We start from the raw sequence: 72,089 nt of genomic DNA, 5'->3' as shown, positions 1-72,089 counted from the left end.
AATATCACATATGGCATGTATCAACCTATGACATATGGCCAACAACAGATATAAATTTAACTTGGGAAATTAGATATGAAAGGCATACTAACTCATTAATAATGTGCATTATTCAAGTCTAGAGACAATACATGAGTAATTAGGCATGACACAGTCAGTGGACAGTTTCGACCACCAGTGCTGTCATGATCAGGGGTGCAATACAGGAATTTACCATGGGGGAGATGGAGGTGTACCTTTTGAGTTGTTGGGGATGTGTTTGGCAAAGGTCTTCCAAGAGACTTGATAGTGAGAGGAGCCACCTTGCCTACATGTCAAGATTATACAGGAATGAGCAGGCTGGTAGCAGGGAAGAAATAGAGCTTTATTACTGTTGAGAGATATATTTTCATTGGAAGGGAAGTCAACAGTGGATAAATAATATTGTTTAAGGAGTAATAATGTTGTCATCTACTAGAACTGGTTATCATCCGTGGGCAATGCCCAGCACTGGGTAACATAGAGAGAATGATAGAAATGACAATTATAGTCCTTCCATCAAGAAACTTACAGGGCTTCCCTGGTGGCGCAGTGGTTGAGAGTCCGCCTGCCGATGCAGGGGACGCGGGTTCGTGCCCCGGTCCGGGAAGATCCCACATGCCGTGGAGCGGCTGGGCCCGTGAGCCATGGCCGCTGAGCCTGTGCGTCCGGAGCCTGTGCTCCGCAACGGGAGAGGCCCGCGTACCGGAAAAAAAAAAAAAAAAAAAAAAGAAACTTACATTAGACTCTATTATATACTAAATATACTAAAAGAGATGATAAGAATGCATAGCAGTATGCATAAGATATAGTTACCAAAAAATGTGCTGAAGATAATTATCATTATTGTTTAAAAAGGAAGTTTAGCATTCATAAGAGACAAGCCAAGAAAGGCTATAAGGAATTAAAATAAGAGCGGGCCAATTGAATTTCAAAGTGAAAAAGGAAAGACATGCATGCAAGGAGTGAGGTAAAAGTAGGTGTAGGTAGTAATGATCACACTCTTTCAGGAGGATGTAGAGTAAATAGATTGGACTGAAGCATTGGATTCTAGATTGTGGACTTCTAGATTGTCATGCTGAAAATGATATTATGTTCTAGAACAGTGGTATACAATAGAACTTTCTGTGATGAGAGACGCTTTATATTGGTGCCGTCTGATGTTGTAAGAGTATGTGGCTATGGAGCACTTGAAATGTGGCTAGTGTAACTGAGAAATGGAATCTTACTTTTATTTAATTTTAATTAATTAAAATTTAAATTTAAGTGGCCACATGAGGCTAATGGTGTCAGTGTTAAACAGCACAGCTCTAGAGAGTAGGGAATCACTGCAGGTTTTAATGTAGGTTTTAAGCAGGGAATGACAAGAGAAATATATTTTAGGCAGGTTAATTTGGCAGCAGTGTTTAGGAAAGTCAGGGGAAGAATGAGTAGTTCTTCTGAGATCGCACTAAATTTATAAATCGATCTGGGAGAATTGACATCTTTAAAATATGTCTTCCAATCATGAACATGATGTATTCTTCCATTTATTTCAGTTTTTCAATTTCTAAATGTCTCTTAACAGGTTTTTATAAACTTATGGGAACACAGTGCAACAGTGCATAATAAAAGTGTGGAAACGACCCAAATGTTCATCAAAATATAATGTGTGAGTAAACTATAAGGTAATAGTCTACTGCAATAAAAATTAAAGAGCTATAGCTATATGCCACATTATGAATAATAGTAGATAAATGAAGAGACAAAATGATATATATAGTATTACTCCATTCAAAAAGGGTACAATAACAGGCAAAACAAAATATTATTATTTATATGCATAATAAAATCATAGAGAAAAACAAAGAAATGATCTACTATAAAAGTCAGAATAGGGCTTCCCTGGTGGCTCAGTGGTTGGGAGTCCGCCTGCCGGTGCGGGGGACGCGGGTTCGTGCCCTGGTCCGGGGGGATCCCACATGCCGCGGAGCGACTGGGCCCGTGGACCATGGCCGCTGGGCCTGCGCGTCCGGAGCCTGTGCTCTGCAATGGGAGAGGCCACGGCAGTGAGAGGCCCGCGTACCGCAAAAAAAAAAAAGAAAAAAAAAAAAAAAGTCAGAATAATTATTTCTTTGACATGGAAGGGATGCAGTTGCAACATAGGGAATTTCTAGGGTTATTATTAAACCGGTTATTTCTCAATCAAGGTGGTTTGTGTAATAGGGCAGTTGCATTGTATACATTTAGAGATAAGTAAAGACATAGTAGCCATAAAGATAAAGTTATTATTTACAACAAAAACAGACATTGCTCAAATGCTTTGCTGTTACTGTCCACAAAATTTCTAGTTTTCTTTAATTCTATTACCTATACTGACATCAAAGCTATAAATACCTTGTTTATGCATTAAAAATCATAGTTTAAAAAATTTTGCTACATATTGATTATAATTTGTCCCACTTGACAGTCTTCCATTGTCCTATTTCACACTTGTATAATTTCATATTGATGATGAATCTGCTCTTATTGACTGGTATTAAAACTTCCAATAGTGATAAGATTCTGAAATCTGGTGAGCTGGCTGAGGCAAAAATAATGATAATCACAGGATACCTGACTATTAATTTTTTAAAGAATTCACTTCTCCCCTTCAAAACAAAACAAAGCAAAATTAAGACTTCAAAATAAGTATACATATTAAAAAATAAAAAGAATGTTGGTTTGAGTCAGTGTCCAGAGTTCCCTGTATTATATAAATTTCTAAAGGATATAATCCACATGAAACTAACATTGGCATATGTCATCTGGATGGTTTAGGAAATAGTATAGCAAATGAAAGAGAGATTAAGATTTTTAAGGGTTATAGAATTTGAATACAATAATCTCAGGGGCAGATAGAGGATTTAGAAGAGAAATCTTGCTTGCACTCACTGAAATTTTCCTCTATTTGTTATTTAGTCACTCGCTGATTCCTTTAATAGCTTTTCAGTGGAAGAATTAAAAGAGAAGACTAGAGGATTGTTAGGGGAGTGACCAGAATGAGGGGGTAGGGTAGCTGCAGCGTCTTGGGAGAGAGGAGAGGATTCTGAAGAGGTGGGAAGAGAGTTATTAGACCCAACTATGGAAAGAAAATAAAAACATTCTAAATCCCGGAGGCCCGAGCAAAGGAAACCTTGGGGAGATTTTCTGGACCTGAAAAGGAATAGGGGCTGAGAAGCAAAGGCCGGCTGCAATTTCCTGACGTGGAGGAAAACTGTAATAAGAGCCCACAAAACAATTAATCCTGAATGCTGAGAAATAGGTACCCCAGAGGACTTGTCTTTGCTTTATTCTAGATTCTGGATGTGAGTTCATGGTCAGCAAAAGCATCTTTCTCCTCAGCCAGTAACAGCACACAGCTAACATATTTAACTCCTTTCTATTTAGATAGCTATAAATAGTTACACATATCTTTATATAGTTTCAAAAAAACCAAAAAAACCTTACCTTTATTTCAAAAGATGTTTTCACAAGAATCCACATTGTCTCCTGATTAACTCCTCTGCCACCATTAAGAACGAAAAGTTATACCTATAAAGACTTCATGGTGTAGAATTTAAGTGGTGTGAAAAGAAAGTGGTGTAGATCGGCCCCTTTTGAAAGCTTCTTTTTTTTTTTTTTTCCTTCATTAGTGGATTTAACATCATTAAATTGCAAAAGGCAGGACAGAAAGGTGATGTTTTGACAAAATGAGCTCGGTTGTTTGGAAGCAGCCCCTGAAGCAATAGCTCTGAACTGGGGGCCTTGTGGATTTCTTCATAATGCAGATAAAACTTCATGATATATTTAAATCCTTTTCCGCAAACATTTCCCTGATTTGTTGCCAAGCTGTCACTGAATTTAGTAATCCAGACAGATTACCATAGAGGTTCTATTTTTAGGGTCCTTCTGTTACTGCGGCAGTTGCAGCTGATCGGATTACAGCTACATCCTACCCATGTAAAATGCATTGATGCTTCAAGAGAAACCTGCACTCCACTCCTGTAATTACAATGTCAGGCTCATTGCTGGATATTTCTCTCTGAGTTTATTTTGTAGCTGCATTGTGGCCAATCCATTAACAACTCATGAGATGGTGTGTTTTCTTTTAGTTTTGTTCTGTGCCTTTCAATACTAGCTTACTATTGTGTGTATGTGTGTTTTGGGGGAGGAGGGTGGGTGATGGAAAATGCATGCTGTGGGTCACAGAGGACATGTATAATTTCTCTGATTCTGAGGGCAGGAAAATGTGTAACGCAGACATTACTCTCTCCTATAGATGACAATATCTCCATCTAGTGGTGAAAATGAGCTTAACAATCATATTATCTTCATTGTCAGAGGAGGAAAGAGGCAAATTTGCCTCAGAAAGTAATTTGTATTTTACCTTTACCTAGAATATAAAATTTTTCTTAAGAAGAATAGATGTCCACTAAGCCAAATCGGACCCCTTCCTGTAGTCTTTGCAAGGGAAAAATAATTCCATTTACTTCAGGGAAAGTTTGGCCTCCAGAAACGACTCTCAATATCCAGGTGTACAAAGTTGTCAATAATCTCCTTCATGATTTTTTACAAGACTTTGGAAGGGAGACGGTTACAAAGTGTAATGAAATAACAAGTTGAATTAATGTCACATGGATCCTTGTATTTGGTCTAATAAGTAAGTTATCTAACAAATTTCTCATCTCCCCATAAAACTATCTTTTATTAATTTCATAGTATTTACACTCCAGTGAATTAGTGTATATTATAAACATATAAGCAAGTAAATTACATTATTTTCTTGGAGGCATAAATACTAAAGAAGAATGTTAAGATTTTCCCATTCTGTAAGTTATTGCAACCTCAATTAAAAAGCTCTTGTAATATAAAGTCAATACTTTAAGGCTGTCTTTTACAAATGTTCTTGATTATATTAGTGTTATTTACTTTTGCAATCTCAGGATTGCTTTTAATTAATCTTCCAACTCCTATCAAGTTACACAGCTTTTAGTAACAAATTCACTTACTTAAGTATAGATAGTCCTCAGAGAACCAAGACGGTGAAGACGGCCACTGAGCTTGCAGCAGGGCCCCACCAGGTGGCAGCACTCGTGTGGGCACGTTTCAAATCCTGGTCTTTGTACTCAAATTCCCCCTTTTTTCGTGTGCCACAGGAATTTGATCTCTCTAGAAGGACTGAGTAGGGTAACCCAATGCACAACAGTCAGATCTTTCAAGTCAGAATGCCAATTGATTTGTGTAAAATTGAGGATATTCCTTTCCTGAGTCTGTAATGTCAGAATACACAGAGATCAGAGACAGTTATGAAAATAAATACAAATACATGGGCGTGTACACATGTCTATTTTCTAGTTCTATGTGCTGAGCAGCCATAAAAACAATCACACTCCAGTAGCTATGCACATCTAGTGACCAGATCTTGGTTCCTAAAATCATTCTCCTTAAAAAGAAATGAGAAATGGAGAAACGAGTGATTCCAGAGCTCATTTAGGGAAGTGCAAGATGAGCCCAGAGCATATTTTTTAACCAGAAAATATGGAAGTTCTCAGATAATGATGAGGACATGTCAGAATGACAGAGTCCAGACTGAAGACGCTCCCATGGTCCAACGTCAGACAATATGTACATCAAAATAAATTATAATATTAATAGATTATAAGAAATCAAGGTTATGATTGTCAAAGATAAACTGAGGAACTCTTCCAGAGCAAAGAAAACTAAAGAGGCAGGACAACTAAACACAACGTGTGATTCTGGATTGCACCTTGGACCAGATATTGGGTGTTGGGGGGAGGATGACTATAAAAGACATTAGTGGGACAATTGCAAAATATAAAATAGGTCTGAAGATTAGATAGGAATATTGAATAATGTTAATTTCCTGATTTTGATACTTACGGTTTTGTGAGAAAACATTCTTGTTTTCAGGAAACATGCTGAGATATTTAGTGGTAGAGCCTAAAAGTTGCTTTCAAATGAATCAGAAGTGTGTGTGTGTGTGTGTGTGTGTGTGTGTGTGTGTGTGTGTGTGTGGTAAAATGTTACAACTGTGGGGTCTCAGTAAAGTGTATATGAAAATTATTTGTACTATCCTTACAACTTTTCTATAAGTCTGACATTTTTCAAAATAAAGCAATTTAGAAATTTAGTGTCTAGAAAAATAATATTAACACAGTTCCTGGCACATAAAATCTTCATAAGTGTCAAGCTTAGAATTCATGATTTCCATAGAACATTGTGAATTAATCATGCAGTATGATGAAATAAAGTAATATGTCCCTGCCATTCAACATTTAATAATTCACAAGGTGAAAAATAAAGTATCCGTATGTTATGTTTAAGTTAGAGGAGACACTTTAAAATGATGCTTACAGAGTTAGTTTAAAAAACTGAAATGAGGGCAGTATTTTTCCTTCCTTCCTTCTTATGATCTCCCTGAAATAATAGTAAATATACACAAGAAGAATAAATCACAGTGGTAAAAGAAAGAAAAGATGTCATCAACCAGCCACATAAATGTGCCATTTCTGTAATATAGAAAACTGGTAAAATCCTATTGATGGATATATTAGAATAGAGAAAACGACTCAAAACATGTGCAGGGGAAGCCTGAAAAAAGATAGGAACAATTTCTTTCTAATGAATCCCAAAGTGGCCAAGCTCAACATTATCAAAAGTGGGGAATGTAGGGGTGCAGAAGTTGTCAGAGGGATTAGTAAAAGGCTGAGTATAGAATGGCTGAGCCTCTGTATGGTCATGCTATAAACCCCCAAACAATGGCACAAAAGGAGAAGGTAATCTTGTGGATACACCCTTCACTAGCTCCCTCTTGGGTGCAAATGAGTGAGAATGTCAACCATAGGGGAGAAGGCCAAGAGATTGCAGAGTTGTTGCCAGTTAACCTCTTGGCCAACCCTGGGACCGTATACCTCTAGGCTTTTTGTTATGAGCAGAAAAGAAATTCTTAATTGTTTAAGCAATAATTCATCAGGCTTTCTTTTATCTGGAGCCAAAAACATTCCAAAATTTATACAACATTTAAATGTGCCAATGCAATCATTAGAAAAACTCACAATAATAGTATATGTAATTGACAAGCATTTGTAGGAGTAGGTGGGGCTGGGGAGATGGAGTAAGAAAGATATCTTCATGTTTCGCAGGAGAGATGTTAACAGATATTTTCTCAAGTTTATAAATTAAGAAATAGATGTATAGGTTTGTAATACAAATTACTGAGTTAAAACATATTAAAATATAAATATTCAAATGGGTTTACCCATAGGAAGTGGTGCATTCTCAAACAATAGAAGAACAAATTAGGAGAAAAGACTTGACTCAAATGCCATCGTTTCAAATAAAAGCAAACAAAATTTTATATGTTAAGAATATGAGATGAGAGAAGATACCATATAAGGTGATATATCATTTTCTTGATTTAATAACATGTGAATATTTATTTGTATAAGTTAAAAAATACGTAAGTACGTACAATGATTATTTCCCATGTTTTGCAATTTTTGCAATTTTTTTTCTCAAGAATGGACAAAAGAAAGCCAAAATATTTTTCTTTTTTTTTTTTTCCCTCTGCACAGCTGAGAAAGAATAAAATGTTCGCAGTGTAAGGAAAATAATTTACTCAGTCTCTGAGAATAGGTTTTAAAGATCCCTGGAAAGAAGTAATTGAATGATTATCTGATTTCATATGCTGTCAATGGGTGCTTTTTTTTCTCCCTCACATTTCCATTTTTCAGTACTCTCTTTTCATTACTTCTCATTGTGTCAGGTACATACCCTCCGTTTGATGCTAATGGTCTTAAACATCTGAAAATCTTCCTTTAGAGTGTGCCCTGACTTTAGGCAATCTACAGTAAATCCAAGAGTCCATTGGCACAGCATCGAGGACAAGAAGCAAAGAGTATTTAAAAACAAGATCATTTATCCAAGGAACAGGAATGCTTTCTGCCAGCCTTCTGTTTTCAGATTACTAAATTCTAAATGGAGTTATTCATTCTTTTTTTTTTTGCAGTACGCGGGCCTCTCACTGTTGTGGCCTCTCCCGTTGCAGAGCACAGGCTCCGGACGCGCAGGCCCAGTGGCCATGGCTCACGGGCCCAGCCACTCCGCGGCATGTGGGATCTTCCCGGACCGGGGCACGAACCCGTGTCCCCTGCATCGGCAAGCGGACTCTCAACCACTGCTCCACCAGGGAAGCCCACTATGTTTCTATTTGTTACGAGCACTGATTATTCTGGCAAAAGGTCGCTGTACCTTATCCCTTCTCTTGCAGACCCATTCATCACTTCTTTATCAGGACTAAAATTCACTTTCAGGTTGAAAGTGTGGAGCTTTAGTTCCCCAGGAAACATCCAAGTGTTCAACAGGTCACTAAATGTGCAAGACTAGAGCTCTGGAGAATCAATCCCTAACACGTTAGATTTAAAGTTCATCAAAATACGGGTGAAGGATAAAAACATACATGTGGATGACATCATGTGACCATTAGTGAGCCAAGTATACCACCTTGGGTAATACCAACGCTGCAGACTGAATGTTTCTGTCCCCCTCCCCCCGCCAAATTCCTACGTCGAAACGTAATCCCCACGGTGATGATATTAAGAGGTGGGGCCTTTGGGATGTGCTTAGGTTGTAAGGGCAGAGCCTTCATGAACGTGATTTAATGTTCTTATAAAAGAGGCCCCAGAGAGACCCTTTGCGCCTTCTGCCATGTGAGGTTACAGCAAAAAAGAGGACCTTATATGAACTAAGAAGGTTCTCACCAGACACTAAATCTAGACTTCCCACTTCCAGAACTGTGAAAGATAAATTACTGTTGTGTATATAACCCTCCTAGTCTATGGTGTTTTGTTATAGTGGCCCAAGGGACTAGGACAACCAATAGCACTTAAAGAGTAAGCAGAGGGCTTCCCTGGTGGCGCAGTCGTTGAGAGTCCGCCTGCCGGTGCAGGGGACACGGGTTCGTGCCCTGGTTCGGGAAGAACCCACATGCCACGGAGCGGCTGGGCCCATGAGCCATGGCCGCTGAGCCTGCGTGTCCGGAGCCTGTGCTCCGCAACGGGAGAGGCCACAACAGTGAGTGGCCCGCGTACCGTAAAAAAAAAAAAAAGGTTATTGTATTTATTGACAAAGTCACTGCTGATGGATGGGCCAGGGTCATTTCAGCAGAGTACTGAAGAATAAATGAGCAGGAAGCAGCAGTACCAGCCGCCGAGGTGAACTCTTCTACGTAGTCTGGACAAGAAGGATTTATGTGATTTTTTAAAATTTCCACTCCATTAATCAAGTGCCATGTACAACTGACGTAGGGAAAATGGATAAGTTAGCTTTCTAACACTTCACTTCAAATAAAAATATCAAACGTAATATACAAAATCACTACTGCTTCCCTAGTACACATATAGCTTTTTCCCACTGTTGATAATTCTTTTATATTCTTTGAAAAGTGATTTTCCATATTTTCCATGCCTGCAGCTTATGTCTCCTGGGCTAGACTATAAATCCTGTGAAGAAATAGAACATGCTTTCTAGTTCTTTTACTTTTTTTTTTAACAGCTCTTTGTATATACAATTGGAAGGAAGTTTATAAAGTTGATCACTAGATGGCAGAAAAGATCAAAAGTTGAATGAAACCGGGGCAGAAAACTTCCAAGAGTAATAATTTTGAAATAAATTATGAATTTGCACACTTGAAATCAATTTAAAAGTTATATTGCCAAATACAGCAGCTAATACATATCTGAAAAAGTATGCTGACATACTCTTTGTGCTTAAAAAGAGGGTTATCTTGGGGAAAACAATAGAAATATTGAAGCCAAATGATTAAAAAAACAGAACCTAGTAATGACATGCCTGTTTGTATGACAACTACGTCTTCTACAACTCCCCAGAGACAAACTTACAAGTTTTTTACATTATATGAGAATCATGTCTAAAATATTAAACAATTCTGTGCCTTCTGTCAGAAAACATGCATTCCCCAATGAGTAATTTCTTCATTTAGTATTTTAGCATTCTTCATTCCAGTATTTTCTTCATTTTTCAGGAAAAATTGGAAAATACACAAAATATAAAATAATATTAGGATGAAGCATAATAATTCTCACTATATTTAATGGCACTTTTGAAAAAAATTTAAAATAATTTCACAGTTCCTAGTTTTTGTGCCAGCGTTTTATTTTAGAAAAGGTATAGGGACTTCCCTGGTGGTCCAGTGCTTAAGACTCCTTGCTTCCACTGCAGGGAGCACGGGTTCGATTCCTGGTGGGGGAAACAAGATCCTGTATGTCGCGTGGCGTGGCCACAAAAATAAATAAATAAAAAAGGTATAGTATTTGTTGCTATCTTTAAGCATAATTATCATTTTGCTTCTTTGCTTAATGTGAAGAGTTATGATAAAAACATTTCAGTTATATAGCCTTTGCACTCGAAACAGCACCATTTTTGTCCTTTGATCAGAGATCAAGGGAGCCTTGACAACTACATGGACAGATTCACCTCCAAGAAAGATCACACAAGTAGGATGGTTTAGTGAATTGCCCAGTGGATCAGAAAGGTCTCCTCTCAGCTCTGTTTTCATGTCATTTTTCACTAAACAGTCCCTGCAATGAGTCACCTATGACTTAATTAGAGTGGGTAGCTTATGCTTATGGTGGCACCAGGTGCCAGGGACATATACTGGACCAGACACTATTTTTGTTTTTATTTTGTTTTAAGATAAAAGAGTCTTGACTCTTTTAAGTGAAGATAGGAAAGAATCAATAAAGGGAAAGATTTAAAATACAAATAAGCAAAAATCAGCCTCATGAAGTATAAATGCTTACCCATTGGATACATTTATATGTTTTCTATGCAATCCATCCAAACACAGAGAAGCAAGAGGAAACAATGGGTTAACTGTATCCATTTAAAAAAAAACAAAAAAAAACTTTACTGATTTTACTGCAGGGTACTTTTAAACAGGAAGTCAAATTTGTGATTTTATATAAATGATTTTACTGCAGGGTTCTTTTAAATAGGAAGTCGAATTTGTGATTTTATATAAAAGTGGGGGTTTTTTGGTTTGATTTTTTAATTTTTTTTAGAAAAAGATACAAAACTCACTCCAAACATAAATTAATATTTACTTGTACATTTTAAAAGAAAATCTTAGAAAAACTATCATACATGACTAGGTCATAAATTTCATGTGACCTAGCTTACATGTAGGGCAAACATACAAACCTCTTATTTTGTCTTTGGTTAATCGAGTCTTTCTCCCATGCTCCCAAACAGTGGAAGAAAAAATTAATTTTGAGCCCTATCATGTTTAAAATCCAATAATGACAGTGCCTCTAGGAACATATGGCTAGTATGTCACATCCTAAGTTAACCTCCAATGTCAAGTTCCCCCCAGGTAGGCAAGAGATATGAACCAGCAAACAGAAGAGCCAGGAGACACTGAGCCAGAGACCTCAATCCTTCCCTCAACAATGACACCCTTCCCCATGGTACACTCCAAAAGTTCTTAGAGAGTAGCCAAGGGAAGAAGAAGTGGAGGAGAAACTAAGAAACTGTTCTTTTTTCTAGACAGAGGAAGATCTAAAAATAGATTATTAAATCAGAACAAAATTCACACCAGATGGCACTAAAAGTTCATTTTTTTCTTCCTTAAACTGAGTATGAAGGTTTTTGAAGAAGAATAGATTATTTTTAGACAACATAAAGGAGTTACATTCAGGGTTGGCTTCACGGATACACAACCTGTGCAGTCACATAGGGCCCTGCTCAGAAGACCCTACATTTGGTTCAATAGTCTGTTCTCACTGTCTTGAAATTCTTAATAATTTTTGACAAGGACTCTTACATTTTCATTTTGCCATGTAGCCATGCTTGGTTATATTTTCTCTGCTCCTTCATATTATGATGCAACTTTAATTTTTTTTTATCCCACTAGAGACAAACCAATAAGTATTTTTTCTTTCTTTTCATTTGAAAATTAATAGAAAACTTGGTTTTTCTAGGACTATATAGAGAAGTCTTATGTGTGCTTTTCTGATGTTTTTCTTCTATGGTAATACATTTAGAAAGACTAAAGTAGAGATCTGAATATGGAGAATTTAAAAGAAAAGGTATACATGCTAGATACACCAGGATAAACACATTTAAAGTATAAAAGTTGAGACATTTGAAATTAATAGTTGGTTTGCATGCTGACAACACAAAATTTCCAGTGGTCACGATCTTCATGAAAATGGAACAGCAATAATTGCTTCCAGTCAGAAGCAAGAGACTTGAAGTTTATTTCCGTTAGATTAGCCAAAACGAAACAGACTTCTTTCCAGATGGGTTGTTTGGTAGATGACTCAGCTTGGGACTAAGCCTGAATTTCTATGGACTCCTGTGGTGGGCCCAAAAAAAAGAAGAAAAGAAAAACTCCACCCACACAGTGAAATTCTTTTTTTTTTTTTTTTTTTTTTTTTTGCCGTACGCGGGCCTCTCACTGTTGTGGCCTCTCCCGTTGCGGAGCACAGGCTCCGGACGTCCAGGCTCAGCGGCCATGGCTCATGGGTCCAGCCGCTCCGCGGCATGTGGGATCTTCCCAGACCGGGGCACGAACCCGCATCCCCTGCACCGGCAGGTGGACTCTCAACCACTGCGCCACCAGGGAAGCCCCACAGTGAAATTCTTGATGTACAGATATGTTCAAGCTGTTTTCCTTTCTTTTCCTTTCCTTTCTCTCATACTAAGTCTTTGCCTTCTACTCCTGCTCCTTTTTCACAGGTATTTTTCCTCCTTTTACCTTGGACCCATTTGTAGTTCCATATTCACAGAAAAAGAGAGGCAATAAATAAGCTTTCCATTGCTTGAAAGGCTGACACTATTGAACTTAATAATCTACAGTGAGACGAGAATATAAAGAATATAATCCATAACTTAGTTTACTACATGCAAGAAATCTCATTTCATTTCTCTTTGCAATAGCTAGCTAGAAATGATCTGATATTTCTGATAGGATAGAGCATTTTATAATGCATTCTCATATTAAAGGAAGCTTTCTATGGCAGAAATGCATGGTAAGCCCCTCATAGTAGCAGCAGCTACTGTGTATTAATATTTATTGGGTTCTTTATGTGGGCGCGATGCTGATTATCTCGTTTAGTTTTTATCACAACCATCAATATTCTCATTTTACAGATGAGCAAACTGAGACACAGGGAAGATAGCAAACTTAGCCAGGCCCCACAGTCAGTGAGTGGTAGGGCTAGATTTGAATCAAGCAGCCTGATTAATTCTGAATTATGATTGTGAAGACACTGACCTCCTGTGAATCAGTCTTCAGAGCCAAAAAAGCAAACAGTGATTATAATTGCAAGAGGATGCATTGTTTATACATCAAAGCTAAAGAAAGGATCTGGAAGGTGGGTCACTTTGGCTATTGAGTCAATATCCCAAGTTTCTACCACTGAAACTAAAGAAAGGGTCATTTCCACATGACTGCATTTTAGGTTTCCAGACACTGAAAAGATATTTCTTTTCGTGTATTTCTGACTCAGCCTGAAGCAGGTACACAAACCTCAGTACAAGGATATCTTTTCAGGCCATTCAACTTTTAAAAGTCATTTCAGTTTGGAGCTAAGAATTAGCTTAATCCTACTTTAATCACAACAAGATCTGTATCATCAATAGCAAAAGAAATGGATGAGAAATAAACACCATTCAATCATATTGACTGTTTGGACTATCATTACCAATTACCTTAGTATTTGAAAGCATTGATTTTTTTTTTCACTTTCTCTTAAGTGGTTTAATGGTAGCTGTCCCTCCAATTTCTTATGTACCTATTAAGTGTCAGTCACTTTAACTCCACTACGTCTAATCCATATAGCAATTCTGTGAGGCAGGTAGTAGCAGCAGCAGCAGCAGCAGCAGTATTAGTAGTAGCAGTACTTTTTTTTTAACCAATGAAAAACTATAGCTTAGAAAAAGTAATTACTATCCTTAGGGTCACTTAATAAGTGGTAGAGATTTGATTAGAATTCGGATACCTCTGGCTCCAAAGTCATTACCCTCTGTACCACTCTGCTGTCATATTATAATAAACCCTTAGCAAATATCCACAAATATCTTTTCTTGTCTCTCTTCTTTGCTAGTACTATTCCATGACTTTCACAAAGAAAAAAAATCATTATTAATCTCAACCCTGATTTACTATGATCTTTTGAACTATGAGGTAGATGCTAATAAATTGAACATGCCTTGTAAACACCCCACAAAAATGTTTCCCAAAGTGGTTATCTATTTCTTGTATTAAAATAATCAGAACAGGAGAATCATGACTTTCTTTTTTTTTTTTTTTTTTTTTTTTGTGGTATGCGGGCCTCTCACTGTTGTGGCCTCTCCCGTTGCGGAGCACAGGCTCCGGACGCGCAGGCTCAGCAGCCATGGCTCACGGGCCCAGCCGCTCCGCGGCATATGGGATCCTCCCAGACCGGGGCACGAACCCGTATCCCCTGCATCGGCAGGCGGACTCTCAACCACTGCGCCACCAGGGAGGCCCATGACTTTCTTTTTTAAAGCAATGACAACTTGTGAATCTGCATAGCCACTCCGTGGAGGAATTTTGCAAATGATGTTACATGGAATGCAATGACATGCTATTGTCCTACATGTGGCATATTTTCTTTCCCCAAAATGGCTGTCACAATATCTCTATTCTTCCCCAAAATCATCTGGGACCTTGCCACTTCCCCTTTTAAGAGGTGAAGTGTAATTACTCTTCACTTGAATCTGAGCAGGCTTGTGACTGCTTGTAACCAAAATAATGTGGCAGGAGTAATGTGTGACTTCTGAGGCTAGGTTGTAGAAGATGTTGTAGTTTCTTCCTTGGTAGCTGGAACACTTTTGTTGGAGCCCTGAGCTGCTGTGTCAGTCGGCTTACTTTTCTAAGGATACCATGCTGTAAGGAAACTCAATCTAGTCTACTTGGAGAAGCCCTGAGATAAAGAGAGAGATGCCTGGCTAGCCCTCAGTTTTCCAGTTCCAGCTGACTACAACTGCAAGAGTTTCCTCTAGCCAGAACTGCCTAGCTAGGAAGAGAGAGGTTTGAAGGTAATTCCCTGCAGAGGTCTTGGTGAGAGCAGAGTGATGGTCTCCTGATTACGGTGTGGGAATATTAAGAAGGTTGCTGTACATTTTCCCTCCTGCTTTTCTTCCCATCGTGGCTCCCAATTTTCTTGCCTATTTCTAAACCTGGACTCCCAGCCTGCTAACCATTCTCAGTCCCTTACTCCAACACACTCATCCTTTTATAAATTCCTCTTTCATAAGTTAACCAATTAGTTTATCTTGCTTTCAACCAAAGACCTAACTGATACTCCTATCATTCAAGCTCATTGGAGGCCTATTGCTTTATATTATCACATATACACATAATCATCCAGTTTTGTTTCTAAGCAAAAGAATTAGTTTAGGGAACCTATGTGGTTCCCAAACATGATGAGCCTAGACATGATGTCTGGATCTCTAGCACCCATTTTGAGACCATGAGATAACCAACATAAGGAAAATGCCAAATGATCACAGGATTTCCTGGTATCATTCAGTCTCTGGCCCAATGCCAGCAGCAGTCATCTCCTGGATTTCTTGTGAAAAACAATGCTATTTATTTAGCCATTATTAGTCATCTTCTCTGTTAATTACAGAGGACCACAAAATTAATTGATACATACATAGAAACTATCCCTGTACATTCCATATGAGGCATATAGGAACAAAAAGAAGAGAGAAAGAAAAAACTCAAAAAGAGTTCAAGGACTTAAGCTAAACACTCTGGTGACAGGTGTTACTGAGGTGTGATACAGGAAATAAAGAGCAGAGGTGGGTCACTGTGATGGGTATTTTCTTTATTATTTAATGATAAGAAGAAAAACAAACAAATGAGGATAGATAAAACTAATAGAGAAGCAAGACTCAAGAAGCTTATGAGACATTTTAGCCATAGATGAAGTATGTAGAGCATATGTGTGCTGAGCTTAGATAGAAAGGGATGAAAGACCAATTATTAATACATGGGAGATGGATAATTTTGCAGTGTTAAATATTTTCTCTTTTTTACTGTTCCTAGATTTATACAGATTGTTGAAAATATTATTACTATTTTGTTTGAGAAAATTTTCATTGACACTATGTAGTTTCTACTCCTCCACACAGAATTTACAAGTATTCTGTGTATGTGTGTGTGTTTTAACAAAATCACTGTACGTTTACAAAAACTCATGTACCAAGCAAGGAAGGGTGACTGAGAAGTTTTTTCTGCAAATGCAAAATACTAGCTACCTTCTTTGCGTGTTTGTTCATTTATTTGTATTTACAAATTTAAGTAGGTATTATCTAATAGGGTCTGGGTTAGGCATTAGAGAAACAGAAGTGAATAAAACTGTCTCTACCTTTCTGAAACCTAGGGAAGACTAAGGGCAAATGAACAGGCAATTATAATGCAGTATTATGGGAGTACAGGGGAGATTTTAGGTGTCAAAAGAAGACTGTTCAGAACTAATGTCTTATCATGTAGCTGAAACTATGTTAAAAAGGTAAATATAGGGAATGGGGAGTTTTCCTAGAGTTTAACCCTTTTAAGCACAATATTGTCAGAGGTTTAACTTACACCACAGTTTATCTGTTTATCTACAGGGAAGAACTTTCTTATTAGCATTATGCTTAATTTCAATATCTTGTCATGGAACCTGAGACGACAGTTTTTTTCCTTCTTTTTCTCCTGGATTTGGACAATGAACACATTTATCTTTAATATATGATATTTACATCTCTTATTTTTCCTTTAAACCTGGCCATTAAAGGGAAATATGCCATCAAAAAAGAAAATAAAATTACCTTTCATGGCGTTGTTCATTAGAATCACACACAGGAGGGAGGGGAAGATGGCGGAAGAATAAGACGCGGAGATCACCTTTATCCCCACAGATACACCAGAAATTCATCTACACGTGGAACAACTCCTACAGAACACCCACTGAACGCTGACAGAAGACCTCAGACCTCCCAAAAGGCAAGAAACTCCCCCACGTACCTGGGTAGGGCAAAAGAAAAAAGAATAAACAGAGACAAAAGGATAGGGACGAGACCTGCACCAGTGGGAGGGAGCTGTGAAGGAGGAAAAGTTTCCACACACTAGGAGCCCCTTCGCAGGCGGAGACAGGGGGTGGCGGAGGGGGAAAGCTTCGGAGTAGCGGAGGAGAGCACAGCAACAGGGGTGTGGAGGGCAAAGCGGAGAGATTCCCGCACAGATGATCAGTGCCGACCGGCACTCACCAGGCCGAGAGGCTTGTCTGCTCGGCCGCCGGGGAGGGCGGGGCTGGGAGCTGAGGCTAGGGCTTCAGTCGGAGCGCAGGGAGAGGACTGGGGTTGGCGGCGTGAACACAGCCTGAAGGGGTTAGTGCATCACGGCTAGCCGGGAGGGAGTCCGGGAAAAAGTCTGGACCTGACGAAGAGGCAAGAGACTTTTTCTTACCTCTTTGTTTCCTGCTGCGCGAGGAGAAGGGATTAAGAGCGCTGCTTAAAGGAGTTCCAGAGACGGGCGCGAGCCGTGGCTGAAAGCGCGGACCCCAGAGACGGGAGTGGGAAGCTGGGGCTGCTGCTGCCGCCGCCAAGAGGCCTGTGTGCGAGCGTAGGTCACTGTCCAAGCTCCCTTTCCGGGGAGCCTGTGCAGCCCGCCACTGCAGGGATCCTGGGATCCAGGGACAGTTTCCCCGGGAGAGCGCACGGCGCGCCTCGGACTGGTGCAACGTCACGCCGGCCTCTGCCGCCGCAGGCCCGCCCCTCACTCTGTACCCACCCCTCCCCGCGGCCTGAGTGAGCCAGAGTCTGCGAAGCGGCTGCTCCTTTAACCCCGTCCTGTCTGAGCGAAGAACAGACGTCCTCCGGCGATCTACACGCAGAGGCGGGGCCAAATCCAAAGCTGAGACCGGGAGCTGTGAGAATAAAGAAGAGAAAGGGAAATCTCTCCCAGCAGCCTCAGCAGCAGCGGATTAAATCTGTACAATCAACCTGATGTACCCTGCATCTGAGGAATACATGAATAGACAACGAATCATCCCAAATTGAGGAGGTGGACTTTGAGAGCAAGATTTATGATTTTTTCCCCTTTTCCTCTTTTTATGAGTGTGTATGTGTATGCTTCTGTGTGAGATTTTGTCTGTATAGCTTTGCTTCCACCATTTGTCCCAGGGTTCTATCCGTCTGTTTTTTTTTTCTTAATAATTATTTTTATTTTAATAACTTTATTATATTTTACTTTATCTTCTCTCTTTCCTTTTTTTCCTACCTTCCCTCCTTTGGCCCTCCCTCCCTCCCTTCTTTCTGTCTGTCTTTCTTTCTTTCTTCTCCTAATTCTTTCTTTCTATGTTTTCTCCCTTTTATTCTGAGCCGTGTGGATGAAAGGCTCTTGGTGCTGCAGCCAGGAGTCAGTGCTGTGCCTCTGAGGTGGGAGAGCCAACTTCAGAACACTGGTCCACAAGAGACCTCCCAGCTCTACATAATATCAAACGGCGAAAATCTCCCAGAGATCTCCATCTCAGCACCAACACCCAGCTTCACTCAATGACCAGCAAGCTACAGTGCTGGACACCTATGCCAAACAACTAGAAAGATAGGAACACAACCCCATCCATTAGCAGAGAGGCTGCCTAAAATCATAATAAGTCCACAGACGCCCCAAAACACACCACCAGACGTGGACCTGCCCACCAGAAAGACAAGATCCAGCCTCATCCACCAGAACACAGGCACTAGTTCCCTCCACCAGGAAGCCTACACAACCCACTGAACCAACCTTAGCCACTGTGGACAGACACCAAAAACAACGGGAACTACGAACCTGCAGCCTGCAAAAAGGAGACCCCAAACACAGTAAGATAAGCTAAATGAGAAGACAGAAAAACACACAGCAGGTGAAGGAGCAAGATAAAAACCCACCAGACCTAACAAATGAAGAGGAAATAGGCAGTCTACCTGAAAAAGAATTCAGAATAATGATAGTAAAGATGATCCAAAATCTTGGAAATAGAATAGACAAAATGCAAGAAACATTTAACAAGGACCTAGAAGAACTAAAGATGAAACAAGCAATGATGAGCAACACAATAAATGAAAATAAAAATACTCTAGATGGGATCAATAGCAGAATAACTGAGGCAGAAGAACGGATAAGTGACTTGGAAGATAAAATAGTGGAAATAACTGCTGCAGAGCAGAATAAAGAAAAAAGAATGAAAAGAACTGAGGAGAGTCTCAGAGACCTCTGGGACAACACGAAACGCACCAATATTCGAATTATAGGGGTTCCAGAAGAAGAAGAGAAAAAGAAAGGGACTGAGAAAATATTTGAAGAGATTATAGTTGAAAACTTCCCTAATATGGGAAAGGAAATAGTTAATCAAGTCCAGGAGGCACAGAGAATCCCATACAGAATAAATCCAAGGAGAAATATGCCAAGACACATATTAATCAAACTATCAAAAATGAAACACAAAGAAAACATATTAAAAGCAGCAAGGGAAAAACAACAAATAACACACAAGGGAATCCCCATAAGGTTAACAGCTGATCTTTCAGAAGAAAATCTGCAAGCCAGAAGGGACTGGTGGACATATTTAAAGTGATGAAGGAGAAAAACCTACAACCAAGATTACTCTACCCAGCAAGGATCTCATTCAGATTTGATGGGGAAATTAAAACCTTTACGGACAAGCAAAAGCTGAGAGAGTTCAGCAACACCAAACCAGCTTTACAACAAATGCTAAAGGAACTTCTCTAGGCAAGAAACACAACAGAAGGAAAAGACCTACAATAACGAACCTAAAACAATTAAGAAAATGGGAATAGGAACATACATATCAATAATTACCTTGAATGTAAATGGACTAAATGCTCCCACTAAAAGACACAGATTGGCTGAGTAGATACAAAAACAAGACCCATATATATGCTGTGTACAAGAGACCCACTTCAGACCTAGAGACACATACAGACTGAAAGTAAGGGGATGGAAAAAGATATTCCATGCAAATGGAAATCAAAAGAAAGCTGGAGTAGCAAAACTCATATCAGACAAAATAAACTTTAAAATAAAGACTATTAGAAGACACAAAGAAGGACACTACATAATGATCAAAGGATCGATCCAAGAAGAAGATATAACAGTTGTAAATATTTATGCACCCAAAATAGGGGCACCTCAACACATAAGGCAAATACTAACAGCCATAAAAGGGGAAATTGACAGTAACACATTCATAGTAGGGGACTTTAACACTCCACTTTCACCAATGGACAGATCAACCAAAATGAAAATAAATAAGGAAACCCAAGCTTTAAATGATACATTAAACAAGATAGACTTAATTGATACTCATAGGACATTCCATCCAAAAACAACAGAATACACATTTTTCTCAAGTGCTCATGGAACATTCTCCAGGATAGATCATATCTTGGGTCACAAATCAAGCTCTGATAAATTTAAGAAAATTGAAATTGTATCAAGTATCTTTTCTGACCACAATGCTATGAGACTGGATATCAATTACAGGAAAAGATCTGTAAAAAATACAAACACATGGAGGCTAAACAATACACTACTTAATAACGAAGTGATCACTGAAGAAATCAAAGAGGAAATCAAAAAATAACTAGAAACAAATGACAATGGAGACACAACGACCCGAAACCTATGGGATGCAGCAAAAGCCGTTCTAAGAGGGAAGTTTATAGCAATACAATCGCACCTTAAGAAACAGGAAACATCTCGAGTAAACAACCTGACCTTGCACCTAAAGCAATTAGAGAAGGAAGAATAAAAAACCCCCAAAGTTAGCAGAAGGAAAGAAATCATAAAAATGAGATCAGAAATAAATGAAACAGAAACGAAGGAAACAATAGCAAAGATCAATGAAACTAAAACCTGGTTCTTTGAGAAGATAAACAAAAGTGGTAAACCATTAGCCAGACTCATCAAGAAAAGAAGGGAGAAGACTCAAATCAATAGAATTAGAAATGAAAAAGGAGAAGTAACAACGGACACTGCAGAAACACAAAAGATCATGAGAGATTACTACAAGCAACTCAATGCCAATAAAATTGACAACCTGCAAGAAATGGACAAATTCTTAGAAATGCACAACCTGCCAAGACTGAATCAGGAAGAAATAGAAAATATGAATAGACCAATCACAAGCACTGAAATTGAAACTGTGATTAAAAACCTTTCAACAGACAAAAGCCCAGGACCAGATGGCTTCTCAGGTGAATTCTATCAAACATTTAGAGAAGAGCTAACACCTATACTTCTCAAACTCTTCCAAAATATATCAGAGGGAGGAACACTCCCAAACTCATTCTATGAGGCCACCATCACCTTGATACCAAAACCAGACAAGGATGTCACAAAGAAAGAAAAGTACAGGCCAATATCACTGATGAACATAGATGCAAAAATCCTCAACAAAATACTAGCAAACAGAATCCAACAGCACATTAAAAGGATCATACACCATGATCAAGTGGGGTTTATTCCAGGAATGCAAGGATTCTTCAATATATGCAAATCAATCAACGTGATACACCATATTAACAAACTGAAGGAGAAAAACCATATGATCATCTCAATAGATGCACAGAAACTTTTGACAAAATTCAACACCCATTTATGATTAAAAAAACCCTGCAGAAAGTAGGCATAGAGGGCACTTTCCTCAACATAATAAAGGCCATATATGACAAACCCACAGTCAACACCGTCCTCAATGGTGAAAAACTGAAAGCATTTCCACTAAGATCAGGAAGAAGACAAGGTTGTCCACTCTCACCACTCTTACTCAACATAGTTTTGGAAGTGTTAGCCACAGCAATCAGAGAAGATAAGGAAATAAAAGGAATCCAAATCGGAAAAGAAGAAGTAAAGTTGTCACTGTTTGCAGATGACATGATACTATACATAGAGACTCCTAAAGATGCTACCAGAAAACTACTAGAGCTAATCAATGAATTTGGTAAAGTAGCAGGATACAAAATTAATGCACAGAAATCTCTGGCATTCCTATACACTAATGATGAAAAATCTGAAAGTGAAATCAAGAAAACACTCCCATTTACCATTGCAACAAAAAGAATAAAATATTTAGGAATAAACCTACCTAAGGAGACAAAAGACCTGTATGCAGAAAATTATAAGACACTGATGAAAGAAATTAAAGATGATACAAATAGATGGAGAGATATAGCATGTTCTTGGATTGGAAGAATCAACATTGTGAAAATGATCTACTACCCAAAGCAATCTACAGATTCAATGCAATCCCTATCAAACTACCACTGGCATTTTTCACAGAAGTAGAACAAAACATTTCACAATTTGTATGGAAACACAAAAGACCCCAAATAGCCAAAGCAATCTTGAGAACAAAAAACGGATCTGGAGGAATCAGGCTCCCTGACTTCAGACTATACTACAAAGCTACAGTAATCAAGACTGTATGGTACTGGCACAAAAACAGAAAGATAGATCAATGGAACAGGATAAAAAGCCCAGAGATAAACCCATGCACACATGGTCACCTTATCTTTGATAAAGGAGGCAGGAATGTTCGGTGGAGAAAGGACAGCCTCTTCAATAAGTGGTGCTGGGAAAACTGGACAGGGACATGTAAAAGTATGAGATTAGATCATTCCCTAACACCATACACAAAAATAAGCTCAAAATGGATTAAAGACCTAAATTTAAGGCCAGAAACTATCAAACTCTTAGAGGAAAACATAGGCAGAACACTCTATGACACAAATCACAGCAAGATCCTTTTTGACCCACCTCCTAGAGAAATGGAAATAAAAACAAAAATAAACAAATGGGACCTAATGAAACTTCAAAGCTTTTGCACAGCAAAGGAAACCATGAACAAGACCAAAAGACAACCCTCAGAATGGGAGAAAATATTTGCAAATGAAGCAACTGACAAAGGATTAATCTCCAAAATTTATAAGCAGCTCATGCAGCTCAATAACAAAAAAACAAACAACCCAATCCAAAAATGGGCAGAAGACCTAAACAGACATTTCTCCAAAGAAGATATACAGATTACCAACAAACACATGAAAGAATGCTCAACATCATTAATCATTAGAGAAATGCAAATCAAAACTACAATGAGATATCATCTCACACCAGTCAGAATGGCCATCATCAAAAAATCTAGAAACAATAAATGCTGGAGAGGGTGTGGAGAAAAGGGAACACTCTTGCACTGCTGGTGGGAATGTGAATTGGTACAGCCACCATGGAGAACAGTATGGAGGTTCCTTAAAAAACTACAAATAGAACTACCATATGACCCAGCAATCCCACTACTGGGCATATACCCTGAGAAAACCATAATTCAAAAAGAGTCATGTACCAAAATGTTCATTGCAGCTCTATTTACAATAACCCGGAGATGGAAACAACCTAAGTGTCCGTCATTGGATGAATGGATAGAGAAGATGTGGCACATATATACAATGGAATATTACCCAGCCATAAAAAGAAATGAAATTGAACTATTTGTAATGAGGTGGATAGACCTAGAGTCTGTCATACAGTGAAGTAAGTCAGAAAGAGAAAGACAAATACCATATGCTAACACATATATATGGAATTTAAGAAAAAAAATGTCATGAAGAACCTAGGGGTAAAACCTGAATAAAGACACAGACCCAGTTGAGAATGGACTTGAGGATATGGGGAGGGGGAAGGGTAAGCTGTGAAAAAGCGAGAGAGAGGCATGGACATATATACACTACCAAACGTAAAATAGATAGCTAGTGGGAAGTAGCCGCATAGCACAGGGAGATCAGCTCGGTGCTTTGTGACCGACTGGAGGGGTGGGATAGGGAGGGTGGGAGGGAGGGAGATGCAAGAGGGAAGGGATATGGGAACAGGTGTATATATATATAACTGATTTTCTTTATTATAAAGCAGAAACTAATAAACCATTGTGAAGCCATTATACTCCAATAAAGTTGAAAAAATAAAACATTAAAAAAAATCACACACACAAAAAATCACTGCACTTATTTATATGCAACAGAGGACATTTTGATTTTTGCTCCTTAATTAAAATAACATCTTTGTCAAAAGATCTGGTGTCTGAAGCAGGTTCTCATTCAGTCTCATTCCTTTCTTGGTCTTTCTTCCTATAGGTAGCTTTGGAGGTCAGAAGACCTGTGTTCAAATTTATGTTCATTCATTCACCTTGGGCAAGTCATGTGACCTTGGGAACTTTAGATTCCTCCTACGTAAAAAGCACATGACACTTTCCTCACAGCCTTGTTTGAAGACTAAATTTTTAAAAAATTCTTAAACATCTAAGAATAGTTCATAAGAATGGGAAATTCTCAATAAATTTATTCATTCAATAATTCAACAGGATGAAGTACCACTAATCCTTCAAGTATTTTCCATTTTGTAGCTTTTCCCGATTTTGTTGCTCTCTTATTTTACTAAGTATTTCATATATGTCTGTATATAACCATTATTACTTTATACTATCATCTTTTGCATGATTCTTTCTTTCTGGATATATTATAAGCTTTAAAAAGTTGAGAACTGTTTTTTTAATAGACTTTATTTTTTAGGAGAGTTTTAGGTTTACAGCAAAATTGCGCTGAGTTCCCATATACCCTTTCTCTCCCTATCTCACAGTTTTCCCTGTTGTTAACAGATTAGTGGGTACATTTGTTAAAATTGATGAGCCAATATTGACACCTTATTATTATCTAAAATCTATGCTTAGGGTTCACTCTTTGTATGATAGAGCTCTATAGGTTTGACAAGTGCATAATGCGTGTGTCCACCATTACAGTGTTATACTCAATAGTTTTTTGTTTTTTTGTTTTTTGTTCTTTTTGCTGTACGCGGGTCTCTCACTGTTGTGGCCTCTCCCGTTGCGGAGCACAGGCTCCGGACGCGCAGGCTCAGCGGCCATGGCTCACGGGTCCAGCCGCTCCGCGGCATGTGGGATCTTCCCAGACCAGGGCACGAACCCACGTCCCCTGCATCAGCAGGCGGACTCTCAACCACTGCGCCACCAGGGAAGCCCCCTATACTCAATAGTTTAATTAACCTGAAAACGCCCTGTGCTTCACCTATTCATCTCTCCCTCCTTCTCCCTAACCTTTGACCACCACTCATCTTTTTACTATCTTCATAGTTTTGCCTTTTCTAGAACATCATATAGTTGGAATCATACAGCCGATTTTCAGATTGTCTTCTTTCATTCAGCAATATGTGTTTAAGATTAATACATACCTTTTCCTCCAAAGATAGCTCATTTCTTTTTATGGCTGAATAATATTCCACTGTGTATATGCTAGTTATCCATTAATCTTTTGAAAGGCATCTTAGTTGCATCCAAATTTTGGAAAGTATGAATAAAGCAGCTATAAGCATTTGTGTGCAAGTTTTTGTGCAGAGATAACTTTTCAACTCATTTGGGTAAATACCTAGCAGTATGATTGCTAAATTGTATAAGACTATCTTTAACTTGTAAGAAACTTCCAAAATGGCTGTACTATTTTGCATTCTTATGAGCAATGAATGAGATTTTTCTGTTACTCCACTTGGAATGGATTTTGGTCATTCAAATAAATGTGTAGTGGTATTTCATTATTTTAATTTTCCATTCACTAATGACATATGATGTTGAGCATCTTTTCATATGCTTATTTACCATCTGTGTATCTTCTCTGGTGAAGTGCCTGTTGAGATCTTTTGCTCATTTTTAAATTAGGCTGTTTTCTTATGTGAGTTTTAAGAGTTCTTTTGTGTGTTTTGGATACCAGTCTTTTATCAGATATTGTTTTTCAAAGATTTTCTCCCAGTCTGTGGCTTGTTTTCTCATTTTCTTAACAGTATCTTTTACAGAGCAGAAGTTTTTAATTTTAATGAAGTCTAATCAATTTTTTCTTTCATGGATCATAGAGAGCTATATATTTTTTTTTTTTTTTTTTTTTTTTTTTTTTTTTTTGTGGTACGCGGGCCTCTCACTGTTGTGGCCTCTCCCGTTGCGGAGCACAGGCTCCGGATGCGCAGGCTCAGCAGCCATGGCTCACGGGCCCAGCCGCTCCGCGGCATATGGGATCCTCCCAGACCGGGGCACGAACCCGTATCCCCTGCATCGGCAGGCGGACTCTCAACCACTGCGCCACCAGGGAGGCCCGAGAGCTATATATTTTTATCTTCTAAAATGTTTTTTTATATCTCTACTTACTACATACTCTCCTATTCAAGTGTGTATCCACTTACCTATTCTAGAGTCTAGAATTTAGTCAGGAGCCTCTCAAGTAGTTTTTGATAAAATCATTAGGCTAGCACCTTTGGAAAGTATCATCATACAGAGTCCTAGCTGGAAATGGCTGGCACACCAAGCTGGGAGTTTTGTGATAGTTTTAAATAAGGGACTATTTACAGAGGTGGGAGCAGGTTAAAGGAGCCAACATGGAATGTTGAAGCACCCAAGGGCCAGCACCAGCAGGAATTCCAGGACCCAAGTGACAAGAAAGCAAAGTGTTGAGAGCTTGGCCAACCAGAAGATGTTATAATTATAGAAGAACACATCGTTAATAAATCTGTGTAGGATCAGGGAGAGCAGAAGGATATCTCCTCCTGATCTCCCATCTTCTACCAGCTCCCCCAAAGGGCTGAATTCAGCCAGAAGTCAGAAGGTAAGAGAGCCTGCAGGGTAAAGTGTTCAGAAGTCATCTTCCAGAGGAGAGCAGAAAAGAGCAGATAATGGACAGGGATGGTTAAGATAGGCAAAGAAGAATAACTAGGTTAGGCAGTTTCTTTAAAATTAATTTGGAAGAGGAAGAGTGTGGCTGCAATCTTAACTCGCAGAAATATTTGTACCACCTTGACCTTGTTTAGAACAGTGATAACAAACATACCTGGATAAATCCATCCTGTCTCAATGAACCAGCCCCAGGTTCCCTCTGATTTCCCACTCAGGTACTTCTCCTTCTCAATCCAGCACACAAGAAAGGTGTCATGTATAATAACAAAAGAACTAAAAAAATCAGTGCTGTAATAAGCAGCATATCTCAGTTTGGCCAGCCTCAGTTTGGCTAATACATTATGGGCCAAGTCATCATGGTTGTTCCGTAAGATGCGTGGGACAGGTGTCCATGGAGGAAAGTGAAGGACAGTAATTAAGGAAAATAAAGCTACAGTCAGGTGAATGAAGGTGAGAATAGTCAGAAATTCAAATACCCAACTCAGTTCTTTTGGGAATGGATAAATTAAATTACCACCTATGTGGTAAGAATACTCTCAAAGGAAAATAACTGATTTTTTTTTTTTACGAATGTGCAAAAGCAATTCAATGGAAGTATAACTACCTTTTCAACAAATGGTATGAGAGCAACTGGATAGTCATAAGCAAAAAAAAAAAAAAAAAAAAAAAAAAGAATTTTGACCAAGGTATGATCTCACACTTTACACAAAAATTAATTCAAAATGGATCACAAACTGAAATGTAAAATGGAAAACTATAAAACTTTTAGGAAAAACAGGAGAAAATCTTCAGGACCAAAGGTTAGGTAAAGAGTCTGTAGATGTGACACCAAAAGCAAAATCAATGAAAGGAAAAATTGAAAAATTGAATCTCATTAAAACTTGAAATGTTTCCTCTGAGAAAGTCTTTCTCTATTAAGAAGATGAGAATACAAGCTATAGACTGAAAAAATATTTGCAAACCACATATTTGACAAAGGACTAATATGTAGAATATATAAGGAATTCTCAAAAGTCAACAATAAAAAATAAACAATGCCAAAATACAAAATAGTGACAATATCAAATGCTAGTGAGGTTGTGGAGAGGAGAAACTAGATTACTCATGCATTTATGATGGGAAAGTAAAATGGTACAGCCACTCTGGAAAGCAGTTTGATAGTCTCTTAGAAAATATGCAACTACCATTTTTTAAAAAGTGAGGAATTTTATTGCTGTTGCTATTTCATCTTTATACTGGTTCATGAAATATAGCAGAATATCCAATTGTTACAATACTGATGCAATAAATCCGTTATTATACTAAGATACTCTCTCAATAATCTGTACCCAGATGGTAAAATGTATGAAGTTCATTTTCTAACTCTGTGAATATTTTATTTCGTTTAATATGTAAAATCTATTTCATTAGAGGATTATAATTTAGAATTCAGGCTCCTGACCCTTGATATCAAATCAAACAACTGCATTACACACAAAAGAAAATCAGAATAGAAGAACTAATGGTGCACCAATTGTCCTGTAAAATCATTTTATTTTCTGTGACATAAACATCTTTCTCAAGCAATGTTACTAGAATAACCTCTTTATGGGGTTTTATAGTTTGGAGTAAATATATTTTTAATAAACGTATCTCTATTATATAGAGTTGAAATAAAAAATTATTTATAGGCTATACTTTTCAGGAAGAAGTTACTAGACTATATTCCTGTTGAAGAAGTTTTCCTATTTAAATCTATGATATGGAATGGAAAGATATGGTTAATAAGTCTTCTGATCAAAAAGCTTGAGATCATCAAAGGAATGTTTAGTCTCCTGCACAGAGAGACACCAGGATTTTTTCATAATCCCCCTTGGTTTCATCCTGTTGATAAAAAATAAAGTATACTTAATGCTACCTGAAACCATAATCAATAGAAGGTATTTTTAAATTGAGAATAATTACTGTATTAGACTTAACAGTTGTAGAACATACATCACAGTACATCTATTTTCTAGAATCTTGGATAAGAATATCACTTATTTAATCAAATAATATAATTCATATAGCAGATAACTGATATTTTAATTATTATATGAAAAGCAATAGCTTTCAAAATTCAGATTGCAAACTTCTCTGAATTGATCATGTTATATATTAGAGCCATTGTTTTCCAAGAATGAAATACCACACAGAATTAAGTACAACACAATACAATTTCGTATCACCTCTGACTTGCTCAACCAGAGTGAAAGTTATAAGCCCATGATATTCTCACTTTTTCTTGGTAGATTTTAGTTATCCAATATAAATGCCAAATTGAATTTAAACAGTCACTTATCTTTCATTAAGTTCAAAACCCCTTGACTTGTCTTTTTTTACTTCTTAACTTGAACATGTATTTTATATATTTCACATATGACAAAATTAAGGAAAAAGTTAGAATAAAAAGTTTCAAATCCTCTGATCAGTATTCATTGATCATAAATAATTATATAAATCATTATGTCTCTCTACTAAAATATTTTGATTGCTAAATGTATGTATGGGAAACTGTTTCCATGACTATTGGAAAATTTGCAGAGTCTTTCATTATAGAACTCACTAGTAGATTTTACCAGTGAAAGTTCAGTTTACTTTAAATTATGTATCTTTTTTTAAAATTTTTATATTTTGGCTGTACCACATGGCATGCAGGATCTTAGTTCCCTGACCAGGGATCGAACCTGCACCCCCTGCAGTAGAAGTGTGGAGTCTTAACCACTGGACCACCAGGGAAGTCCCTGTATCTTAATATAACAAATTAATCTTACATATGAAATTTACAGATACAATAAGTCAGCCTTTCTCTTTGAAGAAGTTGCAAAAGTATTGTCATTTGTGGGGTTAGCATTATGAAAATCACAACATACCAGGATGGCTTGGCAGAGAGAGATGCCATACAACTTCTGATAGCATGCTTTGATGTCATTCATGTCGATTTCAGAACGGGAGACCATAATCCTGATCAGTGTCTTATGACGAGTTCCAATACCCTGTCCAAAACAAATGATGGTAAGCGTCCCTCATGTTCAGAGCATACTCTTAATAAGGCAGGATATGGGTTTGAATGTGAAGCTCTTAAGCTCACCTATATAGTTTCTATGGAGAAACTATCACCACATTAAAATACACACACACACTTTATACAAGTGGTAATAAAATGACACAAACCAAACTGTGATATCAGCAGCATATATACAAGCTTTCATAACCTCCTAATTGGTCTTCTACCACCCAGTCTTTCCTCTGTCTAAACTATTCAATAATTACAAATGAAGTAAACTTCCTAAATTATAAATCTGATCTTCCCATTCATCTATTTAAAACCCTTCAATGGGGCTTCCCTGGTGGCGCAGTGGCTGGGAGTCCGCCTGCCGATGCAGGGGACGTGGGTTCGTGCCCCAGTCCGGGAGGATCCCATGTGCCGCGGAGCGGCTGGGCCCATGAGCCGTGGCCGCTGGGCCTGCGCATCCAGAGCCTGTGCTCCGCAAAGGGAGAGGCCGCAGCAGTGAGAGGCCTGCATACAGCAAACCCCACCGTCCCCCCCACCAAAAAAAAAACCTTCAATGGCCTTCTGCTGCTTTTAGGATGAAAACCAATCATTTTATCTGGGCTTACAATGCCCTGCCTAATTCTACAACTTCTTCCACCATGCACCATCACTCTAATTATGTTTACTATCCAGAAAGAGACATAGTATCTCCTCCTCCTGGACCAGTCTTGCTTTATCCCTTCATCTCGTCCACTTCTGCTCTCCTCTGGCTAATTCCTTTTCAAATATCAGGTCTTAGTTTAGCTGACAGCAAGGCTACATTGATTTCCAAAGCCTGGGGCACAGGCCCCTCTTCTGCTCTTTTACAATACTAGGTTTTCATTGTTACCCATCTAATTACCTCACTAGATAAGAGCAGGCATGGGGTCAGGGACTGTACTGCCTACTCTTGATACCTAGTAGCACAATGCCTATCACTTCATAGGGACTCTTTCCTATTAATTGAATAGTTAGATCGTTCTCTGAAGACTTCCTTATTTTGAAGTGGCAAAGGAAAAAAAAAAGCCAATTTCATAACGTCACAATACAAGCATGGAGGTGACAACCTATATAATAAGATGCATGCTAAACGATAAAGTTAAAGTGAAGTGGTTAAGGTATCTCAAATACATCTTAATAACACCTTCCCCTTCAGTGATCTTAGAACAAAATTTAAAAATCTTAGAATGACATATAATGCAATGGCATGGAAGGCAGAATAATAAAAAAGATAAGTGAAGCTTAGAAAGGGGGAGATTGTGCAACTTACAACCTTAGCAGAAGTAGGTTACTAAAATCATACATTAAAAGAGGAAGTATATCACCCTTCCTCTGCTGACTGAAGTTTTATTTAAATCATGCGTAATCTACAAATTACATTCAAGCTCACCTTACTATCTTACCTATAAAAGAACATAACAAATCTAACGGAGAATTTTATTCTAATAAGGAAGTATATTACCTCTTGCACTGGATGGAAAAGTAATTCTTTTTAATGGAAAGATATTAAAATAAGTGTAATTTTCAAACAATATGAGGTTTTCTTTTCTTCTTTCCATACACCATAATTTTTTTTCCCTAAGCAAATCACATATGTTGAAAGTTACCTGCATGGCCTGATGAAGCTTCTCAGCAAAGAACATTGATTTGCTTGTGGCACACTTCACTGCAAGAGAGGTGTATCTTAGTTGACATATTTACCACCAAAAAAAGAAGGATGCATGTGACAGAAACAAGAATACAGAGTTTTACAAGTAAGATTCTCTTCTCCATCCCTGTTCCTTACCCTTCCTACCAATATGGGATATTTGGCTTATAAGAAGCTACTTTCTAGATGGTGACTTTGAATATTCTGTTCTCTGACAACATCACTCTTTTCCTATTATCTTAAATCTACCCAACAGCAACTTCAGTATTTCATGCTATCCTGAGTATACTCTTCATGGAAACAGGGAAACTAGTAGGTGTTAAAGGTCATGCTGGCATGGAAGAAATAGTTTTTCATGTTGTAATAAGAAAAAAATTTTAAGTGGAACAGGACAGTCTTAAAATATAAGGCAGCTGCCAAATATTATAAAATACTAACAGATGTGTCCATTAGTATGATTCTCTACCTTGATACTCAAAGTGTGGTCTATGGACCAAAAGAATTGGCATCAACTAAGAGCTTGTTAGAAATGCAGAATCCAGGCCCCACCCCAGATCTACTGAATTAGAATCTGCATTTTAACAAGATTCCCAAGGGATTCATGTGCACATTAATGTTTGAGAAGCACTGCTTTAAAATGCAGGTTTCCAAACCTTGACTGGTCATCTGAATAAAATGGGAAACCTTTAAAATCCTTTGCTTCTGAAGACCTTTTCAGAAGCCACCAGAGACCTACTGAATCAAATCCTTTGGACTTGCCCAAGATTACTCAATTAGCAAGTGACAGACCAGAATGTGGATCTGCATTTATTTAATTCCAAATCCTATGCTCTTAATGACCATTTTGACTTTCCTTTGTGCCATGCCCAGCCTGGTGTATTGCATGGTAGTATAAGTAGGTGCTCAGTAAGTATTGTCCACCTGCCCATCTTTTTAAAAAAGGAAATAATATCTGTTATTACTAATAAGGCCATTGTATAACTTTAGCTAAATATTTATTGCCATTATCTTACATGTTGCCTCTATTTGAAATATAAATTACATCTGTGTTTTTGTTTTGTTTTGTTATATTTTATTTTGTAAATTATGGGACAGCATTGACAATGCAATTTCAAGTTAGAAAACTCTTCCCCCTCCAGGACTACATACCAATAACTGTGAGGCATTTCTCGATGTCACCTTTCAACTCCAGGTCCAGAACTTTGTTCATGTCATGCTTACTGTACTTGGAGTACTTCTGAAACACTGAATATTAAATTTAAACTAAGAGATGTACAAAACATCCTATTCTTTAGCAAACTTGAGCAAAATCAGGGCAACTGAGTCAAAGTATTCCTTAGGAGGACTGAACTTCAAAAAACACATTTTAAAGCTAATTATTCAACTGAGCATATTTTGGATACATCATCTTCTCTGAGGAATGTAACTTACATGGCTATTTTGGTGCTTCTGTATATTTTGGGGAAATTTTTGCAAACATTGATATTTATTAGAAGTGGCATGTGATTGACATCCATAACACTACATCAGAGATAAGTGCCATAACAAATGGATCTTTCCTTATATAAAGATCTGTGTAGTAGATTTCTCTTAATTTTAACATTAGAAATTGGAGTGCTGTTATAAAAATAATAAACTTTAGGTAATCATCATGACCTTCCCTTTGCCTTGACTTCCAGAAGTCAAGAGTTAAATCTTGTGATCAAGGGCAAGAACTCTTTTTTTGGGTTTTGTTTCTGCAGCATCTAGATACTCTTTTCTTCACTCAGCCATGAGTTTTTTTTTTGTTTTTCTTCATTGTAATTTCATTTGTTTCGTTGCATGTGTATATGTTGTCAGACCTATTCCAAATATTTTAGGGAAAGGAAATAGTAAAAATAACAAACTAATGTTCTACATGCCAAAGTCATAAAATGTGTTTCAAATACTATAAAATGGTGGTGGTACAAAGCTGGACAAATGCACAAATAGCAAGAAGGGGTCAGGAACACTGCATTCATTTGGTATCAGAATGACAATGATTAAGATTTCTCTCTTTCCTTTCTCTTATTTGTCCTAAAAAACCCCTGCATCTTCTATAAACAATCCCAGGAAACATTTGTTTTATTCTTACCTCTGCGAAGATGGGCAGAGCTTCTGGTGGTAAGAATGGTGGTGAACACATTAACATCTGTCCCTTTTCTTTTTTCTCCTGCTTCATATAAGGCCTGTCAAGAAAATAAACACTTGACTATCTGCTGACTTGCTATCTGCACAAGAATGTTAGATCTCTTCAAAGATTTTGGAGGCAGCAGCTGCTGTGTCCAATACAATCAGAGTAGGCAATGCTAAGATTATAAGTTCCTTAAAGATGGGAACCCTATTTTGTCAAGTATTTTCCATAGTATCTCTCAAGGTGCCTTGCGAACCCTAGAGACTGAATATATGTTTGCAGAATAAATGTTTTTTTTTTTTTTGGTGGTACGCGGGCCTCTCACTGTTGTGACCTCTCCCGTTGCGGAGCACAGGCTCCGGACGCACAGACTCAGCGGCCATGGCTCACGGGCCCAGCCGCTCCGCGGCATATGGGATCCTCCCAGACCGGGGCACGAATCCGTATCCCCTGCATCGGCAGGCGGACTCTCAACCACTGCGCCACCAGGGAGGTCCCAAATGTTTGTTAAATTAAATTGCTTTAAGATTGCACTCCGTATCAAGGCAACTCCAAGGGACTGTCTAATTTTTAATTTTACTTGTAACTGTTCAAAGTAGTTTTCAGCAAATGGTACTGGTAAGTCAGTAATTCAACCATTACCTAGATCTTGAATTTTGATGTTAGAATTTCTGGATTCAAATTCTGACTGTGCCACTTAATAGCTCTGTAATCTTAGATAAATAGTTGGACCTTATTAAACTACAGATTTTCCTCTTTTGCAAATGGAAAAGATAATCCCTGCCTTATTGTCACAAACATGCTCTATTAACTTTGAAATGTTAATTACCATCCTCTTCCTAGGTCACACTAATCCATGTAGCTGCCATAAATATACATCTAAGAGCCCTGATAGCCTTAAAATGGAAAGCAAATTCAGAAATATCACAAGCAAATAAGAGTAATTTCTTACTATGGGCAACTATTCAAATGCTACTTTGATTCTTTGGTATGATTGCACAATTTCTATTAAAATGGTCAAATTTCCAATGGGCGTAAGAAGTTATTCTGGACTTTCCAAGCAAACATCTGATATATATGCATTCATTCAACAAAAGTTAATAAATGCTTATTATGTGCAGGATAATGTACTGGTACAGTGAGTGGAGGTGATCAAATAAGTTTCCATTCTTACTAACTCACTGTGATGAATTTGTAGAGAATACTATCCCATGAGGAAGGCATATGTAAATAATAGCTGTCTTTTTTTTTTTTTAACAAAAAGTCCAGGCCCTAAAATGACACAGTTTTTCTAATGTTGCCAATGGATTGATGTATAAATAACAAGCAACCTCGCTGACACTATGTATAACGATATGCTTCAAAGTATATAAATGTTCTAATTTTTATAATTTTAATGTCATTACAATAGTATTTTTACAATATAAACTTACACCTCTAAACCAATGTTCACTGTTAAAAGAATATTCGATGTGCTTATTCTTTCCACTTTATTTCTTATACCTGGTAAAATAAAAATTCTGTTTTCTCAACAAAACAATTCTTGGGAATAACAAATCAAATTCTCATTGTTCTCTCTCATTCCTCTCCAGCTTCATGAATAGTGCAATCTACTGAAAACATAAAGACCACATTTCCTGTCTTTGACGGCTTGAATGCAGAAAGGTAGGCATCATTCAGGGAATGGACACTAGGTACTATGGTCCTTTTGGAGGATCTCAGATTTGCTTTCATGTGGAGGCCCTCAAGTGGTACCTCACCTCAGGTAGGACCTATTTGAAGTAGGAAAGTGGATTCTAGGAGTATTTGTGAGTACTTGCTTACCCTGGCATCCGCATCAGCCAAGTCGTCCTTTACGGCAACATCCTCACATCGGTCACCCTGAAAAATATCCCATTCTTTTGTAAGTGGTTTTCTAGCATGTAATCACATGATTTACTTAATTCCCTTAAAATCAGATGAGTAATATTCTTTGTGGGAAAAGGAATGAATTGCTCATTTCTAGAGAGACGAAATCTAAGATTTTACTTTTCATAAAAGAAGAGGCATTTCCTGAACTATCTGAGTTATACCTTAGCAAGAGAAAGCAAAGCCTTCTGATAATCTCCAGATGTGTCTGAGGTGATGTCTTTAGCCAGATCTCTCTTCAGTTCTGAGAAATAAGAAAAGTATATCTTGTATTAAACTAGTGATAAGTAATGGTGATAATAGTAATACCTGACATCTCTATATTGGCTCACAATTTGCAATGCCAAGTGTTCAATGACTTATGGGACACATTTCAAATATTATCATTTTTTAATAAAAATAGAGGAATCAGATCAAGCAAAATTTCTGATCATCAAATTTATTGCCTATAAGGCAATTAAAACAATTTAGATAATACTGTGAAAAGCTATAGCCCTAAAGCTTTTGCTAATGAGAATAAATTGCATAGGTGTACATTATTAAATAACCAATTCCCGGGGCTTCCCTGGTGGCACAGTGGTTGGGAGTCCGCCTGCCGATGCAGGGGACATGGGTTCGTGTCCCGGTCCGGGAGGATCCCACATGCCGCGGAGCGGCTGGGCCCGTGAGCCATGGCCGCTGAGCCTGCATGTCCGGAGCCTGTGCTCCGCAACAGGAGAGGCCAAAACAGTGAGAGGCCCGGGTACCGCAAAAAAAAAAAAACAAAACCAATTCTGAAATAAAACATACCAGAATTTAAGCAATGAGTTGAATAGAACAGTTATTTTAAAAAATAAACCAGAGGAACTTGCTTGAACACAGAGTATTTATTTACTTTAAAAATGATAAATATCTTATATGTAATATATTTTAGTTATGCATGTATGTGTGTATGTATACCCGTCTACCTTAGATATAGACGTAAAACTTTTCTTTGTTAAACACCCATGCTTAACTTGCAAAATAATGCCGTACTAGCAAAAAGTAATTGAATTTATAATTCACTAGAAGACAGAACAATTTAATAAGCTGTCATTGAACTATACGTTGGGAATAATTTATGGATATTTACGTTTGTAAACTATGTTTTATCAAAGAAAAAAACTAATAATAGGGCTTCCCTGGTGGCGCAGTGGTTGAGAGTCCGCCTGCCAATGCAGGGGACACGGGTTCGTGCCCCGGTCTGGGAAGATCCCACATGCCGTGGAGCAACTAGGCCCGTGAGCCATGGCCGCTGAGCCTGTGCATCCGGAGCCTGTGCTCCGCAACGGGAGAGGCCACAACAGTGAGAGGCCCACATACCGCAAAAAACAAAACAAAACAAAACAAAAAAACCCCACAACTAATAATAATGCCCCTCTTGATGGTTTTCACTGATAAATGGATTTAAGATAAATATTGAAAATGAGATATGAATTGCAGAAAATGAAGTTAAAAGCTTCCTTATTCTGGTTCCTTTATTAGATTGCTGTGAAAATAATATACAAGGGCTATTGTATTCTCTATGTTTGGTATTAAAATCAAGCGGAAATATCCTCTGTGGTGCTACATGTTAAGCTGGGAAAACAAAAAAGCTGGGGACTTAGGAAACAAGAAAAGGAAAATAGTAAAAACCCAGCACTGCCCAGGGCCCACTTGCAGATACTCTTTATACTGTTGAGCATACCACTGAAATGAGATGTTTCACTGAATAGATAACATGAGCCACTGCTGGTCTTTCATCCCCATGGATCTATCTGGACATTGAAAGTAAGTGAGTCATTTATGCTCATAATGGTAAAGTTAGTTTCCATCAGAGAATTATAAGCACCAAGCTCTGTACTTTTTCAAGGACAAATGTTTGGGGTGTTTTGTTGTTGTTATCTTTTCAAAATGGAAGACAACGGGACATTTTTATGAAATAAACCTCAGAAAGATAAGAAATGTTTTTAGGAAATTCTTTAAATTTAGTTCTTTGAATTGAGTTTTCCACTGCAATAATATGTAGCCATTTGTCCCAAAGGGACATTTTTTATTAAAGTGCAAACTTGATGAGGGCTGAGACAATTGTGTCCCTTATCTGCACCCCAGCAGCTCTAATGTGTCTGGTAACAGTATGTGCATGTGGTAGACATGTGATAAACAATGAAGAAATATGTTAATATGTAGTTTCCAAAGTCCCCATAATTAACATCCACACTCAATTTTTTTTTGAAGTATATCAGATTTCCTTCCCGACTAAGGCAATTGGGTTGTTGGACATTAAAACTTACCTTCTTTATAGACTCTGTTAATTTCTCTGATTTCTCTGTTAGTTCTTGATGCCAAAATTTCATTCAGAGTGTCTTCATCAGTTCCAAGGCCCTGAATTGAAAAAGAAGAATAAAAGAATTGTAGAAAAATCTTCATTCAAGAATATCAACTAGTTTTTGTGTCCCAAAATTTGTTCGAATCTGACATTTAGTAAATTTCTCACAGTATTTAGTAAATATCCACAATATTTAATAATTACAATAAGGTCTATCTATTATAGTGCTCTAAAAACAAAATGGGTTTAAAGCAAATATTTTGGGCAAATACATAAAAAGAGAGATCTATGATATATAATAACATCATGAAGATAGTGGAAATAACATAGTTGTTAACACCAACATTTATTTATTCATTTATTTATTCATTCACTTATTCATTTTATAACCACTGATTGATGGTCCTATACTAGTTGTTGAGAATACAGTAAGAGGCATAAGTGGATTAGACATTCTCTTGAGGAAAGGAGTTTTGCTTAAATTAGATGATTTACCTTCATGGCAGCACGTAGCTCATCAGCATCAAACTGGGCTGGAGTTTTCAACAGAGCCAAAGCAACTTCCTCAAGGTTACCTTTGAGGGCTTTCTTCAGAGCTTCATCCAGGGGCTATAAAAAGGAGATGTTATAACCTTCTTGTAAATAACATGCAGGGTGATACAGTAATGTGGTGTTACCTGATCTTTAGATAGTCTTGCTGAGTCCTAAACACAACCATTTTTTAGAGCTCCTTCCCTTTACATAGAAAAGGGTACCTGATATTTAATATCTTAATCTTTTAGATCTAGAGTGATTAGAATGAAATTTACTGAATTCATTGATAATTTTTTAAAGGACAGGGTTCTCAATCCTTTATACAGGGAAGAAATCACAGAACTCAAAAGATAGGGGTTGTGTATTAACAGAAACAGTAGTAAGAATACTTTAAAAATAATGTATTAGGGCCTCCCTGGTGGCGCAGTGGTTGAGAGTCCGCCTGCCGATGCAGGGGACACGGGTTCGTGCCCCGGTCCGGGAGGATCCCACATGCCGCGGAGCGGCTGGGCCCGTGAGCCATGGCCGCTGAGCCTGCGCGTCTGGAGCCTGTGCTCCGCAACGGGAGAGGCCACAACAGTGAGAGGCCCGCGTACCGCAAAAAAATAAAAAATAAAAAAAATAAAAATAAAAATAATGTGTTAATAACTTTTCCAACCATTGGGATTTGCACTGTTCAAATAAGCACTATAGTCAGACATCAAATAGTTTTCTAACTGCACTCCTTAAAAAAATTGCCATTTTTTGTATAAAAATATAAAGCTTACTTTTAAAATAGAATTATATGTATAAACTTTACATTCAGACATTAAACAGTTCAGTTTAAGTTTTAGCAGAAGACACATTTCAATCAGAACATATTTCTTATTGCCAATAGTAATCTTGATGTCTGTTATGTTCAAGTTAAAGGCTTGTCTCCAATACAGAACACCACATGACATGGGCAAAGAATCAAGATGACAAAACAATATATAAAACCAGGAAATTTGCTAAAATTGATTACATTGCAACCAAGAGGATAAATACAGTAATCTTAGTTGTAATGGAAAAACGGTGGTTAGAGACTGACAGAACTAGGCAACTGTGCTTCAAAATCTATACTTAATCACAAATATGACTGAAATTAATTATCTCAATTAACCACTCCAACCTACCTTTCCTTTTTCCTGGAGATAGGCTGCTTTGATCTGCTGACGCTGGGCATTGTTTCTCTTAGTTAGAATTTCAATGATGGTCGCTTCATCCACACCTGGAAATAAAGGGCCCCTAGACTTCTAAAATCAATTTTCTTCATCATCAATAACCGACATAAAATGGTTCATTATCAAGATGCTTCAAAGGAAGTTCTTAACAAAACGAAGAAGTACAAATTTTACCAGACTGGGATATGGATGCGATACTGCATATCAAATGAAAGCACTTGGGATGACATTCCATTCACTTGAATGAGAAAGGAGGAAGAAATTGTTCCTGGCCCTCAGTGTTGCAGTGTTTGTTTCCTAGTTCAAACCCTAAATGTGAGCAGAGGTGTTGACTTCAGCATTGAGCCTGTTAGAAATGAGCTTTGTGAGCATATCTGTTGTAGAAGTAAATATTCTACCAATTTGACCAAAATTTCCCAAGCGCTGAGAAAGGAAATATATCTTCGTTGACAAGGAAATCTTTTTATCTTCAAAACAAAAGACTCTTTAAATTGCACATGTCTGTTTTTTAGTAGCCATTCTGAAATGTCTAGGAGGGGACTGTTTTGGGGAGACAGAATTACCTTTAGCTGTGATTGCTTTATGCAAGGCCTCAACATCTGAGGATGGATCAAAGCTAGGACAGGGGATCACTGATGACCCAGGACCACCTTTGGATCCTTTCACAGTTTTCTGTGGATGAGTGAGAAATAAATTACTGTCCATTCACTTACATTAGTTTCTATTTTAATATTTAACTAAGTTATTTCATTGTCACTTGACTTACAATGTATTCCTGCTCTTCATTGTCAATAAACCACGCCTGCTTGAGGAATTCAGTTACCATTGTCATTTTTGAAGGATCTGAAAAGAAAACAGGTCGATGCGTTTACAAACCACAAACCCACCACATATACACACCACTCCACCCCCTTCCATACACAAGACATAGAGCAGCCTTGCCTTTACTTTCCAGGATTACTCTTTGGAGCATCATAAAATGCTAGATTTGGGTCTTTTTGAAAGAGAGTCTACTACCCTTGAACAGAAACCCATAGCCTCTGAAACATAGCTCTTTCTCAGCATATTCAGCCTTCACCTTAGGGATCAGATGACTTCTATAAGTAAGCATATAGGCTGAAGAGAGGAGCTGGTGTTTCACTTCACTGCTCTAAATTTACAGACCACCCACTGTATGCCAAGCACTGAGGGCGCAAAAACATTGAAACATCCCTTGGCTGAAGCCAGTGTGTGCTCTCCCTAAGAAAATTCAAAAGCTAAGAACAATTCTTAGAGGAAGTTCTTGGTGACCTGAGCCTCTCTTGAGAATAGTTGAGATTAGCAGAAAAGTTAAAGAGAACAAAACAGAGAGAAACTTGTCATATTTGGGAAGTTGAAAGAAGTTTACTAGAGCAAGAAATGTTAACAGAAGCCCAAATTTAAAAGTTTAAATATATTTCCAAAGGTTTGGATAAACAATGGATTTTTTAAAAAGAAAGTTATATTTCAGAAAGGTCACCCTGTATCATAGAGAATGGCTAGGAGATGAGCAAGAGGGAAGATTAGAGACCATTTAGTAAGTTGTGGGAGAATCTATGTAGGATTAATGAGGACTTGAACAAAAGTAATGGGTAGAGAAAGAGCATAATACTGACATTTATAAGGTAAAATAATCTATGACTAATCTGCGGGAGTGGATTCAGACTCAAAACTCTATAGAAAGATATTCAGGTGATATTTCTCCCCGAAATAATTCAGTTTTCTTTTCCATTCCGTGGTATAAAATTATTTCAGTACCTGGAGTAATCACTACATTCACATTTGTTCCTATTTGAGCTGTCTAAACACTAGTCCTACATGTGTTTTTTAACCCAACATAAAAAACCCAGAAAAGGATTATTTTATAGCAGGTGCCTTGCTCTAACAGGATTCATTAGAGTGAAATTGCACCATGCATGCCCTCTTTTGGAAAACTCTATCTTAAAGAAAATTGCCTGACTTGCTGTCGTGGTTCAGCAATATTTTTATTTAATAAAACATGTATATTTTTAAAACCTGAAGTATGTTAAAAATTAACGCATTCTCTGAGTTATCTACAAAAGGAGCCATCAATGATCCTTTTTGTCCAGGGATTTTTTTTTTAGGAGCTCAAGCTCCAGGTCTACACTGATCTATCTCTCCATACCCTTTTGTTTATTTCTCTGGAGACAGCTATCATGAGTACATCTGAAGGAGGCTGGAAGGATAATCTTAGCAGTTTTAAATTCTTGCTATGAAGCTAAATGACTCATGAGGAGTAAAACCCATAACCTGATTCCTTAATGGCATGTTCAGACAAAGTATTTCAGTCCACACCTGCTGAAAAATGGCTGTAGTTGCAAGTAATGAGATTAAATACATGAGAGAAATAATATCCAAAGCAGAAACTATCTCCACTTAATTATCATGGGGATTGTTCAAATTACTGTTGTGTCATCTGTGAGAAGAACCAATATATTGTGCACTCACTGAATCTCTTCCCCACAAGCAACTGATAAATTTAAAGTTATTTCCTGAGATAAAGTCATGGTGTACAATTTCGCATAAGGTTTTAGTTCCTATTACACTATAATCTGGTGCAATTGCTGTTGGCACATGGAGTGTCGTTTTTCTTTTGCTTAATTGGCATATCCAAAACTTCTTGCAATTTCTGGCAAGGTTTCAGGTATTTAAAACGTCCATTTTTATCATCTCATCCATGTCCTTTATGAAGTAGAATCCTCGAAATGTGATATGATTGGTCACTTAGCAAAGTACTTTTCCTTCAATTATAGAAATATGTGTTCCAATATTTCCACTCTTTTCAATTAGAAAAGAAAAACTTCAAAAGAGATCAAAGAAGAAATTAAGGATCTTGTCAAAGGTAATTTAAAAAATGAGCCTCACAACTTCAAAATAAATTTTATGGAAACTTTACTTCACAATTTTTTCACTTAAAATGCTTACATAATGCATGAGTTTCTTCAAAAAAAAATTTGAGAAAGCCTAGAAAATGATATTGCTCCATTCATTACTTAATACAAAATAACAAAAACAAAGGGGTTGAATAATTTGTTTGACACAAGAGTATCCATAGAGGAGACAGCTTTGTGACATATCCTCTGTGTTCCTCGATTTTAGTCTGAAGCCATTTGGATGGCCTGAAGGTATGATCTGGAATATGGTCAAGCAACCTGAATAGAACCTACTCAGGAAAGCAATTAGAGGAAAAAGGAATCTCAATTCAGCCAAACAAGATCCACTAGCTCTCAGCAAAGCTTAAAGACACAAGGATTGTGGCAGGATGTACAAACCCTCAAGGAAATAGTTTCGATCATGTACTGCTAGTTAAGTGCTCAAACACAGCTACATGTTTTAACAGAACCTTGAATAGTTGCAATACACCTTACAAATACCACAGCAAAAATATTTTGCTCAGATTGTATTGCTAAACCATTCTGTGTGTTCAATACCTAACCTCTGTATGAAAACCAGCGTTTTGTACTTGATTAAACCCATTCAGTAATTTGAAGGTAAGATTTCTTAACTATAAATAAATCACAAACATGCAAACATGTTTTATAGATTGCCACATGCTATACAAATATTTGTCATATATTTTTACTATTCAGAGAACGATCTAGTCTATGAAGTAGAATTGTACAGTTAAAAAAAAATTTAATAACCCTCTGAGTTCACAACAGGTTTTATTTTTTCCATCTTTCTTTTAAGTTGCAATGTTTAGAACATGTACTAGGTACTTAAGAGCTTATTTTATTAATTTTCCTTAGCTCAATATATATTTAATCTGGCTACCAATGAGCTCTGAAACCAAGTTTATCTCAGTCCTTAACATCATCTAATTTGACGATGAAATTGACCATTTATACATAGGCTGACCTATATGGAAGTTAATAATATTCCAGAGTTCTTCTAATTAATCATCTGTGAACATGCACTGCCTACCAATCTCATTTATCTAAGAAAAAATGTGTAACTTTTTAGGGATGAACATTTTTTTGTATGTGTCATAAAAGAGCTCTCTTCCTCTCATTCAGCAATAAATTAAAGAAGGTAAATATGCATAAAAAGATGCTAGACAGAGAGGGAGCCATGCTTACTAAATGTAAGAGAAAGGTATTCCAGAAATGGTACATCAGCAATTGTACCAACTGGACAGTTTGAGAAAACTATGGCTTATTGTATGAAAGTTAATTTCCTGATTTTTTTGAACTGCACTATGGTTGAAGTATCTAGAGACATAGGGACATCATATCTGCAGTGTTCTTTCAAATGATACAGAAAAAAATAACTATATAGAGAGGGTGGAAGGGGGAAAGGGAAGAATTAATGATAAAGCAAATGTGGTGAAAGGTTAACACTTGGGGAACCTCGGTAATAAGTATATGGTGATTTTGCGCAGTATTCTTGCAACTCTTCTGAAGGTTTGAAATTATTACAGAAGAACAGTTTTTAATAACTTTAAAAACCACAATTTCTATCTCTGTCAGCTTCATGAAAGGCTACTTCCAGAATTTCTGACAGAGGAAACTGAGTTTTGTGGTCTATCATGTCTTCCCTGAGACAAGGGAGAAAGATCAGAGTTCTGCAAAGACAGCAGCAGAAATTTGATCCTTGCAGAGGACAGCATCATTATTCCCATTTTCTACCTGGGTAAACAAAGTGTAATTTCTTCTGGCAGTTTTCTAGCTACTAGTGGCAAGCATCAAGGCATACATAAATCCATGCCTTCTGATTCCAAAATATTGTATACACTTTTAAACTAGTGACCAAAATATTGTATATGCTTTTAAACTAGTGACCAAAAAGATGATGGTAAGATGAATGTTATTTTTAATAGCTTACACTTAAGAATCAAATTCATTCACAGTTAACCCATGGAGACTGTGGCAGGTTTCACCCCGGCCCGAGGGAGTTTATTTTTCAATGCTTTGGCCTGTGCATAGTTTTCTCCCTCGAATATATATTTCACAAGTCTTTCCCACACCTACTCGTTTGAGAAAGCGCAATTAGTTAGTCTGTACAACGGCATGACTTACGAAGAGCCACTTTATGAAAGGTAGTCTCATGAATGTTTTGCTTCTAGACTTTTGAGTAAGGTGTTCCCTTTGCTTGGAATGCTGTTTCATCCTCCATGTCCAATTCCCTTTGTGTAAATGATGCTTCTTGATGAGGACTCAGCCTACTACACCTCATGACATCCTCCAAGATGCCTTCCTTGGTCCAGCACTGAGGTGAGTGACCGACCTTCTGTGTGTTCCCGAAGCATCCTGCCTTTACTCCTACACTTGTCCCTATTGTTCTGCATTATCACTTGCTATTTACTTATCTATATTTAAAGCAGCATTCCATGGGGGCAGTGATAACTACCATTCATTATGAACCTCTAATCCCTGGCAGAATGCTTTGTACTTAGTATGCTAATAAGCATTATTGAATGAACAAATATTGTATCAATGCTAATCAGGAAATATATCTATACTAATTTAACAAATATTTTCTATCCACAACTATAGGATGTAAAAATAAGAACTGAGGAGTTCTGAGCCCTACTTTGACTCTCTTTAGCTGGCTGTTGGCCCTCAAGAAAACATTTAACTTCTCCGCAGTGGGGGAGAGGGTCTCCATTTATAAAACTAAGAGTGTTGAAATACACAGTAGCTAAGATTCATTATAGCTCTGAAGTGCCAGTCTTAAATTTCACCTCAAGCAGATGGAGGTGGAGAAAATTAGCATAATGAATGAAGGTATTATATAAATTGTATCTGTTCTGATCTTTCTGATAAAAATCTCTCCCATTTTAAGGAAAGAGGAAATCATTTACTGGAAAAACGGCTTTTGGTTTATCACTGAAAATAATAGGCCCATGGTTTTAAATATGTCATCAATTAACGGGTCTAGAGAGGATTAAGAACCAGCTCAGCAAGCTAACATCAATAGAAACCAATCTTTGCAGATCATTTGACTGAAAAAGTATTTAATAACCAGGAAACTCTAACTGGTTTCTTAATAATTTATTATTAACAGTTTTGTCAACATCCATCAAATGTCAGATATCTGCCAGATGTGGCTGAGCCTGGGGCTACTGGGTGGTTAACATAACTTCTGGAGAAGAGGCCATTTGGAAATTATGAAACCAGCATTTTACCACATTTGAATCGTTTTGCAATGTGCCTACCAAAATACATTCCTGCAAGCAGGGGAGAATATTACTTTTTCAAGGTCCACACATAATTTTAGACACAAACAAGGCAAGAAAAAGCACACCTTTTTTGATTAACTAGCACTAAAAATCATATGTTACGTCATTTAACTTAACATTCGGAATGAGCTAAGAAAAAATTCTTGAAGGAACATTTGTAATAAACAATAGCCAAATATATAGTTAGGATTCAAAATCTCTCACTTTTGCACATATATCCAACACCAGTAAAAACTCTACTTTAGATATGCTTTTTGCTTTCTTAAGGAGTTTTATGGCCATTAGCTCATTCAGCAATCAAGATGTTACTAAGTGGAATATTTTTAGAGGGCCAGTACAGGCATTCCCAAGAGATAACTTATCTGACACCACCCAGGAAATACTTCCTTTCCCCTTAGATTTTCAAATCAGCACTTGAAAAGCCTGTCTATGACACAGAGACTACAGGAAAAAGAATGTGGCCACAGCCTCTCTAAATAAAATGATTAATAAGTGGATCCTCTAATTTACTTACACTGCATGAGTGAACATAACGTTAATTTCAAAATGTTAATTACAAAAGCCATAACTGCCACTATGAGGTCTGAATCTATTTTTTTGTTTTGCTTTGTTTTATTTTACAAAAGAAAAAATAAATTATTTAAGTTCTGCTGTTTTGAGATAGATCCCTGAAACCTATGTCTGCGTTCTTCTGGCCTGGCTCCCCACAGACACCACCATCCTTCATGATTTCCACGTAAAGCATACACAGCTCTTGAAGACTCATAACTTGTAGGAAAAAACACATTCTTTCCTTCTTTTCCATGGTAACTCACCAACAGTACAATAAGCCAGTATTAAGCAAAGTTTCCTTGTTTTTAAAATTGTATTTCTTAACTAAGTAAAAATAAAACATTACAATTTGTGACTCCTAAAATATAAATAGCCAGTGTAATTTTACAGAAAGATTTATCAAAGGTGTAAGTGCAGCTAGCCATAAATGACACAGAAGTAACATTAAACACTGTAATAGGAAAAGTTTTCAAAACAGCCAAAACTACCTAAATGTAAAACCAAGACTTACCTTTTTTTTGCCTCCGTCCAAAGACCTAAAGAGAGATTCTTCTCTGAACAGCTCACACTGGAAGTGGAACCTTGGGCTTCTGATTTTATAGAATTTGAAAGGAGGCCACACCTAGCAACCAAAAGTTAGTAACGGGCTGCCTTTTGTTTGAAATACTGGGTTCAGTCTTGCTCAAAACAAAGTGAAGCAAGCCTTGCAAAATTACTCACTAAACCAACTCAGAGCTGACAGCACAAAAGAAAAAAACGGAAGTACAGATATTTTTCCCTCTTCAGTTTGCACTGTTTTTTTTACAGGGGAGTAGAATGCAAGAGATTTTCAAGTATGCAGTACTATCCGCCTCAATCCTGATACCAATGATTGGCATACTTTTTTAGTCAAATGAATTGTGAAATGAAAAATCATAAACTTTAAAACAAAATAAAACCCCCTTTGGTTAAGTCCCAGCTTCATCACTAATTACTATGTGATCTTGGGGACATATTTAACTTCCCTGAATTTGTTTCAACTTTTGTTAAATAGGGATATTTTCTAGGCTGCCTACTTACTAGAATTCTTATGACAATAAGAAATAATAATTAAGAAATTAAGAAATAATAGGGACTTCCCTAGTGGTAGAGTGGTTAAGAATCATCCTGCCAATGCAGGGACACGGGTTCGAGCCCTGGTCCGGGAAGATCCCACATGCCATGGAGCAACTAAGCTCCTGTGCCACAACTACTGAGCCTGCACTCTAGAGCCCGCGAGCCACAACTACTGAAGTCCACACGGCCTAGAGCCCGTGCTCCGCAACAAGAGAAGCCACCGTAATGAGAAGCCCGCGCACTGCAACAAAGAGTAGCCCCGCTCACCGCAACTAAAGAAAAGCCCGCATGCAGCAAAGAAGACCTACACAGCAAAAAATAAATACATTTATTTTTAAAAATATAGTATACATTTGTAAATTTTAATGTTATGCAGTACTGGATAATCTTCTATTTCACCAGCATTTTTCCTGCCTTCAAAATAAAAGATGTTTTGTGCTTGCAGACATCTTGTTGATATAAATAAGAAATATAAAAGAAATAAAGCTCGAGGTTGTCTCAAAATTTCGAACAAAGTTAACACTAGAAATATGATCATTATGACATTCACAGAAAATACTGGCATTAGAGGAAGGCTATGCACATTAATTTTTTTATAGAATAAGTTATATATAAACTTTAATACAAATAGATCCTTGATATTCTAGAGATTTTTTTGTGTGTGTGGTACGCGGGCCTCTCATTGTTGTGGCCTCTCCCGTTGTGGAGCACAGGTTCCGGACGCGCAGGCTCAGCAGCCATGGCTCACGGGCCTAGCCGCTCTGCGGCATGTGGGATCTTCCCGGACCGGGTCACGAACCTGTGTCCCCTGCATCGGCAGGCGGACTCTCATCCACTGCGCCACCAGGGAAGCCCTATTCTAGAAAATTTGAACAATAAATCAGAACTATAAAATGAAAGGATTAGTGGAGCAGCAGCTATCATGGAACAGGTATAATAAGAAATTTCCCACTTGACACAAAGAAAGGAAATTTGTTCTGGTAGCCTCGAGAGTGATTCATTTTTATTCTTCATGAAACCTTACAAAGTTATGTATGATGTTTCCATTAAACTATGCACAAGTATGAACTCTATCATAGCATTATAGTTCTGTTTATGCTACATTTTAGTGATTTGTTCTTTCTCCTCTTTTCCTCCTAGATATCTCAAGTAGTTTATATATATATGTGTGATGTTTGGAAAAATCAGTGAAAAGACTTTCTTAAGATTGTCAGTTTTTATAACACATTCTAAATTCTCAATGTTAATGTTAATGAAGTCAACATATCCTGAAGTAGGATGATCATCTAATCCAAATATCTGAGAAAATGCCAGTCTATATTTTATCATCTACCATAAGTATGAATTGAACTAATTAATTAGGTACTAATTAATTGATTGATATTATTGCAAATTGATCTTGGACAGATGTAGACCAGCTTTCTAATACCACATTTATTTTGTCAGGTGAAAAGGGAAAGGATGATTACACAAAATTTGTTTTCAGTTTGTATTTGCATTCCTAACTTTGATAATGGAAACGTTGGAACATTTCTGCATAGTGACAATCCTGTGAAATGAAGAAAAAAGTCCAGGTACCTTTTATAAAACTACCTAAAAGAAATATATAGACTCATTTTGTTCTGTTTTTGTGGTTACCAGTAGCATAAACCTGGAAGAATTGCGTTATATATTTGGACTTGTAATGCATTGGCAAACCTATAATGGCAACAATAGATGTGGTACTTGTGGCAGAATTAAGGACAAAAAGTTAGAAAAACATTTTTCCAAAATTAACTTCCAGCTATAACTCTAAAGGCAATGAAACTCCCCAATATAAAAAGAAAGTCTCTAATCATATAGGAATATTGCCGTGAATAACCTACTGGAAACCACCCCACCCAATAATAATGTCAAATGGATTTGTGGAAATAAAAGAAAACATATCGTATGCTACCATTAGCAGCTAAGGGATAATCACTGGTTAAATCCTTCATGTATGGAAATGCCACATACTACAACTCCGGAGAAATGAGTCACCACTCTTGCTGTTTCTAGAAGATGACTCATGAGCTCCATTTATTTTACAGAGAGAGAGAGAGAGAGAGAGAGAGAGAGAGAGAGAACAGAAAGTAAAGGAAGAAAAGAAAAAAAAAAAACAGAGTTAAAAGCAGCCACTATATTTTATATTTTCACAATATATTTATCTCTACTCCTGTAGTACAGACCTGATAGTGAAAAGGAAATAAAACAAGGAGACAACATATGCAGTCCCTCACACATGTTATACTTTAACAGAGCAAAAGTATTTGCACAAGACTCCAGCAAAACATCTAATTTAAGTAAGGGGTTTCCTCCACCCCTTTATGTTAGGTCCTGTCTAAGCATTACTTTTCATGTGGAGAAAGAGGTATATTCAGAATCATCAAGAACAGCATTTCACTGAAATCCCAAAATTTCCCCACAGCTTCTCACACCCATTATCCACAGCCAATGAAAATACTGTTTTAGTTTGTATTTCTAATGTGTTCACAGGTTAAAGAATTTTGAGAAACAGTGTTCTAAATGGTTTTCCCTTTATCTCTGGAAATGTCAAATACTCAAATAATTATCACACACGTACACTAAATTACTGATTGTTATTATTATCATTATTATTATTACTCAGTTATTCCCAACATCACATGAAAGAGAGAAATAATTTTTTTTTCAAAGTTTACCTCCTCAAGTTAATGAAATTGTCAAACGAAGATACTGAAGGCCAAGGGAGTGCATCTTCATTGGACCTCACTTAAATAAAAATAGACAAAATCATCTGTGTGTAACAAGTTAAAGGAAGGAACTTCATCTTCGTAACACATCAGTGTAGGAAGGTGACTAATTGAGAATGTGAAGGAATACCATTTTGATACATTATCTTGCTTTCTTGATGTGGATTTAACAGGAAAGAATGAAAGTTATCACCCTGTCTTCCAAAGAATTAACCATGACCAGACTTCCCAGAGATTGGATTTCCTTATCCCCAGGACATAGTTTTTTGTTTTTTCCTACGTGTTGCCACCTTTTTCCTTTATTCCCATCCTCATGTCTCTGTGCCCAGAATGACCTCTGCTCCCATTCTCATACTCCCATTCTCATACTTTTTTATTGAAGTACAGTTGATTTACAATGTTGTATTAGTTTCAGGTGTACAGCAAAGTGATTCAGTATATATATATCTGTATATATAAATATATATATAACACTATATATATAGTTATAATTATCTTTTTCATATTCTTTTCTCTTATAGGTTATTACAAAATATTGAGTAGAGTTCCCTGTGCTACACAGTAGGTCCTTGTTGGTTATCTATTTTATATATAGTCGTGTGTATATGTTAATCCCAAACTCTTAATTTTAACCTTGTTCTTCACCTTTTTCCATCTTCAACTTTTTCAGGATCTGTTCCCCCCCCACCCCCGCTCCCCCTCCCAAAACACAAACCTGAGCTTGGGTTCCTTTCCCTTTTTTATTTTTTTTAATTAAAAAAATTTTTTTTGCAGTACACAGGCCTCTCACTGTTGTGGCCTCTCCCGTTGCGGAGCACAGGCTCCGGACGCACAGGCTCAGCGGCCGTGGTTCACGGGCCCAGCCGCTCCGCGGCACGTGGGATCTTCCCTCACCGGGGCACGAACCCGTGTCCCCTGCATCGGCAGGCGGACTCTCAACCACTGCGCCACCAGGGAAGCCCCCCTCTCCCTTATTCTTGCTCGCCTTTCTCTCAGTGCTTACCCCTGTGGGAGCACTTACCAAAGCAATTTAAAACTCTCCGTTTACTTGTCTGTGCCCCCTCTAGACAGGCAGCTCCTTAAAAGTGGGAGCAGAGTCCCTCTGTCTGCATCCTCAGAGCCAAGCCAGAGAAGTGTCCGGCCCACAGCAGCTGCTCGATAAATATTTATTAAATGAAAGCAGTAATTAATTAACTGCATCTAACTATAGTGGAAAGAGATGGACCCCTCAAAGCATCAAACACAGAAAAGCACCTATCACCATAATCAGGCACAGAGTGGGTGTTTAACACAAATGTGTTAAATGGATCAGTTAGATATTTCATTAGCATCTATACAACCCATCATCTTGTATTTCTGATACACACAGATTAAATGGGCTTTTGTGGTCTGGACGTCAGCCCCAACTCTTAATAAGAAAAAGCCTTGCACGTTCCAAATAGCTTACGAAGAAACCCTTGGAAGAGAACCTGTTGGTAAGCAGGGGCTGAGAGTAAAACAGTGAAACACTGTTTATCAAATTTAGCTTCTATTAATCTACTTTAATTTCTTTTTGCTAAACCCGTAAGTGGATATCTACTTGTCTCTTTAATAAAATTACAAATATTTTCCCTCATTATTTTCTTCCTGTATTCTATCCTTCTTTCCTTTATCTTCATTTTTTTCTCTCAACTAAATGGATTCAATGTTTTAAGAGCTATTATAATACAATAAAGAGATGAACAGAATCACTGACGAAATAATTAGGACAAGGTAAAAATCAAAGCAGTATATAGCATAAATAGAAACAATTCATATTTTAAAAATAAGATCCTAAACAATTGGGCTCTGTGCCCTTGGAACTACTTCATGCTGAGTTCTAGAACATAGACTAAAAGTGATCAGGATGCAAGTTGGATTTAAGGGGGCTACCATTTCCAGGAGCATGTTAAATAACCTGCATGTGAGAATCCGACCCCTACAGCACCCTAGGGGCAGCATTTGACTCTCCATACTCAAAAATTACCCACCTAATGCACCAGGAATACAGACAGGAATATGCAAACACTTAAGGTCACTTCAGAGACACTGCATCTGTCATAGCCAAAAAAACCAAAAGACAAACTAAGAAAACTGAGGTCTGCAGGTATGATGTTCAGTCAAGTCCATCGTCAACAGTAAAGATTTGTCACTTTCTGGAAGATGACTATGTAGGACAGTTTTTATTTCGAGGGGGAGGGTTTTGAGGGTTTTCTTAAACAGCTTTGTAGAGATATAATTCACATATACATAATTCACCGATTTTAAGTGTGCAATTCAATGGTTTAAAGATCTATGCAGCCATCACCACAATTTTAGAACATCATCCCCTAATTTCTGCACATCCTCACTAACACTTGTTATTACCTGCCTTTTTTTTTTATTCAAACAGAAAGTCACAAAAATTATAATCATCCTCATCAGTTCACTCAGTCCCATGTAACTAATTTTTTTATCTTGATCTTTTGTTAGCACTTTTATGAATTCATCAGTTTTCCATTAGAGTTCTGAAAATGCTTATTCATTCAGTTCAGCAGTATAGTCAGTTACCAGAAACCTGTACTTGTCAGAGTCTTTTCCATGAATTCCTTGAAGATGAAACCCTTTTATAGGAACATTTTTGAAAAAGCATCACAGTACACCCAGAACTGTCTGTAAATGACAAAAGACTTAAAAATGACCATGGTTAAAGATTTGATGAAAGTTCATAATAATGCAATTGACAAGGAAATTTAGTTATTTCTGAGATATACATTTTAAAGTAATAACTAGAATTATGACTTATAACATTGTGCCAGAATATATAAGATTTTTAGAAATTTCATGTAATGTCTGAAACATTTATATTAACATATTTCCATATAAATAACCCAAAGAAAGTTTTGTATTAGTTGTTTGTTTTTTTATACTGCAGGTTCTTATTAGTCATCAATTTTATACACATCAGTGTATACATGTCCATACCAATCGCCCAATTCAGCACACCACCATCCCCACCCCACTGCGGTTTTCCCCCCTTGGTGTCCACACGTCTGTTCTCTACATCTGTGTCTCAACTTCTGCCCTACAAACCAGTTAATCTGTACCATTTTTCTAGGTTACACATACATGCCTTAATATACGATATTTGTTATTCTCTTTCTGACTTACTTCACTCTGTATGACAGTCTCTAGATCCATCCACGTCTCAACAAATGACTCAATTTCGTTCCTTTTTATGGCTGAGTAATATTCCATTGTATATATGTACCACATCTTCTTTAGCCATTTGTCTGTTGATGGGCATTTACGTTGCTTCCATGACCTGGCTATTGTAAATAGTGCTGCAATGAACATTGGGGTGCATGTGTCTTTTTGAATTGTGGTTTTCTCTGGGTATATGCCCAGTAGTAGGATTACTGGATCATATGGTAATTCTATTTTTAGTTTTTTAAGAAACCTCCATATTGTTCTCCATAGTGGCTGTATCAGTTTACATTCCCACCAAAAGTGCAAGAGGGTTCCCTTTTCTCCACACCCTCTCCAGCATTTGTTGTTTGTAGATTTTGTGATGAAGCCCATTCTAACTGGTGTGAGGTGATACCTCATTGTAGTTTTGATTTGCATTTCTCTAATAATTAGTGATGTTGAGCAGCTGTTCATGTGCTTCTTGGCCATCTGTATGTCTTCTTTGGAGAAATGTCTATTTAGGCTTTCTGCCCATTTTTGAATTGGGTTGTATTTTTTTAATATTGAGCTGCATAAGCTGTTTATATATTTTGGAGATTAATCCTTTGTCCGTTGATTCATTTGCAAATATTTCCCCCCATTCTGAGGGTTGTCTTTTTGTCTTATTTATGGTTTCCTTTGCTGTGCAAAAGCTTTGAAGCTTCATTAGGTCCCGTTTGTTTATTTTTGGTTTTATTTCCATTACTTTAGGAGGTGGATCAAAAAAGATCTTGCTGTGATTTATGTCAAGGAGTGTTCTTCCTATGTTTTCCTCTAAGAGTTTTATAGTGTCCTGTCTTATATTTAGGTCTCTAATCCATGTTGAGTTTATTTTTGTGTATGGTGTTAGGGAGTGTTCTAATTTCATCCTTTTACATGAAGCTGTCCAGTTTTCCCAGCACCACTTATTGAAGAGACTATCTTTTCTCCATTGTATATCTTTGCCTCCTTTGTCATAGATTAGTTGACCACGGGTGTGTAGGTTTATCTCTGGGCTTTCTATCTCGTTCCATTGATCTATGTTTCTGTTTTTGTGCCAGTACCATATTGTCTTGATTACTGCACCTCTGTAGTATAGTTTGAAGTCAGGGAGTCTGATTCCTCCAGCTCCGTCTTTTTCCCTCAAGACTGCTTTGGCTATTCGGGGTCTTTTGTGTCTCCATATAAATTTTAAGATGAGTTGTTGTAGTTCCGTAAAAAAATGCCATTGGAGGGCTTCCCTGGTGGCACAGTGGTTAAGAATCCGCCTGCCAATACAGGGAACATGGGTTCAAGCCCTGGCTCGGGAAGATCCCACATGCCGCGGAGCAACTAAGTCTGTGCGCCACAACCACTGAGCCTGTGCTCTAGAGCCCGTGAGCCACAACTACTGAACCCACGAGACACAACTACTGAAGCCTGCATGCTTAGAGCCTGTGCTCTACAAAAGAAGCCACCACACTGAGAAGCCCACGCACCACAACAAAGAGTAGCCCCAGCTTGCCACAACTAGAGAAAGCCCGCGTACAGCACCAAAGACCCAACACAGCCAAAAAAAATAAACAAACAAGAAATGCCATTGGTAATTTGATAGGGATTGCATTGAATCTGTAGATTGCTTTGGGTAGTATAGTCATTTTCACAATATTGATCCTTCCAATCCAAGAACATGGGATATCTCTCCATCTATTTGTATCATCATTAATTTCTTTCATCAGTGTCTTATAGTTTTCTGCATACAGGTCTTTTGTCTCCCTAGGTAGGTTTATTCCTAGGAATTTTATTCTTTTTGTTGCAATGGAAAATGGGTGTGTTTCCATAATTTCTCTTTCAGATTTTTCATCATTAGTGTATAGGAATGCAAGAGATTTCTGTGCATTAATTTTGTATCCTGCTACTTTACCAAATTCATTGATTAGCTCTAGTAGTTTTCTGGTGGGAGTTTTAGGATTCTCTATGTATAGTATCATGTCATCTGCAAACAGTGACAGCTTTACTTCTTCTTTTCCAATTTGTAGTCCTTTTATTTCTTTTTATTCTCTGATTGCCGTGGCTAGGACTTCCAAAACTACGTTGAATAACAGTGGTGAGAGTGGACATCCTTGTCTCGTTCCTGATCTTAGAGGAAATGCTTTCAGTTTTTCACCATTGAGAATGATGTTTGCTGTGGGTTTGTCATATATGGCCTTTATTATGTTGAGGTAGGTTCCCCCTATGCCCACTTTCTGGAGAGTTTTTATCATAAATCTGTGTTGAATTTTGTCAAAAGCTTTTTCTGCATCTATTGAGATGATCATATGGTTTTTATTCTTCAATTTGTTAATATGGTGTATCACATTGATTGACTTGTGTGTATTGAAGAATCCTTGCAGCCCTGGGATAAATCCCACTTGATCATGGTGTATGATCCTTTTAACGTGTGGTTGGATTCTGTTTGCTAGTATTTTGTTGAGGGTTTTTGCAACTATATTCATCAGTGATATTGGTCTGTAATTTTCTTTTTTTTGTAGTACCTTTGTCTGGTTTTGGTATCAGGGTGATGGTGGCCTCATAGAATGAGTTTGGGAGTGTCCCTTCCTCTGCAATTTTTTGGAAGAGTTTGAGAAGGATGGGTGTTAGCGCTTCTCTAAATGTTTGATATAATTCACCTGTGAAGACATCTGGTCCTGGACTTTTGTTTGTTGAAAGATTTTTAATCACAGTTTCAATTTCTTTACTTGTGATTGGTCTGTTCATAATTTTTGTTTCTTCCTGGTTCAGTCTTGGAAGGGTATACCTTTCTAGGAATTTGTGCATTTCTTCCAGGTGGTCTATTTTATTGGCATAGAGTTGCTTGTAGTAGTCTCTTAGGATGCTTTGTATTTCTGCTATGTCTGTTGTAACGTCTCCTTTTTCATTTCTAATTTTATTGATTTGAGTCCTCTCCCTCTTTTTCTTGATGAGTCTGGCTAATGGTTTATCCATTTTGTTTATCTTCTCAAAGAACCAGCTTTTAGTTTTATTAATCTTTGCTACTGTTTTCTTTGTTTCTATTTTATTTATTTCTGCTCTGATCTTTATGATTTCTTTCCTTCTGCTAACTTTGGGTTTTGTTTGTTCTTCTTTCTCTAATTGCTTTAGGTGTAAGGTTAGATTGTTTACTTGAGATTTTTCTTGTTTCTTGAGGTAGGCTTGTATATCTATAAACTTCCCTCTTAGAGCTGCTTTTGCTGCATCCCATAGGTATGGATCGTGTTTTCATTGTCATTTGTCTCTAGGTATTTTTTATTTCCTCTTTGATTTCTTCAGTGATCTCTTGGTTATTTAGTAACATATTGTTTAGTCTCCATATGTGTGTTTTTTATGTTTTTTTCCCTGTAATTCATTTCTAATCTCATAGAGTTGTGGTCAGAAAAGATGCTTGATATTATTTCAATTTTCTTAAATTTACTGAGGCTTGATTTGTGACCCAGGATGTGATCTATCCTGGAGAATGTTCCTTGCACACTTGGGAAGAAAGTGTAATCTGTTGTTTTTGGATGGAATGTTCTATAAATATCAATTAAATCTATCTGGTCTATTGTGTCATTTAAAGCTTCTGTTTCCTTATTTATTTTCATTTTGGATGATCTGTCCATTGATGTGAGGTGTTAAAGTCCCCTACTATTATTGTGTTACTGTCGATTTCCTGTTTTACAGCTGTTAGCAGTTGCCTTATGTATTGAGGTGCTCCTATGTTGGGTGCATATATATTTATAATTGTTATGTCTACTTCTTGGATTGATCCCTTGATCATTATGAAGTGTCCTTCCTTGTCTCTTGTAACATTCTTTATTTTAAAGTCTATTTTATCTCATATGAGTATAGCTACTCCAGCTTTCTTTTGATTTCCATTTGTGTGGTATACCTTTTTCCATCCCCTCACTTTCAGTCTGTATGTGTCCCTAAGTCTGAAGTGGGCCTCTTGTAGACAGCATATAGATGGGTTTTGTTTTTGTACCCATTCAGCAAGCCTGTGTCTTTTGGTTGGAACATTTAATCCATTCACGTTTAAGGTAATTATTTATATGTATGTTCCTATGAACATTTTTTAAATTGTTTTGGGTTTTTGTAGGTCCTTTTCTTATCTTGTGTTTCCCACTTAGAGAAGTTCCTTTAGCATTTGTTGTAGAGCTGGTTTGGTGGTGCTGAATTCTCTTAGTTTTTGCTTGTCTGTAAAGCTTTTGATTTCTCCATGGAATCTGAACAAGATCCTTGCCGGGTAGAGTAATCTTGGTTGTAGGTTCTTCCCCTTCATCACTGTAAGTATATCATGTACTCCCTTCTGGCTTGTAGAGTTTCTGCTGAGAAATCTGCTGTTAACCTTATGAGTGTTCCCTTGTATGTTATTTTTCATTTTTCCCTTGCTGCTTTAATAATTTTTCGTCTGTAATTTTTGCCAATTTGATTACTATGTGTCTTGGCATGTTACTCCTTGGGTTTATCCTGTATGGGACTCGCTGCACTCCTGTACTTGGGTGGCTATTTCCTTTCCCATGTTAGGGAAGTTTTCGACTATAATCTCTTCCAATATTTTCTCGGGTCCTTTCTCTCTCTCTTCTCCTTCTGGGACCCCTATAATGCGAATGTTGTTGCATTTAGTGTTGCCCCAGAAGTCTCTTAGGCTGTCTTCATTTCTTTTCATTCTTTTTTCTTTAATCTGTTCCGCAGGAGTGAATTCCACTGTTCTGTCTTCCAGGTCACTTATCCGTTCTTCTGCCTCAGTTATTCTGCTATTGATTCCTTCTAGTGTAGTTTTCATTTCAGTTATTGTATTGTTCATGTCCCTTTGTTCTTTAATTCTTCTAGGTCTTTGTTAAACATTTCTTGCATCTTCTCGCTCTTTGCCTCCATTCTTTTTCCAAGGTCCTGGATCATCTTCACTATCATTATTCTGAATTCTTTTTCTGGAAGGTTGCCTATCTCTACTTCATGTAGTTGTTTTTCTACAGGTTTATCTTGTTCCTTCATCTGGTACATAGCCTTCTGACTTTTCATGTCTGTCTTTCTGTGAATGTGGTTTTTGTTCCACAGGCTGCAGGATTGTAGTTCTTGTTTCTTCTGTCTTCCCTCTGGTGGATGAGGCTATCTAAGAGGCTTGTGTAAGTTTCCTGATGGGAGGGACTGGTGGTGGTTAGAGCTGACTGTTTCTCTGGTGGGCAGAGCTCAGTAAAACTTTAATCCGCTTGACTGTTGATGGGTGGGGCTGGGTTCCTCCCTGTTGGTTGTTTGGCCTGAGTCAACCCAGCATAGGAGCTTACCTGTGCTCTTTGGTGGGGCTAATGACAGACTCTGGGAGGACTCACGCTAAGGAGTACTTCCCAAAACTTCTGCTGCCAATGTTCTTGTCCCCACGGTGAGCCACAGCCACCCCCCACCTCTGCAGGAGGGCCTCCAACACTAGCAGGTACGTCTGGTTCAATCTCCCCTGGGGTCACTGCTCCTTCCCCTGGGTCCCGATGTGCACACTACTTTGTGTGTGCCCTCCAAGAGTGGAGTCCCTGTTTTCCCCAGTCCTGTTGAAGTCCTGCAATCAATTCCCACTAGGCTTCAAAGTCTGATTCTCTAGGAATTCCTCCTCCCATTGCTGGACCCCCAGGTTGGGAACCTGACGTGGGGCTCAGAACCTTCGCTCCAGTGGGTGGACTTCTGTGGTATAAGTATTCTCCACTCTGTGAGTCACCCACCCAGCAGTTATGGGATTTGATTTTACTGTGATTGTGCCCCTCCTACCATCTCATTGTGGCTTCTCCTTTGTCTGTGGTTGTGGGGTATCTTTTTTGGTGAGTTCCAGTGTCTGTCTGTCAGTGATTGTCCAGAAGTTAGTTGTGATTATGGTGTTCTCGCAAGAGGGAGTGAGAGCACGTCCTTCTACTCGGCCACCTTGGTTCCTCCTCCCCATGGACTTTCAAAGGAAAATAATTCCCTTAGTTTCTCGTAAGGGTCAGGCCAAAGTAAAACAATTTTTTTTTGGTTTTTTTTTTGAAGGTCCAGACACATCTGGAGCAATATGTTTCAACTGTTAAATCAAAATCATTAGTGAATTAGGAAGTCTATTTACTATGTACTGACCAACTGTAAAATAAATAAATAAATAAATAAAATAGAAAGGAGTAGAATAGAATGAAATGAACAACGAGGAAACTATCAGCATGTTTCACATATTATAAGGTAAGTATTATTTTGTGAAACCTTGGTTTAGAGTGTTATGTGTGTGCATGTGTGTAGAGTGAATGGTGTAAAGATATAAATGTATTCCAACTGAATGTTGTATTTAAAGTCTCACAAAGACTGAAGGTGACTACTAAAGTGAATATACCCAAGCAAGAAAGCAAATATTGTGTGTACCTAATTATATAATGTAGAGAATGCAATTATATCATGAGTCATTTATACATATGAAAATCAAAGTATTGCTTGTATTATCAAAAAATTGAAAACTCAATTATCCATAATCGAGAAATGGATATGAAAGAGATATAATATGAAAGAATTATATATATATATATGTATATATATATATATAGAGAGAGAGAGAGAGAGAGAGAGAGACATGAAGACATGAATACATCCTAAAAACCTAATGTTGTCCAAAAAGAGCAGTGACAAAGGATAAGTATGATATCACTTAAGAAAAAACTTTAAACATAGAAAGTATATGTTTTAGAAATGTTTACATATGAAATAAAATTATAACAGCATGATTGAGAAGGATACTCACTAATCCAGATAAAGGTTAACCCTGAGGAGAAAGAAACATAAGTGACATAGGGTATGCAGTTTTCACCATACTTATATCTTTTTATTTCTTTTTAAAAAAGCATTCTGAAGAAAGTAACATTTGTTGAACTCGAGTGTTAGATACAAAGGTGTTTTTATAGTCTTATCTGTAACTTTCCATGTTTAAAATTTTCAAAATTGTATGTGATAATGGAATCCGACATTGCGTCTGACTTTTTTAGTCAAACTTATATTTATGAGATTCATCAATATTATTGTGTACATTATTATTGTATGTATTATTGTCTTTTCACTATTCTCCTTGCTGTGTGGTATTCCTTTGTAAAAATATATCACAATTTATTTATCCATTTTTCTCTAGTCAAATATTGGAATGTTTCTAATTTCTGGCTACTACAAACTGTGCTACTACAAACATTCTTATACATATCTTCTGGTACTTTTACCAGGTCATGGGGTTTGCATACATTCTACTTTAGTCAATACTGCCACACAGTTCTCCAAAGCTGTGGAAGTTACACTCCCAAATAGCAGTAAATGAAAAATCCAGTCTTTCCTTATCCTTGTCAATATTTGCTATTGTTTTTTTCATTGTAACAATTCTGGTGTTATGAGTGGTATTACCTTGGAGTTTTAATTTGCCTTTCTTCAGTGACTAATGAGGTTGAACACCCTGTAACATATATGTTGAACATTGGATATGTTGTTTCTTAGACTCCAGTTCAAGTTTTTGGTCCATTTTTCTAATGGGTCATCTGCCTATTTCTCACTGATTTGTAGGAATTATTTATATATTCAAGTTCTTTACACAATGTTCACAAACAGGCAAAGCTTATCTGTTTTAGTTTTTTAAAAAATATTTTAAATTGAAATAAATTTACTTATACACACACACACACACACACTACCACCACCACCACATGCACAAAGTAATTGCTCTGACCTAAAGAGGTGGTTGCAATTCTCAGTCCTGGAAGGAACACAAGAGCTTTGGGTCTTCTAGGTCATATAGTGTGCTTGAATCTGCTCAGATGCCTCCATGTTAGCGTGGTCACTGAAGGGCATGACTTTCAGGGGCTGACTGCATAGGACATGAAAGAAGTCAGCACCAATTGCCACGGTCTCGTGGCCTTACTGCAGGTCCCCACTATTGACCTGGTCATCAGCAATTGAGATCATTGGAATCAAGAACAATGTGGTGCCCATTCTCATTTCACTAGATTTCCCAAAACCTTGCATTCTGGTGTGACCCAAGGATAAGAGAGAAAGTGCTAAACGTGCACTGATGTTAAATTTACTGCTAGTCTCAGGGTGTAAATTTTGAGGTAAAAGTTAATCTAATTTATAACTTAAAGAAATATTATATTTCTCCTATCCTCATGTTGTAATTCCAATAGCTACCAAACAAAAAGAGTTAACATACTTGTACTAAGATCTTATATCTCTGCCTCTCTACATTTTCTTTTGTAGGTGAGAAATCGTAGATAAAACAGAAACTCAAATTCAATGGTGGCTTAGTATCTATTACTGTGTGACTTAGGAAAATGAGTGAATAATTTGGTGGGTCAATTCTTACACTTCTACCAGCAGGATCATGCTAGAATTAGTAACTTAATGTTTCACAAGTCTTTTTTATCCTTGAATATGGTATGCCCATTCCTCTCAGTATTAGCCTAACAAAAGAGAATAAGAAGGTCACATTGGCTATTGTAACTAATTTTACCCCAATAACTTTTCAAGAAATCTGGAGGGATTAAAATTAAGATGTGTGTTAAGGTCAAGAGGTCAAAGTCTGCCTTCTAGGTTCAAGGAGAGCAAAAGAGCTATTTAAATCCAAAGTTGTGAAATTTCGGGTTTTCTAATGCCAGCTTAATTACAAAACATTTTGTAGACAAATTCTCCTATAACCTTTAGTAATTTGTGCTATCATAATGATTTTTCTTTTATTCAATGTGTCAACCCACTTGCAGCAAATCTTTCTGATGGAAAAGAAAAAATATATAAACTCATTGCATGACGATATTAGTTTGAGTAATAGAGATTTATTAAAAAATCCAGTTGGGGGCTTCCCTGGTGGCGCAGTGGTTGAGAGTCCGCCTGCCGATGCAGGGGACACGGGTTCGTGCCCCAGTCTGGGAGGATCCCACATGCCGCGGAGCGGCTGGGTCCGTGAGCCATGGCCACTGAGCCTGCGCGTCCGGAGCCTGTGCTCCGCAAGGGGAGAGGCCACAACAGTGAGAGGCCCGTGTACCGCAAAAAAAAAAAAAAAAAAATCCAGTTGGCAGGAACACTTACTCACTGCTGGTAGTAATACAAAATGACACTGCCCTTTGGGAGATAGCCTGACAGTTTCTTACAAAATTAAACATAGTCTTAGGATAGAATTCAGTGATCACACTCCTAGATACTTACTCTAATGAGTTGGGAAAATTATTTTACCACAAAAATATGCACACAAATGACTGTAGCAGCTTTATTCATAATTGCCAAAAATTGATAGCAACCAAGATATCCTTTAAGAGCTGAATGGATAAACTGACCATTATACAACCATACAATAGAATTTTACTCAACAATAAAAAGAAATGTGTTCTCAAACCAGGAAATGACATGGAGGAATCTAAAATGTGTATTGCTAAATTAAATAAGGCAGTACACCATATGATTTCAACTATATGACATTCTGTAAAGGCAAACTCTGGAGAGTGCAAAAACATCAGTGGTTGCCAGGAGTTTGGGGGAAGGGTACGAGAATGAGTAGGTGGAGTGTAGGGGATTTTTAGGGCAGGGAAATTTTTCTGTACTATCATAATGTTATATACAAGGTATTTTGCCTTTGGCAAAATCCATAGAACTGTACAGCATGAAGAGTGAGCCCTAATGTAAACTCTGGCATTAGTTAATAATAATGTATCAATAGTGGTTCACCAGTTATAATAAATGTACCACACCAATGCAAGATATTAATAATAGAGGAAACTGAGGCCAGGGGAAGAGGGATTTTATGGGAACTCTATACTTTCTGCTCAATTTTCCAGTAAACCTTAAACTGCACTAAAAACTTAATTCTATTAATTAAAAAAAGCTCAATTGACTATATAATAGAGTCACATCCTTAAATTTAGTAATGATGTTATTTTCAACTTCTATTTGAACTCAATAGATTAAACAAGTAATTTAAAACAATTCTTCAAATGGAAACAATTAGAAAAACTGGATCCCCATTTCACACCATATTAAAAAATAATGTCCAGAGGGGTCTAAGATTTAAATGGAAGTAAATATATAAATAACATACATAATCTTTGGGTTGGCAAACTGTTATCTATGCATGGAAGTCTAATATGATTAACAGAGAGAGATTTTTAATACACACACATAAAAATGCACATGTGGAAAAATATAAACAAAATCAGTAGGTTCTCACTAAAAGTTCAAATTTTGTTTTCATGTATTAACAAAAGACTGATATCTATATTATACCAGGAGCTCTTATAATTTGTTGAGGAAAAAAGACAAGCAACCTGAAAAACAACAAAAATGAAGGGAAAATATGAATATTCAGAGAAGCAAATCCAAATAGCCAAACAGGAAAAGTTGTTCAAATGCACAGTAGTGAAGGAAATACTGTTAAAAAAAACGATGAATATCTATCTACCTATACATATCCATTAGACTGAAGATGGTTTAAAACGTTCTAAAACATCTTAACTGGCGAGACTATTTGAAAAGGGATATACCCTCATACATTGCTGGTGCTTATTTGTTTGGAGAGCAATTTGACAATAACTATCAAAATAAAATAAATATAGAAGACGATATGTCAGAGTAGCAGGAAGCAAACGAAGAGAAAGTAATCTGGAAGAAACAACAGCAAGAGGAGAAATTATCAGGAAGGAAGATGTGAGTAATATTGCCAAGGCTACAGAAAGGTCATTTCGAAGGAGGATTAAAAATGGGCCTTAAATTTGGTAATTAAGAGAGATGATGGCCTTCAGGATAAGAGTTTCAGAAGCAGAGTAGAGAGAAAGTGGTCTGAAAAGAGCATAGAAGCTGAGAATGTGAAGTGTAGGCAACTCTTAGACCTCATACTTTCATAAAATGGTGGGAAAATGAGGAGCAGCAACATACTCATTGTGAGGTAGGAGTGGCAAATAATCTGAATGTATTTTTAAGTGGAATAGTAAATTATTAAAGAAATTAAAGAGAGTTGAAGATTAATTATTAAAGAAAGAGAGTTGAAGATTAAAACCAAAACCAGAACCAAAAACAGGGTAGCTAGTGTAATAAGCTTCCACAAGATTTGGGAGGACAGAAGAACTGGTACAGCAAAAGAATTACTACCCTTAGGGATGAGGGATAACCCTTCCACTGAGGATCTTTTCACATCCTCCTTTCTAGTTGAAGATTTGATGGGAGGAAAGAGAACACTTAGTCCTCGGGTGGGACAAATGTAGTAATTAGGAGGGGCAGAGATGGAAAATCAGTGGCAAGAAACCTCACCGATGTTCAAAGGGAAGAAAATATGAATACAAAAAAAAGAATGCAGCCGTCTACAAGCCAAGGAAAGCAGCCCGGAACAGGTTCTTCCCTGATGGCCCTTAGAAGGAACCATCCCTGCCAACACCTTGGTCTCGGGCTTCTAGTCTCCAGAAATGTGAGAAATTAAATATCTGTTGGTTAAACCACCCAGTCTATTTGGTACTTTGTCACAGCAGTCCTAGCAAACTATTACAGATTTATTATTATTATTATTATTATTATTTTTTTTGTGCGGTACACGGGCTTCTTCTCACTGTTGTGGCCTCTCCCGTTGCGGAGCACAGGCTCCGGACGCGCAGGCCCAGCGGCCATGGCTCACGGGCCCAGCCGCTCCGCGGCATGTGGGATCCTCCCAGACCAGGGCACGAACCCGCGTCCCCTGCATCAGCAGGCGGACTCCCAACCACTGCGCCACCAGGGAAGCCCCCAGATTTATTATTTATCTAAGGACACCCTTGGTTAGATGGCCCACTAACAGTCCCCATATAATTAATAGTTTTTCCTTGTAGAGAATTAAGCAAATTAGCCAATTTTGAGTATTGATTATTGTAGCAGAACTGGGACTAGATGTTCCCGTGGTTGTAGGAGAGGCAGTGGCTGGGTCCCAATGCCTCCCCCAACGGGTTGCCCTGTCATCCCTGCAGAACTGTGGCTAAAGAGTACCAACAAATCCCTTGGTGTGCACCCCACAGAAAGTGCAGGTCCTGCACTGCTTGCAGTTGAAAAGGAAATTTATCTCACCAGTGGAGAGTAAAAAACAAATATTTTTGCACTGTTTTGGATAAGAAGCGGTGGACATTAGAATAGCCTTTGACTGTTGTCTCTTAGTGTCCTGAAGTATTGATTATTATGAAGAATTTAAAAGCCATTTTGTCTAGAGTATATGGTTATCTGATTTCGACAAGGTCCTAAAGCAATTTTACTTTCCTCTTTCACTTTGCTATTGCAAGACAGATGTTACCGTAGTTTAACAGTAGAGTTTTGCCACAACATACCACATTTTTTCGACATGCATAACAGTGGCAGGGGATTTAAGACCAATTTTAATAACTGAAGGATTCAAAAATGTCTTTCAATGCCATAATTGTACAAAAATATTGGATGTGACTCCTGTGTAGCTAGCTAGTATATAAAAATCATTCTTTTAATTTTATATTAAAAGATATTTTAATTTTATAAAAGATATTTTATAGTTTTTATACATCCCTACTATGAAAGTTTGTGAAATTGCCATAAAATAAGTATCAAAATATAAGATAAAAAAGAGAGGAAAAGCTGCACACTTTTTATAACCAAGATCATCTTTAATCTCAAAGCCAAACATGCAAATTCTAACATTTTCCCTAAATCTGCTACATAACCAGGAGTCTTTTGGAGAGACTAAAAATAAGCAAAATGTGAATAAGAAACAATTCTAAATTCCATGTGTGATAGCCAGGTTCAGAAGAACCCCAAGAAATTTAAATTCAGCTAATGGGTTTATAGTGAGCAATCCAGAGAATTAAAGATCCTTAGGCAGCTCTTCTTTCCATTTGAAACTATATCCTGTTGCCTGGTTAAGGTTTTGCATTTTTAAGAGGCTGTGGCAGGTGCTTGCAATGTGCACATTTCAGTTTAATTTCCATCTGGGTGAACAAGAAGTCAGCTGCCTGGAGCTGAGGCATATTTACCGTGGACACAGGTAAATTTGCTCAAACTGCTCTAAGTGTAAAGAGAATAAAGGCTTAGTTGAGTAAAGAGACAGCACAAAAACTCACTGGGATTAGAAATGATGGGTTAGACAAATATTCTTTGTAGCATTTGATATTTGCAATATGGAAATGAAATGCAGATCAGAAGAACTGACTCTTGGACTTCTTAAAACGCAGTGTCTCCTAAAGTTCCTTTAAACTAAAACATCTAAGTTACATTTCTATGTAGCTTGAGTGTACTAAGTTTACTATCACTATAAGGTATTTTTTTAAACTCTATAGATGTGGTTTTGTGAAAACTAGTACCGCACTGAAGAGAACTGTTGTATCGTGAATGTCACTACCATACAAGAGATTTGCTGAGAAGAATTAATGAAGAATCCATTTTGTGAACAAACCTGTTTTGCAGAAGGAATCAGCGGTGTTCAGAATGTCTAACTGTGGTTTGATGAATCATGACTTTAAAATTTGCCACAGGGTTAGGAAGAGGGGGAGGGAGACTTGCCGGGGATTGCATGATCCTGCCGAAACTTAAGTAAGGGAAAGACAATGCCATTTCTTTCCTTGAATTACCTGTATTTTTCTTTACTAGGCAGTTCGAGTTTAATGTGACACATGTTTCAAACTGAAACATAAACTCTTAAAAATAAAAACAGAAGAAGCTTTTTCCAAGTTACTCATTTCCCTTTAAGGAAAAATGGTAGAAAAGCCACATTTTTTTCCATGGGAGGGCACTCGGAAGTGCTTAAATACTTGTGTCTTGAAGAAGCTGCAGTGCTTAACAAATTACAGTAAAGTTATTTCAGCTATTGAAACATACTATTCTTTATTTCTGCTGGTCTCATGAAGGCTCAGAAAAGACTTTAAGACTGATTTCTAGGGCAAGGCATTCTCTGCCTTTGAGCTTCTCTATGTGGAAATTCTATTCATATTTTAAGACACAGCTCAAAAGCCAATCCTCTATAGCATAACTTCAAATCTCTACAGAAAGGAGTGTTGCTTCTCAGGAGAGCAAACAGCACATTGGTTGGATCTTGAATACAGAATCATTTCACTTGAATGTTTAGTGTACCTATTTTTATATTGTCGCTCTCCCCTACTAGATCAAGTTTCTGCAGGATGCATTCTTATTCGTTCTCAAATTGTCCACAGGGCTGTGCAAGTTGTAGGGGCACACACACTGAAAAGCAAACATTTATTCAATTATTTTGCAAAATAATTCAGCTCTACAGTCACTATGTGTGAGCTTTCCAACAAATGTTAGCAATCACATGTACTAGGTCCTCTTCCAAGCACTGGGGACTTGGTGAAAAACAAGACAAAAATCTACCATCCTCAAAGAACTTACATTTTAATGACACAAGTTGTATTATGTCAGAGAATCCACTCCAAAAAAACCCCCAAAACTTACACTTTTTGTCTCTATGGAATTTTTAAATAATCTACTCATTATAGTGCAGACTTTGAAATTGCACTTTTGCCTTATGAGGTAATTGCAGCCAACAGATCATAAATGGAAGATTGTCTGATAGTTTAGGTCATTCTCTTATAAGCATAGCCAATATCTTTGATTAAAAAAAAAAAGAACTAGAGAAAGTTGATAACATAAGGCAGTAAAAATTTAACCTTTGAAAGCATCTAAATTCAATTCTCTGCCCCTTGTGGACATACTGTGAAGAAATCCCATCTATCCCTCCATAATATGGATCAGAAAGGGTTGTGAGAAAAGAGAACCTTGAAAAAGCAAGGACTGGCATTGTGTCCAAAAGTGAAAGTCAAATTCAGGAGGAATAGCTTATCCCACATTGGCCAATAGAAGCAGGAACACACAGAGGAGGATCAGAAGACAAATCTACTCCAATAAAAATTAATTTTAAAAAAAAAGACAAATCAACTAAAGTTAACTGTAGTAGCTCTCAACAGTAGAGGGGCAAAAGGCCAGACTGTTCAAAGTCTATGTAAAGGGCCAGAACAGGTCGGATGGTATTAAGGAATTACTAATACTTACTGAGCTTTTGCAGTGGGCTAGGTAATGGCAAGTAGGCTTTACTAGGGAGGAGGGTAGGGGACTAGATTCAAGACACAGAAGATTTTGGCAAGTTAAGCATTGTGGGAGCCTCAGCAACTCACCAGGGGAAGATAGCATAAGAAGTAAGGGAAGCTTTTCAACTAGCTTGTCATAATTTTACAAGTAAATTAACCTCTTCTTAATGTAAATAATATCTGTGGTATTGTTGATTTGTGCTGTTAAATGTAAGTTCCCTGGATTAGTCAGGATTGCTAGTGCAGAAACTGAACTCCAACAAGCTCGGTCAGAAAGGGGGAAATAGATGAGAACAGTACTAGAGGTCTCTTTTGTAACTCAAGTACAGATCTAGCCCTCAGACTCTTAGAGTTAGGAATTTGCATGTTGTTTGAAGTTTCTGTCTCTTTCTCTTATCTCTGCATTAATCAGACTAGTTTTTCTCCTAATGGTGGGAAACTTAACAGACAAAATTCTTGTCCTTCACACTTCTCATCACTTCTCTATCAGAGAAGCATTGCCTCTTCCCCTGTCTGGGAAAAAAAAAATCCTGGAAGGGTTCCAACTGTCCTAGCTTGGCCGATACCTTGCACCTTAAACCATCCACTGGGGACAGAGAGCTGATGTACTATGACTGGAGGACTTTACCGGAAATGGTTGGTTGGTTTTACCCAAAAGATAAGAATGTTTCTCAGAACAAGCAACAAATGTCCACAACGCTCTTTCAGGGAGGGAATCCACTGTCTTCCTTAGTATCTCCACTTTTATTGCCTGGAAAGGTTTAAAATCCTTAACTTTCAGCCTACAATGCATTGCCTTTATTTTCCCCTTGGTATAGCTGGAAAAAAAGTCATCTACAGTCTATACAGTGATTTATGGATAATAGGAAATTTTAAAAGTAAGGAAAGGCTCGACTCTCCCAGACTACCAGGAATTCGGCCTGCTGTTCTGGCAGCAACACTTCCCTCTAATAAATTCTATCTTTATATTAGAAAAAAAATTTTTTTTTTTGTACATTGCTTCCATCATGAACAACAGGCAAAGAATAAATTCTCCCTTTGGTACTGACTTAATGTGAAAAAACAATCAAATCCTACTTTCCGTATAAGTAGCATCAAAGTTAATCTGTTTAATTATTTATGCATTTGATGTTTTTGTAAATGTGTTATAAATTTGTAACCACTTGCCATGAACAGATAAGGCCTACTTTCTTTTAACAATTGTCATAGAACCTCATTTCATTTATTCTTTATCGTAGTGAAATATTGTGAAGGTGGGGAAAATATAGTCCATATCAATGTACAACCACCAACATGATCTTTTTGTTGTTCTTTCATTTTTGCTGCTCTAATCACAAGCATTTAGTTTATACAGTACATCACTATTTGCAAAGTCCCGTTATAATTCTCTCATTTTATCATGGTTGACTGCCATGTACTTTCTTGGCTCAGCTCATTCCAATGTAACATAAAATAGCCTTTGGGCTAGAGATTGACTGACTTTGAATAAGATGTGCATTGTCATTTAGGTAGAGACAGAAATAAGATGAAGAGTAGAACTGAATTTTCATGACTTTTCATAAGATGTACATTCAGCTGGATAGCCCTCAAAGGTAGCAAATTTGAGGTAATGAGAGCTTATTAAAAGCATGTTTTTTGTTGGGAATTTCATGACTGGTTTGTAAGGCTCCCAATTGCTGCCAGTTTACTACTTAGCTTAGAGGTCCATTTGTCGTCAGGAGGACAAAAAGTACCCAATTAAGGTTTACAGTCTACCCCAAATTCTAGAAGATTCATTCTAAAGATAGAGACATAGAGTACTTAGGAATGTCCACCATTTTGCACTTAGGAAAAGCACAACTTTTCATGTGGAATGTGAGATTTAGGTTCAGATCAGTTCTTAGAATACACACTAAGTCAAGGGTGAATTTCCCAAAGGTACTAATTCAAATCATTTTGTAGTTATAACTCTAAATAATATATATGTCATTGATAGCTCCAGAAGAATGTTTGATTCAGGTTCTGGAGAATAGAAAGCAACTGCCCAAAGCCTTGGAAGATTGGTGTGCAATATAAAATTTAAATTTCCTTTAAAAGAAAAAGTCTAAATCAAAAACATTTATTTTACTAAAAAAGAAAGTAATCTTTTTATAAAGATTGGCGCCTTGCTTTTCTTTTTTTATATATATTATTGAGAACATTAACCAACATCTCTCATTTTTAATCTTCTTTTTCTCCTAATGGTTGATATTTTCATGTTGCTTTTTTGATGCCTGAAGGTAACGATCTACTTTCATATACATTCAGAGATTATAATTGCACTATTATAAAGGAAAATGATTTCAGGTAGAACTCTGTGGAAGAAAATAGATGTGTGTATGTGTGTATATATATATATAATATATATTCTGATATATGTATTCCATCAATGCTGAGAATACATATAAAAATATGTGAAGTGAAATAATACAATAATTTATATTTCTAATTGACAAGTTTAAGCAACTGCCATGTTCATTAAGAGCCTGTTGTTGGGGGCTTCCCTGGTGGTGCAGTGGTTGAGAGTCCGCCTGCTGCTGCAGGGGACACGGGTTCGTGCCCTGGTCCGGGAAGATCCCACATGCCACGGAGCGGCTGGGCCCGTGAGCCATGGCCCCCGAGCCTGCACGTCCGGAGCCTGTGCTCTGCAACGGGAGAGGCCACAACAGTGAGAGGCCCGCGTACCGAAAAAAAAAAAAAAGAGCCTGTTGTTGCCCTGGTTCTGTACCTGTCATTCAAATGAAATCTTACTTCACAGGCTCAGGGAGAAACTCTTTCCCTCAATATCATTTCTCGAGAAAAACGCAGAACATGTTTTATAAAGTAAAAATGTAAGAGTTTCATCTCTTGCTTTAATCTCTAAAAATACCTAAAAATGGGAAGATAATACAATGGTTAAATATTATTTTTGTTTGCTTTATTTTATTTTGTTTTTTACCTTCTCCTCTGCAGTCAAGAGCTAAACCCTGAAGGCTTGCCTCTTCCTCTCCCATTCTATGTCCTCAGCTTCACATGTACCCTCAACCAAACAAGACCAATTTGTCTACCATTTCCCAAATAATCTCTGTTCCCACTTGTGCACATTTGCTCATCCTGTTCCCAGTAAAGCCACTTTTTTTCCCCATAAATCTTTGCATTCTTTAAAGTGCAGCTGCAACCTACAGTATGTGCTCCTGAACTTTCCAATTCATTCCTTTGAGTAATCAAATTCTTGTTTACATTAGTACTTAATAGTTCCATAGTCTTAGAAACTTCTTTAGAGCACCCACTGAGTTTTTAATGCTTCTTTAATTTAAACCTTAAAAAGATCCTGTTAGAAATTTCTACCATCTCCATTTTTCTGTTGGTAAAAATGAGGTGAGGTTCACAGAATTGCAGATATTTTTTTCTCCTAAAGGAAAAGTGAATTAAGTGACAATATTTGAACTCAGGTCAGTTTGTTTAGGACTACAAATGACATTCCTGCCTACCACATAGAGCAGAGCTCAAAATATAGTAGGTGTTTGGATTGTTATTCCCACATTCCCTTTCAGAATTA

The 72,089-nt window shown here is 37.4% G+C and overlaps 1 protein-coding gene across 1 annotated transcript; it reads right to left on the bottom strand.

Moving 5' to 3' along the window:
• Window positions 1-28,368: 28,368 nt before the first annotated feature.
• ANXA1 (annexin A1) lies at window positions 28,369-47,002 on the bottom strand. The gene is made up of 13 exons (XM_079707071.1): window positions 46,961-47,002; window positions 40,444-40,520; window positions 40,241-40,349; window positions 39,630-39,724; window positions 38,437-38,550; window positions 37,907-37,997; window positions 35,780-35,859; window positions 35,532-35,588; window positions 33,669-33,762; window positions 32,705-32,800; window positions 31,515-31,573; window positions 29,747-29,869; window positions 28,369-28,718 (listed from the first exon to the last, which is right to left on the bottom strand). Exons 2-13 carry the CDS (start codon window positions 40,507-40,509, stop codon window positions 28,662-28,664), a joined length of 1,041 nt encoding a protein of 346 aa, XP_079563197.1. The 5' UTR covers window positions 40,510-40,520; window positions 46,961-47,002; the 3' UTR covers window positions 28,369-28,661.
• Window positions 47,003-72,089: the final 25,087 nt, after the last annotated feature.

This window comes from Hyperoodon ampullatus (assembly GCF_949752795.1).
Source record: "Hyperoodon ampullatus genome assembly, chromosome: 6".
NCBI lineage: Eukaryota > Metazoa > Chordata > Mammalia > Artiodactyla > Ziphiidae > Hyperoodon > Hyperoodon ampullatus.
This window is presented reverse-complemented; position numbering and strand designations above follow the sequence as displayed.

What these genes read in the sequence shown, in the direction of transcription:
- ANXA1 (XM_079707071.1), bottom strand. Translation starts at nt 40,509, where the DNA reads ATGACAATGGTAACTGAATTCCTCAAGCAGGCGTGGTTTATTGACAAT. An exon ending in ATGAAGAGCAGGAATACATT is followed by an intron (nt 40,350 to 40,443) that starts GTAAGTCAAGTG and finishes ACTCATCCACAG; the next exon opens with AAAACTGTGAAAGGATCCAA. An exon ending in ATCTCCAGGAAAAAGGAAAG is followed by an intron (nt 38,551 to 39,629) that starts GTAGGTTGGAGT and finishes TCCTTTTTATAG; the next exon opens with CCCCTGGATGAAGCTCTGAA.